Below are 72,089 nucleotides of genomic sequence, written 5' to 3'. Positions count from 1 at the left end.
GCAGAGAGAAACAAATATGCTCCAAATTTTGTTCACAGGAGTATACCTTACTCAATTGTTAAAAGTTGTAGAAAGCTTAAAAGAAAAGTTTTCTTGATTCCGAAGAACAAAACAGAGATTAGCAATGTTTTAAACAAAGAGTGAAAAAGAATTACTTCAGACTTCTATTAGTTTAGTCCATGCAGTTAATTCCTGTTTGATATTCATGAACATTTCAGCTCTTCATAATTCCTGTATGTTTTCCTTTACTCACCTGTCACAATTTCCAAAGTTATCAGAAACCTGCATTTTAGAGCACCTGTACAAGTCCTATAATAATTGTAAATCATCCTTTGAAAAGGATGATTTATAATTAAGACAACAATTATCTGTGAATGATGAAATGTCCAGGGTAGTTACAGTTAAAAACACAATTGAAAAAGAAATTTGGTTATCTCTGTGGTTTACAATAGCTTAACATAATAACTTTAATTATGACTGATAGCATATACTCAAACATTAGAATTGTATACATCCCATACAATTTTGGAACATTTATTAATATTATTCACTAAAATATAAACTGAAGAAGATTAAACATCATTCTGGCAATCCCATGCACCTAAACATGTTAAATAATCCTGTTTACCTCTCTTGTGGATGCTTCAGGGGCCCTCTGTGGCATCCAAAAGCTAGGGGTTAGGAAAGACAATTGTGAAGCTAAAGTTTGATTTTTGGAAGCCTGCTAAATGTTAAAGGCTTAAAACACTTGATATTATGAAATACAATTCCAGGTTATCATAAGTTATTTATTTTGCCAAAATTATGACTAAAAATTTGAAAATGTGGCAAAAACCTTTATTCATTAAGAGGGAAGACTTAGCTTTCCAGTTTGTTTCCTGTTTTCTCTTTCTTCTCCTTGGCAGTTTATCCACAAGGCAAATGAAAATTGTTTATTATCCTTCACTATTATATGAAGATTTTGTACAAGGAAGAAAAAGCCAAGTTTTGCCCTTACATTGGTTTCAAAACAATTCTTTATTCCTAGGCAAGATTTACATTTCCATGCCTTTTTATAATCTTTTACCACAAAAACATTTTACTGTTCCTATACACCTTACATGTGTATCTATTTTCAGTAGTCTGATTTACATGTTATAATGGTAACTCTTAGCAATTTTTAACTTTAATGAAAAACATGGTAAGTTGTTTTAATTATGTACTAGGTCCAGATAAAGTCTGACATTTTTCAGCATAGTTATGGGTATGGTTAATTTTTTTATGTCTCCAGGCCTTATCAAGTTGTAAAGCAGGCAGTTTACGACCTTAAAACATTTAGCAAACCTAGTATTTGACTTACATGATTTAGACCACCTATTTACATTTTGACGACATTTGCATTTGACCAATTATCTTTGAAACATTTTTATTTCTTAAAGATTAAAGTCATGTGAATTAAAAGATAAAAGTTTTATCTTTTCTTTAAAAAAAATTTGATTTAAGTGCTTAATTTTCTGTAAGCCAATCAGTTAGAGCTCTTTTTATAGACTTCACACACAACACATATATAACTACACATACAAACAGAAGAAAACTTAGTTGTCATAAGATTTTTCATTTGCCAAGCTCCTAATTGGATTATTGGCCTCTGGGTGGGGCCCTTTAAGAGCAGGGCTAGGAGAGCATGTAGTTTCTAGGACAAAAACAGGTTTTGAGAGGAATCTATCCACCTTTAGTTCTTGGGGTTCCATGAGGAAAACCGAGGTTTCTCCAAAAATGGAATCCGTGGTGCCCTTTCTGTTTTTTACAAGAAGTCCCAGGCCATCAGAAGTCACCTTGGGGCCTCTTGTGTGTGGAAAACTGGAGAAAAAGAATTAAGTTGACCAAGAAAAAAACGTTTCTAGAAAAACAAGATCCGAGAAGAGAAAAACCTAAAGGCCTTTTAAATATACCTATAACTTGTATATCTACTTTGAATTAAGCTGAGTGCTCTTTAAGATAATCCTTTTAAATCCCTTGTTACCCAACTTTAGCTACACCAATCATTTAATATTTCTGGCTTTTGAACTTTACCAAAAGTAACCTCACAGGCTAAACCAACAAACGTCAATGAGATTATGACTTAACAGCTTGTGTATGGGGTATTTTCAAAGGGGTTGTAAGCAGCTTTTGAAACTGCCATTACAAAATTATAACTGAGACAGTGAAAGAGATCTGACCCAACCAACTCCATCTTGCTTCTAGCCTCCAAGCTGTGTTTGTTCATTACTGGCCATAGGCTGAACCAACTCTGGGAGGAACTTAGTTTATAGTTTATAGTTAATAGTCCAAAACAAAGACAATAACAACCCTTTTCCAGAACAAACCTCCTTCTTGCCTGGGAAACAGACAGCCTTTGTAGGACCAAGAAAACAGTTACAAGATTAGAAACTATGGTATAGGAGTCATGCAACTGGAGGGCACAAGATTCTGCCCCTCTAAACTGCTCCTCAGATCAGCACTTGAGCTATTCTGCAGACTTTGCACTTACTTGATGGATTAGCTGGCACCACCCAGACTGATAAACTGGCTCATCTGATTTTGTGGCCCCCACCCGGGAATTGACTCAGCACAGGAAGACAGCCTTGACTCCCTACGATTTTGTCTCTGACCTGACGAATCAGCATTCTGGCTCACTGGCCTCCCCCCACCCATGAAGCCATCCTCAAAAACGCTGATACTCAAATGCTTGGGGAGATTGACCTGAGCAACAACAAAACTCCAGTCTCCTGCACAGCCAGCCCCCGTGTGAATCACCCCCTCTTCATTGCAATTTCCTAGTCCCAATAAATCAGCTCCGTTTAGGCAACGGACAAAGTGAACCCACTGGAGACCCACACTTTTACAAAATCTAGAATCTTTAAAGGCAACTCAGAGAAAGAAAGATTTAAGAAAGGGAACTAGAAGTTGTTTATGGAGGGGAAGAGAATAAGCAAATGGCAAAAGTTATACAGATATTAACCTGAAAGTACTTATTCCTTAAGCCAGGAATGAACTCAGGCCACCACTGTAAAATGGCAGAGACTGAAACAAAGTATTGCCACATGGTTACAGGTCACTCTTCCAATGATGTAACACAAGATGGAGGCCTGCAGTAAAGTTTGTTACTGACCATTTTACTGGGCTGGCTTGAACAGCAGGCTTATGGAGTTCTAGACTCACATTCTGTTCTAAGTTACCCCTCTTTCTGACAGAATCATACAGAAAGACATGCAAAGCACACCAGATTGACTACAGCTCAAGACCAACCTCACAAATCCTTTTTCATTAATTGAAACTTTACAGAGAATATAAAAATTGGCCCTTACCATTCCTTTTACCAGTTTGCACAGTGAGAGAGAAGCCAAAAGCCCAACTAGTAAAAAAAAAGCCTTTTACCCTCTGGCTGGCATGTCAGGCTTCTGGGTTTCCTTTCCCTGAGCTCAACACTAAGCCAAGCATTTTAAGGTTTGGGAAATTAACTTTTCCCAATTTGGAGGGACATTATAAAAGAAGAGATAGGAGCCATTTTAAACCATGAAAGAAGGATGGAAAAAATACCATAGAAAAGTCTCTGAGGTTTTGGGTGGTAGAACTGGAGGAGCTATGATGTGGATAGGGAGGCAAGAAGAGCCGGGGCATCTAGAAGTTGCATTTGAGGGTTCCCCAGAGCTTTGTTTCTTTGACTTTGGGAAATTATGTCCTGTGGGCTTGCCTGATAGGATCACTAAGAGAGCAGGTTTAATTTTACAATGCTGACAAAGATCTGGATTGTCTCACAAGGCTAAGAAGCTTTGCACATAGGGGACCTCAGATCATTTGTCCTCTCACCTGCAGAAGAGACCTAGTTGTCAGATAGTATTGAAATTAGCACTTCCCTGAGGAGGCTTGCCCCCACACCCCTTTGTTCTGCAGTTGGTGAGATGGCCATGCCCTAGTGCAAAGGAATATGAGGTGCTTTTTCTTTTAGAGTCTGGGGGTCAAAGGAGTCCCAATGATCCAGGCTGCACTCGAGGGGAGTGTAGGCTGAAGATAGGTTGTTAACCATCTGGAAAAAGAGGGGAGAAGAAGGTGTCCTTTAGTTTCCTTTCTTCTTTTGGAGTGACCCAGAGAGAAAGACAGAAAGAGTGTTCCTCTTCTCCTCTTCCCTCCCAACTCCTCTGGGTCCCAGCAACAGTCATAGGTGCCACCCATGGATGCAGGGATAATGCTCACCTATGCATCTGGAGGAGCTAGATAGCAGAAATAGTCACACCCACCTGTGAGACCCCAGTTCTCCACTGGTGATTTCCCTTTGATTTCCTTGACTTGTGTAACCACTGTGGCTGCCTGATAGATGGATCTCAGAAGAGACTATGTAACAGTAGCATTTAGTCCAGGGCCCTTAATGGAGGAAGTATTCTGGGCTGAGCTCTATATTCTGCTATTATGGCCTGGGCTAAAATATTTATTCTTAAGCAGTGGTTCCAGTTGACTTCCAGACATAAAAATCCCCTTTCTATTTAAATACCATTCTAATTGAATGCACAATAGGTATCTTAAAAAGAACGTAGGGACTGAATGGCTGTCTTCTTGCTGATAGAGACAGTATTGAGGTTAAAATTTGGTTTCAAAAGACATTTTTCTCCTCACTGTTGAAGACAGAGTTTTCCCATTCACAGAAGGGGCATAAAGCCTTGTATCTAGTACAGGGGCACAAAAGGGAGAAGAATTGGAAAACTAGAGGTTTTTGGCAAAGGGCCGACAAGTTCACCCATGGAGAGGATTCCCATTCCACTAGGTCACACTGTAAGCCTTGAAATAGCAGGCAGTAGCTGTGTTTCCTTGTGCTCTCCAGACAAAGGGTAGCGAGAGATCTGAAGCATGGCAGGCTGTGCCCACAATATGCCTCCTAGTAAGAGAAAGTTAGTTTGTCTCATAGAGAGACTATCTAGTTCAACTGGGCAGTACAGGCTTCTCGCATGGGAAAATGGAGAGAGGGACATTCACTGGGAGCTAAATAACCTCCTATTTCTAGAAAATTACAAAAACAGCAATCCCTTGAGCTGTATTCCCAGTTACTATGGCACTTGCTGATCCTAACAGGATCATCTCCCTGGGCTATAAAAATTCCTGCAGCATTGCCAACAGACAGGTGATAGGAGATACAGTGGCCATAGTAAGAAGAAGGAAACTACTATAGGAAAAGCTTAGAAATCTTGATGACAACACCCACCAGGTGGTCAGGCACTGGGGTTAGTCCACAAGCCTTTGGGTAACACCAGGGTGAGGCCCCGGCCAGAAACCTTCTAAAGCCAGTTGCTTTAGGATCTCTTCCAGCCCTACATGACAGCTAGGCTCTCTGCAAAAGAAAACCAGTTCAGAACAGAGCCAACATTCCCAACACCCTGAGGGATCTGGGGAATTAGCTAAGTCCTCTCTGGCAATCCTGTCATCTGAGTCTTTAGACAAGCAGTGCATCCTGACCACATCTAGGTGGCCAACAGATTTTCTGTGTTTTTGCTTGATTTTAACATTGAGGGCAGGAGGCCTCAAAAGTGAAGGTAAAGAGTTGAAGTTCTTTTCTATTACTCACTCTTTCAATGATCCTATACTGATAGAGCCCCCACAATGAAGCGATCTCATTGACTGGGATGACACCCACAGTTCTTGGTCTCATGGCCAAGGAAATCAAGGACATAGAGGTTTAGAGCAGAAATTTAATAGGAGAAAGACAGAGAACAGCTCTCTGCTACAGAGAGGGGTCCTGTAAAAAGAGTTGCCATTTTTGTGGTTGAATGCGAAGGCTTTTATAGGAAAGTGATGAGGGCTTGGCATCTCATTTGCATCAGGCACGAATTTCTGGTAGCTCTACCCTGTCTTCCTAATGTACATGGGGACCCTTATTCTGAGTTACTCCATATTGCTTTGTTCCCATTACTGTGCATGTGTCAGGGGATGGAATTTTCCATTGCAGGCATGTCTGGGCAAGTCACCTGTGTAGCCTTTCTTATCTGTGTGGCTGTGGGCATGTCTTAGGCAAGCTCCCCTGTGCAACTTCCCTTATCTGTGCCTTCAGGCTGTTGTTTTGTTTGAAAGGATTCAATCTAGGACCCACCCTAACTGCCTGCCTGACCAGGTTTTTTCCTTTCTCCTCTCTCATTATTACATAAATCCAGCTGATATTTCTAAAAAGAACACTCAGATTTAGAAGATTGATTTCCTGTAATTTAGAAACTTTTCCAAAGTGACTAAGGCTGGGAATGCGTTTAGGGTCTAAGTGTGATGTGTCTCAGACTGCCTCTAACTGACAGGTGGCAGCAGAGTGCTCAAGGTGTGGGGGACCAGATCCTCATATTATCCCCATCTGGAATAGCAAAAGGGGGCACACTCTTTAGTTAAGAACTAACAGGAATTGGTCACAAATGAAAGGCTGTCTAAAGTTTTAAGTGATAGAAAACAGCTGCAATCTTAAAAGCATGATATGTAAAATGAAACCACCAGCGCCTAAGTGCCAGTTTTTTACCTGAATCTCTGCTGTGAGACAGAGGTAGAAAAACCTTGACCCAAACCTCTGGTCCTGAGACAGAAGCAGAAAAAAATGCAGTTCTCTGCAGAGCTCTTTACCTGAATCTCCTGTCCAAAGACGGAGATTGAATCTCCCACTCTTAATGAGAAACAAGGGTTTAAAAAACAGCCCAAATAAAGTTTAGACCTTCAATCAGAGTGGGAGGTGGTCCAATTTCAGGAGAACTCCCTCAGTGCACTCCATAGGACTTCTGAAGACAGAGAATTTGTGCTGGTAACAAGCACAGTTTTCAGAGAGAAACACCAGGTGGTTGCAGGGAGTCACTCTGAATCATACTGACTACACTAGATATGTTGACCTAAAAGGAAGAAACTGAGGCAAAATTAATATAAGTAGAGAGTTTACTTGGGCCAAGCTTCAGGATTGAAACCCAGGAGCATAGGTTCAACTTGCCCTGAATATACACTTGATTAGCAGCAGTTACAAGTGCATTTGGGTTTTTTGTTGTTGTTTGTTTTTGAGATGGAGTTTCGCTCTTGTTGCCCAGGCTGGAGTGCAGTGGCGCGATCTCAGCTCGTTGTAACCTCCATCTGCTGGGTTCAAGTGATTCTCCTGCCTCAGCCTCCAAAGTAGCTGAGATTACAGGTGCCCACCACCATGTCCAGCTAGTTTTTGTATTTTAGTAGAGATGGGGTTTCACCATGTTATTCAGGCTGGTCTCAAACCCCTGACCTCAGGTGATCCACCCACCTAGGCCTAGAAGTGCATTTTAAAGCAAAAGAAGAGGCAGTTCTTGAGTTGTTAAACAAGAATTTACATTAAAATAATATAAGCTATTGATTGGCTATACATTACTTCTTTGTATCACAAACTCCAGGAACATAAAGATAATAGGTAAGGCAGCTAATCAGGAAAAAAATGAGTATAAACAAGTGCCCTCAGGAATGCAAGCACGGAGTGGGGCATAGCTGAAGTCTCATGTTCATATATCTCTGGGCCTGTAAACCTCATATAGTTCAGACTGCTCTGAGCGATTTTTCTTTTCTCATCTATACCCCCTTTACCTTCTCCTCTATGAAGTAGATATATAAGGTCTTAAATATCACTGGTTTAATGGGTATTTACTTTTCTTTCCTGTGATGCCCCATGCACATAACAAATTTGTATACTTTTTTCTCCTGTTAATTTACCTGTTGTCAGTTTATTTCCTAGGCTCATTTACCAAACCCTCAGAGGGTAGAGGGAAAGTCTTTTCTCTTCTACATAATTAAATTGACCCAACTGGGGCTACTCTAAATAAGCTCATCATCAGCCAAACTCCAGAGCCTAGCCAAAAGATCAGAGCTGCCTAACCAATATGAAATTGACTATAGATGCATGAGTAAGCCCAATTGAGACCAGAAAAATTGCCCCACCAATCTGAGGTTTCATGAGTTGAGAAATTCTTATTGTTTCAAGCCATTGAACTGTAGAATACTGCATTCACAGCATTTTTAGCAAAAGATAACTGATGCACAAGAAAATCATGGTATAGACAAGGAACCATACCAAAAAGAATTATGTACATTTGAAAATTCTCTCAAGTTATTTTTCTGAACATACCTTATTATCTGTATTTTAGCAGGTTTTAATAATAAAATGCCTAAAATTGGTAGGGGCTCTGAGGGGTGGAGAGAATTAGGTATGAGTGGAAACACCTCTAAAGAGAAGAGGAAACTTGTGATTGAAGGAATGTGTGGAATCTAGGACAAGAAAGAAAAATGTAGTCAGTGGGACTGAGCATGAAAAGTTGTCTTGAGAAAATAACAGTTAAAGAATCTGTAGTAGAACCTGATTTTTCACTTTGCTTTTTAACTATGCACTGATTCCTACTCGAAGTGATGCACTCAACCATTACTATATTCCACAGGTATTGGTGTGATCCCAGATTGAGACCCTTAGTTGAGTCTTCAGTCTAAGTCTGCCAAGCCAATTCTTAGAGGAAGATCTTTAAGCATGTTCCCTTGCTGTAGTCTAGCATATGAAAGACAGGGCTACTCTTCTTGGAAACAATAGCTGTGTGGGGATCTAGGTTGTTTCAGCCTATTCTAAGTCCCAACCCTTGAATTTAGAATGTCATGAAAGTGCTTTGGGCTGTAGCCTTTTTAGAAAACTGGATTCTGATTCCTTACTTTTATTATAGTTCCTTATGATTTTAAGACAAATAATGAAGTATTTAGAAGACACTATGTGTGTGTAATATTAGTGCATTATTCAATGGAAGAATCAATTAAAATTATCAAGAGAATAATAGACCTGATTAAGTAAAAACAAAAAGTGTTTGCATTACAAAATGAAATAAATCAAAATTAAAAGCAAATAATGAATAAAATATTTACAATGTATATGACAGACATGGATTTGATATATATAAAACTTATCTAAAATAATGAGAAGTAACAAATTACTACAGTAGAAAAATAAGTAAAACACATAAACTGCCATTTTACATAATAATAAATACTATGGTCAGTAGGTATATAAGATATTCAAACTCACTAGTAATAAAGAGTGCAAATTAAGACTTTTGCTTCTGGCCAAGATGTAGTAACAGGGACTGAATTTACCTTCATACCTGAAACAACTAAATAAAAGGGTAATAAATATATAAAATGATGGTTTTTAAGACACTGGATATCAGACAATGAAGGATGCAGATTCCTATGAAAAGGGAAACAAATGAGGTGAACCCTGTGATTGCACCAGGTTGCTGCCTGAACAGTTTCCTGGCTGAAGCACATATAGGGGCAATCCAGGGGGGGACATGAGAAACTCCCTGAGTCAGGGAGAGAGCTAAGAATCCAAGAAGACCAAGATGTTTAGAGTTTACGGGACAGAATACCAGAGGAGAGAGATTCACTGAGAGGTAACCCCAGAGATCCAGAGATCTATAGACAACCCTTAAGTACTCAGCAGCATGTTGATCAGAGATCTGATAGTTTGTGATAGGAAAGTACCCAAAGCCAAAAGAAGAAACATTTAGAAGGATTAAAGTATTACACGGTACTCACAAAAGGCTGGGAATAGTGCTGTTTTGCACAAGCCAGATGAAAAATAATTGTAATTCATGGGATATTGGGTGGAACAGTTAGAAAGTTACAAGTTAGAAAGTACAAGTTAGAAAGTACAGGAGAATAATTAGCCCTGCACAGGGCACAGCTCCAGACCTAACAAATTATAAAAGCAAGGCAAAAGGCAACAAGTATTTTCAAGTACTGTAATTATATTCCAGTAGAGAAAGCTTAAAAATATTTATAGAAATAGAAAAATATCCAGGACTCAGCAAGGCAAAATTCACAATGTATGCATTCAATATTCCAACTATGCAACTCACAATTTATTATAGACCTAAATGTAAAACTTAACCTCTAAAACTTTTAGAAGAAAATATGGGCAAAAATTGGTGAGACCTTGAGCTTGGTAATGAGTTTTAAGATACAAGACCAAAAGCATGATCTATGTGATGGTTAATGCTGAGTGTCAACTTGATTGGATTGAAGGATGCAAAGTATTGATCCTGAGTGTGTCTGTGAGGGTGTTGCCAATGGAGATTAACACTTGAGTCAGTGGGCTGGAAAATGCAGACACACCCTTAATCTGGGTGGGCACCATCTAATCAGCTGCTGGCATGGCTAGAATATAAAGCAGGCAGAAAAAAAAAAAAAAAAATGTGAGAAGACTAGACTGGCCTAGCCTCCCAGCCTACATCTTTCTCCCATGCTGGATGCTTCCTGCCCTTCAGTTCTGGAACTCAGACTGGCTCTCCTTGCTCCTCAGCTTGCAGATGGCCTATTATGGGACCTTGTGATCATGTGAGTTAATACTTAATAAACTCCCCTTTATATATATATATATATATATATATCCTATTAGTTCTGTCCCTCTAGAGAACCCTAATACAATCTATGAAAGAAAAAAATTGGTAAGTTGTACTTTATCAAAATTAAAAACATTTACTCTGCAAAAGACCCTGTTAAGACTATGGGGAACAAAACCAAGCTACAGACTGGAAAAAAATATTTGCAAATCACATATCTGATGAAGGACTTGTATCCAGAATATATAACGAACTCGATAATAAGGAATCATCCAATTCAGTTAAAAATGGGCAAAAGATCCGAACAGATACCTCACCAAAAATGATACATACAGATGGCAAATAAGCATATAAAGTGATGCTGAATATCACTTGCTACTAAAGAACTGCAAATTAAAATCACAATGAGATACCATCATATAACTATTCAAATGGCTAAAATAAAACTAGTATCTGACAACAGCAGGTGCTGATGAAGATGCAGAACAACTAGAGCTCTCATATTATACATTGCTGGTAGAAGTGGAATATGATACAGACACCCTGGAAAATGGTTTGATAGTTTCTTTTTTTTTTTTGAGACAAAGTTGCGCTCTGTTGCTCAGGCTGTAGTGCAGTCGCATGATCTCGGCTCACTGCAACCTCTGCCTCCGGGGTTCAAGGATTCTCCTGCCTCAGCCTCCCGAGTAGCTGGGACTACAGGCGTGTACCACCATGCCTGCCTAATTTTTGTATTTTTAGTAGTAGAGACAGGGGTTTCACCATATTGGTCAGGCTGGTCTTGAACTCCTGACCTCGTGCTGGGATTATGGGCATGAGCCACCACGCCCGACCTAGTAGTAAACATATATTTTTCATATGACCCAGTAGTCTCACTACTAGGTTTTTACCTTAGAGAAATAAACATTTATAGTTATGTAAAATCCTGTTCATGAATCTCTATAGCAGCTTGAATCATAATTGCCCTAAACAAGAAATAACCCAAATGTGCATCCACAGCTTAGTAGATAAACAAACTGGTATATTCATATAATGGAATACTACTCAGCTATAAAATGTAACAAACTATTGATACATGCCATTACATGTATAAATCTCAAAGGCACCATCTATGTGAAAAAAAGCCTCAAAAGATTATATACTGTATAATTTCAATTATATGGCATTTGAAAAAGTCAAAATTATAGGAACAGAGAATAGATCAGTGATTTCCAGTGATTAAGGGTGAAGGGAGTTTGTGACTACAAAGGGTCAGTATGAGGGAGTATTTTGGAGATGATGAAGCAGTTCTGTATCATTATTCTGGTGGTAGTTTTATATGAATCTACACATGTATTAAAACTCATAGAATTGTATACACACATACACAACAACAAAATATTACTATACGCCCATCAAGATGGTTAAAATGCAAAAAATTAACAATATCAAATATTGGCAAGGATATGTAGTAATTGCATTTCTCATATATTTCTGGTGGGGTACATATTTGTAAAATTATTGTAAAACTATTTAGCATCATTGACTAGATTTGAACATATGCATGTCCTATTACCCAGTACTTTTATTGGCAAGGATGTGTAGTAATTTCATTTCTCATGTATTTCTGGTGGGGTACATATTTGTAAAATTATTGTAAAACTATTTAGCATCATTTATTAGATTTGAACATATGTATGTCTTATTACCCAGCAGTTTTATTATTTCTTCATATATATATATCTATATATATAAAACACTTACCTGCATACATATGTTCACACACATAAACATGTATAAGAATGTTCATAGCTCAGAAATGGAAACTCCACAAATGCCCATCCATAAAAAGATAATAACCTGTGGTGTACTAATATAATAAAATACTATCTTAGATTGTTAAAACTGGTATAACAAATTACCATAGACTGGGAGATTATACACAACAGAAACTTATCTCTCACAGTTCTGGAGTCTAGAAAGTCCAAAATCAAGGAACTGGAAGATTCTGTGTCTTGTGAGGGCCATTTCTCATAAACAGTGCCTTCTCACTGCATACTCACATGGTGGAAGGGGCTAACTAGCTCTCTGCCTTCTCTTTTATAAGGATACTAGTTCTATTTATGTGCATTACACTCCTATGACCTAATCACCTCCCAAAGGCCACACATTCTAATCCCATCACCTTGAGGGTTAGGATTTTAACATTTGAATTTTGAGGGACACAAACATTCAGACCATAGTAAATACTATATATAACAAAGAGAATTAATAAATGACTGCTATATCTAACAGCATAAATGAATCTCAGAAACATAATATTAAGCAAAAAAGCAGACACACACTGCTAATGCTTTGCAAGATTTTCCCTTCAAAATTCATGTTGAAATGTAATTGCCATTGTAATCATATTAAGAGGTGGGGCTTTTGAGAGGTGATTAGGACATGAGGGCTCTGCCTTCATAGGTGGGATTAATGCCATCATAAAAGGGCAAGTTCAACCCCCTTTTACCTCTTTGCCATTCTTTCTGCCATGTGATAATGTAGCAAGAAGGCCCTTGCCAGATGCCAGCAACTTGACTTTGGACTTTCCAGCCTCCAGGACTGTGAGAAAATAAATTTTTATTATGAATTACCCAGTCTGAAGTATTCTATTATAATAGCACAAAATTGACTGAGACACAAACATATGCTCCTATTATTGTGGCTCAGGACATAATACCCCAAATTATTACACTTTTTCATGCTGAATTATTTGAACTAAAGATCAGAAGAGCCTCAGAAGCAAGAAGTTCTCTTACTTTCTCCTGCTCTTCTTTCTTCATCCACCATTTATACCCCAAAGAAGATCATAGAAACTAGAATTTTTCTTCTCCTAGATGGTTCATAGAAACTAGCTTCCCTAAAGCAAGCTATAAAACCTAGAGAGGTCACTCTCTGAACTACCTCTTCTGAAAGAAGACTATAAGATCCTCATTCTAGAAAGGTCCTGCTTCAGAGTTGGGGGAAAGAATACTACACAGAGAGATCAAGAAGAATCTGAACAAACAGGCCTTGATAAGCTCCCCCCAGTTTATTACCATTAGGTCATTTCTTTTTTGCCTAATCACATTTCTACATGGCTATCAATTCTTTATCAAACCTAAGCATAAAAACATTCAGTTTTCCCTGGGTCTTTAGATCTTCATTTGTGAAGGCTCTTGTATCATGTAAAACTTTGTTCAATAAATTTGTTTTGCTTTTCTCTTGCTAAGCTGTCTTTTGTTCAGAGAAATCAGCTGTGGACCTTGAAATGGGTGAAGAAAAGTTACTGTACCTTTTTATTCCTATACAACTGCACGATTTCATATACAGAAAGCTCATAAAAGAGGAATTCTAATATATTATAGATCAAGTTAGTGATTATCTTTGGAGAGAAAACAGAGTTTTTAGAGCTGCAGGCTGTGACGTAATGATACAAGATAATTCTTATGGTATTGGTAATACCTTGTTTCTTTTTCTGTCTGATTATGACCATTAAGACAAAAAGTAAGCAAAGTAGATTGTCATATCTAAAGATGCAACTGATTATTTAATTTTTGGCCATTTGTTCTTCTATTAAAGCCAATAAGCAGGAGCCATTTTTGTTTATTGGTATTGTAGGGGAAGAAAAATATCTTTTCCTACTACACATTATAGGACTATTGGCTGAGATCCCTGTAGCAAAAGACAGATTAACAACAGAAAGACAAACAGAAGTTTATTAACATGTATACCTTATGTATATGTGGGAGATATCCAGAAAATATGCGTAAGCCTCCAAAGAGATGGCTTCTAATTCAGGCTTAAATGCCATTTTCTGCTGAAACAAAGAAGAGTGTATGTGTGTCTTAGGGGGATCATATATGGGGAGGTGACCAGAAACACATAGTAAACAAGGGTAAGGTTTGTCATGCAGATTTAAGTTGGTGTCTTCTCCATTGATAAGAGTCTCTTGTGATTTATTTATCCTATTTTTCCTGGTACAGAGGGAGAGACATCCTTATAAATGGAAGTTTCCTTTATAAACATACATTTCTCTTACAAAAGAATAATTTCTTGTCTATTTTCAGAGCTTCTTATGTGTCAGTTATTTCTCAAAATAGTAAACTCAAAATAATCTTTATGCCAAAGAAGCATAATTTGGAGTAGCACATTCTAGTTTTCTACTGTCATGTTTTGGGGTGGCATATTCTGGTTCCTTATAGTACCAATAAAATGTAAACTTAAACACTGCCTAGAAATACCAGTAATAAATATAGAACATGCAAAACTGCCTTCACCAGAGTAGTAAAACTTCCAGGTTTATGAAATCTTCACCCACTGGTGGGCATTCTACGTGCCCATAGTGGGTGGATGGGCCAAGGAAAAGCTTCCTCTCTGTCCTCTGAATTTTTGCTGAATATGGACTGACAATAGACCTATTAATAGCATAAAAAGTCATACAAAATTTATTTTAACATGTATAACATGGGGGAATCACAGAAGAATGTTTAACCAATAACCCAGTGAGGTCCAGATGCTTACATACCCTTCTTCATAGAAGAATGGGAGATAGAGGGGTAGAAGTGAATGATTTTCTGGGAAAATGAATGAGCCCAAGGAACAGTGGCCTGGGACAAAGTTCTGAGCTCTGCAGGAGGTAATGGGAAGGTGCGGGGAGGGGTGTGGAACTTTACTTTCAATGAAGGTTGCCTATGTAGATAAAGCCTCCCAGGTAATCTCTCAATATTTCCCTCAGAAGAATAGATTGAAAGTCTGTCTAGGCATGGTGAAAACTTCCATTCTCTTCTCCTCTTTAATGGTTAATCTTTCATGATTATTTAATGAGACTCCTAGGAAGGGGGAAAGACAATTGCATTTCTTTTGGAAAGAAGTTTTCCTAGTCAGATAAGGAGATTCCAGCAAGAGTACCTAGTGGTGCCTTGGAAAAATAAGAAGGTCAGAGAGACATGGAGGCAGGGGGAGATCAGAGAGAAAACTTGAGGTTTCTCTTCTTTAGTTCAGCATGTCAAAGCACCATATTTTGGATTATTATCTTCTGAGCCCCAACATGAGTATGTATTCTTGATGGAAAGAGCCCTCCAGGAATTACTGGCATGAGAGTGTTTAAGTTGAGCCAACTGGCATGAATAATTTAGAAAGAGAGAATAAGGAACTGTATTGAAATTTTCTTCCATTATTGAACTGGACTGGTGTTGAGAAAAAAAAAGCTTATAAGTAGAAGCTAAAGGGGATATTTTCTTGAGCATCACCCATTTTATTTCCATTCCAATGTCCCAAAGCATTTGGTTTAATAATTTCAAGACCTCTATAACTTTGGGATAGTATTTTAAGCCTTTCAGTGTGCATCGAACATAGTAAAAATCTAGTGAATCTGAATTTATTTCATGGAAGAAAAAAATAAGAAGGATGAAAGGAAGAAAGCGAGGGACAAACATTTTTCATAACAGTCCTAGAACAAGCATAGATGAAATGGTGGCAAAGCACTATTTGAAATAAAAATGCTTAGAAGTTACCAGGACTGAAGAAAGACATGGGTCTTATCAAAAAGCATTCAAAGTACCAAACAAGATTAATAAAAATAACTTTTCTGGAAACATGTTAGTGAAACGAGAGAAATCAAGGATAAAGATGATAACCTTAAGAGAGAAGAAAGGAAGGATGATTTTTCTGTATAAATGGAATGTACTTTTGCCTGGATGATATTTTAAGTCTATGCGTTTAATATCTCTTCTGCTTTAAGCACATAAAAGTGATGGAAATATATTAAAAAGGGAACATAAGAAGCTACAACTGGGCTTATAGGCAAGATAAGCATTGCAAAAAATCATAATAAAATGTGAAATAGAAACCAGAATTGTGAACAGGGCTAAAGTCACAAGCTGGCTGGACATTAAGGCTGAAAACAGAGATAACCAGGTTTAAAATCTTCATGTAAGTAGGCAGCCAGAATCAAGGCCCATCCCTGAGATTATCCCTTCTGAAAAGAGGTTGAAAATTGCCTCTGCCAGTTTCTAACTAGGGCATCAGCTCATGAAACACAGAAGACCTGGGACATTATAGGACATAGAGTTGCCAGATATCTCTGTAACTTAATTAGCCACACTCAGAATAGCACCATGATACAAGTACTGCAAGTTGCCAAATTTGACCTAGATGAGGAAACATAAACTAGGCAACTTGAGTGAAGCAATAAGAGGAGAGAGACAGCAAGAGGGAAAGAAACAAGTGAACAGCTTCACTAGGCCTACATTGCTTGGGTGAGCTGTGGCCATCGTCCCCATTGCTGTCAATGAGCCAAACTATGTGAGTACTCCTAACATCAGCCCTGGCCCACAGAGGATAGCCACCATGGAGCTCCTTACTAGTGTTGGTGCTCTTCCCAACAGTGCACACCTGATGGTTTTGGTCAATATTGTGCCCTCTGGGCCTTTTCACGGAATATAAACCTCTGGTAAGTCTTCTGGCTTCGCATAACATACATATTCCAGCATGGCCATTTCTCTGACTTTTTAACTTTATTCTTCCATTCTTTGCTAGGAAATCTCAGGCATCTCTACTTTGTTCCGCATAGGCTATACGCGGAAGAGTCATACTAGTAGAAACTTTGTTTCATCCCCTGGGAGTTCTTGCCTGGGTATTATTTTCTTTGTCCTAAAAGAATGGGCCCAAGTCAGTGAACTCTTGCTTATCCTATATTATATTCTGGCCCACTTGATCAAGCACCCTCAAAATCTAATTCCATGTATTCCCTGGTTTCCCTGGTTCCTGCCAGTAAATACTAGCCAATTCTTGCAGTTCCTATTGGGTGCAGTCATTTTCTTTCCTTGTTACACACAGCATGACCCCAGCCAGTGTATATTAGAATTTAGCCTTAGTTATCAATCTGGTACACAAAGGAGGAGGTGGGGGAAGCTTCTGAGAGGAGCACCTTTTGCCCCACATGAGAGAGGCCCCTGTAGTGCTTTTCACACAGGGGAATTGCTGTCTTTTAACTTATTTATGCCTAGTGTTCCATTATTGGATGCTAAGCATGTGGGAGTTATTTATATCCTACTGCTCAAGGTCATTGCCAAGGTCTGATTGCAAAAATTCCAAAAATTACAACCTCAGGCATAAATGGGTTAATAAGGTGCCTGGGCCACCTATACAGCCTCCTTATGTTTCAGAGAAGTCTGTCTAGCCATAATCCTTGGGAATATACACCCAGAAGTCTTCATCTCACATGTTAGGGTTCTAGACTTTTCTAACTTTTTCTGTGACCTTAATGTAATAGACTTACTTTGAGCATTGACTTGTCTTTGAAGCTCCTTAATCCTAACTATCGGATCTTGAGATTTTTTCTCAGCTGGTGTATCTGTAAGCTACCAAAAAGGTCCTCATATTTAGTGTTAATCTATTTTTTTAAATGCCTTTATTTTCTCATCCTTCTGTAGGTTTTCCATGCAACTTAATGATAATTATTCAAGCTCATTATCCTTGTACATTTTGCTCACCTCATACCTTCCCAATATTTGTGACATCCCATTGATCAGAGTGTTTCATTTCATCAGAATGTTATTTGCAGTCATTGCCAATTAACATTTTAGCAATTTTGCCACTATTTTATGCCCAGGATTATCTGTAGTACTCCACATACCACTTGAGATGGGGTTCTCTTTTCTAGCCAAGTAATAAGTTAGTCAATCTCTAAATTTTATCTTAATGCATGCTTTCTTGTACCACTTCTGATAATAAGTTGTGTCAGTTGAGGTCCTTTGATAAGTAGATGCTAAGATAGAATTAGAAGTGCAAGAGTTTTATTGCAACTAACACCTTTGAAAGATAAGAGGAAATGAAACAAGTCAACAGGGAAAGCCTTCATGCTGCAATGTGTGTCTGACACCTGATAAAGGAGTGGAGCAAGGATATTACGTAGAAAAAAGTTCAGTCTGAGGAGCATCTCTGAGAAAATCATGGCCAGTTCAACAAGGCACCTCAGTGTAAAGGCTGTTTCTAGAGGAGTTCTACCTTAGGTGGTAATGGCTAGGTCCTGGCACTCCTGTTATGCTTAGTCTGCCACTGGAGCTGCCTGGAGAGAATGTGCCCTTGACTCATACACTGCAGTAAATCTCAAAGGTGCTGCAACAGGTTTTCACTGAATGGAAATCTGAGGGAATCACTTCTATGGCTGCCACACGATTTGAAAATGTGACTTAAAAATAATAATGTTCAAAATAACAAGAAACCTCTAGAAAAAAGTCTAACAAAATATATGCAAGAAAAGTTATAAAACATTATGAAAGGACATTAAAGAAGTCCTGATCAAATAGACTATGTTCATGAAGAAAACAAATCAATACAATTGCATGTCAATTCTGACCTCTGAATTTAATAACATTACAATCACAACATTCAACAAAACTTTTCTTGAAACTTACCATGATAATCCTAAAATCCACATGAATTTTTAAAGGTGATTTTAGTGTCCAAAAATAATCAAGTTAATAAAAGAAATAAAACAAGTGCAGAGACTCACACTAGCAGATGTTAAGATTTATTCTAAAGATACAATAACTAATAATGGTGAATTATTGTCACAGAGATAGGCAAATAAACTCAAGAAACAGAATAAACAGGCCATAAACAAACACATGCCTATGTGGAAGCTTGGTATATGACAGAGTTGTCATTACAAATCAATGGGAAAACACAGACTAATCTATACATTTTGCTAGGACAACCGGAAATTTAAAAGTTCTAGTGAATAAAATTGAGACTTACCCTCCCCCAAACTTGTTTAAAATGTCAGTTAATTTAGACATAATTATAGAATCTAATGGAAGTAAGATAGCCAGACAGAACCAGAACAGATGCTGCATGAATCGGAACGGCCTTTTTATTTTCCACTTCCCCTAAATTTACAAAGTATGAACACCTGCCAGATACCTCAGAGCAGAAAATGGCTGAATTCTTACTGGGTTCCTGTCCTGTTACATGCGTGCTTATATCACTAGTCCAGAGGACTTTCATTAGCAACCTAGTGCTTCTGTTTAGGAAATAGTCTCTCTCTCTCTCTCTCACACACACACACACACGATTGGTCTGCTTTCATAAAATTATAATCAGCAAGATCTAATCCAATCCCTTGTCTAGTGTGAGGAGGAATAATTATAGTCCAGATCAACACCTTTATCTCTATCTTGCTATAAACCTGTCTCTCCATAGACCTCCTCCTAATCCTAGTTTAATATCCTTTTACATCAATGGACTTGGACACTACATATAATCTAAAGGCCATAATTTCAAATTCTTTCCTCACAGTTATTTATAAAAAATAACAACTAAGTGTGTTGAAAACTTTACAATGTAATTAAAAATAAATTTCAAGTGGAATAAAACCCAAAATGTGAAAAAACAAACCAAAATTTCAAAATTACTTATGGGAAAATATGCATGTGACTTTGGGTTTGAGATTTATTAAGCTAGAAACAAAACATCTTCATAAGGCAAAACATTGATACATTTTTACTAAATTAACATTTTTTTTTTTATAAATCAGAATACCATTAGATAAGTGGAAAGATTACAGATAAGGCACAGCCTAGGAGAATATATTTGCAATGCATGCAAATAGCAAAGTATTAGCTTCCAGAATGTATAATTATGCCTACAAATCAATAAATAACACAAATAACTCAATATCTAAATGAGCAAAGAATGTGAACAAGCAGTTAAGAGGAAACTAAAATTGCCGATCCATTTTTAAAAATCCTCTACCTTGCTAGAAATCAGGAAAATGAGAATTTAGAAAACAGTGATACATCATGTCAGAGTTATCTGGTTAGCCAAAAATAATATTTCACAATATTTGTGGATGAAGATGTAAGGAAACGATAATTTTAGTACACCATCAGTGGGAGCTTAAATTGATAACACTAATTTGGGAAGTAATTTAGCAATGGTTAGAAAAGTTGAAGATGCATATCCTACAACCCAGTAATTTCACTTCTAATTGTTTTCTAGTAAACACTTATGTCAGGAATTGAATATTTTCATGTTTTTGCACTGTTTGACTTCCTGAGGAGAGAAAATTGACTTGCTAGAGAAAGCCTCCTTAACCTCAGACCCACTGGCTCCTCAAATTCCTAGGGTATTAGATTGAAGCCATATGCGCCTTTTCAAAAGATAAAACATCTCCCTGGTGCCATGAAAACATCTCAGGGGTTATAAACCTGAGGACAGAGATTTTTGTCTAATCTCCCTCCTGAAGACATTTATTTACATTTCAAAGTCTGGAGACCTTCCCCTTCTTTTGTCCAAGGAGAAATTGTTTCTATTAGGGAGATTGCAGTCCCCCTCTGGGGATGGGGTATAATGTCTATATAAGTTCCCAGATTCATATTTTTGGGTTCCTCACCTACAGTACAGGACATGGTATCAGTAGGATGACACCTGGCTCTCATCGCATCACCTTAGAATAAGGAAGATTTGTGCCAAAGGGAAACCAATGAGGTTATTGCTGTAAGTAATCATAATCTACCTTGTTCCAGAAATCTTGAGTTTACTTTTAGGATAATATGAATACGTATAAATATTAAAAATGTATTGATTTGCACATGTGCACAAGGAGAATGCACGGAAATTTTTTCTAACATTGTTTATAAGAAAAATTGTATAAATATAAAATGCCCATTCAGAGGAGACTTGATAGATTTTCTTAAATTCAGATAATAAATACATACAGCAAGAAAATCAATAGATTTAAGTTCTAAGTATAAATATTAGTAAACCATAAAAATGTAATACTTATTAAAAAAGAAAATTGTGAAACAATATATACAATATGATAAAATTTATTTCAAATTTAAAAAAAGTCAAATGTCTATCAGCTACTGATAATTAAACAAACAAATTGTAGTTCACTTATTCCATGGCATTGTACAGGAGGAAAAATAAATTTATCTGTATCTGTTCTGAGTTCTTAGCTGGAACCCTGTAACAAAAGACAGATTAACAAGAGAAAAACAAACAGAAGTTTACGAACATGTATAACTCATATATGTGTAAACTAAAAATCCTAAGCCCTCCACCAACTGCACAGACCCTCTCTTGGCCAAGGGGACCCCAAAGAAACCTTAAAAACTGAGTTCCCAGCTGTGATGGGAAGGGAGGTCAGACACGCCTCATTATATCACCCTCCCTTTTGGAGTTTAGGCACAACTGACCAGCACTGATGTTAAAACAGAGATCATAAGAATGACAAAAGAGACTCTGTGGCAATAAGATACTAAATTATAAACAAGACCTAAGGCCATATAAGGTAAGAGTTAAGTCACATCTGAAGGCCATCAATCTTGCTACATAACATCCTTAACTTAAAACATTCTTTTCTGGCGGGGCGCAGTGGCTCACGCTTGTAATCCCAGCACTTTGGGAGGCCGAGGCGGGCGGATCACGAGGTCAGGAGATCAACACCACGGTGAAACCCCCTCTCTACTAAAAATACAAAAAATTAGCCGGGCGTGGTGGCGGGCGCCTGTAGTCGCAGCTACTCGGAGAGGCTGAGGCAGGAGAATGGCGTGAACCCGGGAGGCGGAGCTTGCAGTGAGCCGAGATTGCGCCAGCCTGAGCGACAGAGCGAGACTCCGTCTCAAAAAAAAAAAAACAACAAAAAAAAACAACATTCTTTTCTGTTGACTCAAAGTGTTAGACAGAGCCTTACTCTTTTAACCAAATGCAAATTAAAGAATCTCTGAGTCCGCCTATAACCTGTAAGGTCCTGCCTCAAGTTATCCCACCTTTTTGGGCCAAATGAATGTATATCTTCCGTATATTGCTTTGTGCCTTTGCCTATAACTCCTGCCTCCCTGAAATGTACAAAACCAAACTATAAACCGACCACGTTGGGTATACTTTATCAGGATTCCTTGAGACTGTTTCCTCAAGCTGTGTTCACTCCTATTGGCTCAGAATAAACCCTTTAAGAGCCTGGCATTTCCATTAACATATACATAGGAAATATGCAAGGAATTAACACTTTTCAAAACAGTGGCTTAGAGATCAGGCTTAAATACCACCTTCTGTTGAAACAAAGAAAGAAGGATATTGGAAGGTGAGGAGGAGTTATGAAGATATGACTAGGGAAAGTGTCCTTATCTCCAAAGACAGGAGAACGCGAAGAATCTAAACACACAGGCCTTGCTAAGTTTTCCCCAGCTCATATCCTTTCGTCCTATTATAATTCTCTATGACTTTCCACTCTTTATCAAACCTAGCATTAAAAACACTCAAGTTTGACCACTTCTTTTGATCTTCATTTACTTATGAAGGCTCTTATGTCATGTAAAACCTATATTAAATAAATGAGTATACTTTTCTCTTGTTAATCTGTCTTTTATTATAGGAGCCCCAGCCAAGAACTCAGAAGGGTAGAAGGAAAATATATTTTTCCTCCTCTACACTTACCTGGAATAAATTTGAAAAATTATATTCTTTGAGAAAATCAACCATTTTATGCAGAATCACAAATGTATTTGTATGGAGATGAGCAAATTAATGTCATACAATTCTTTTAATTTCCTTGGTATCTGTGGTTATTTCTCGAATATATGTATTTTTTATTTAGAGTATTTGTACTTTCTCCCTTTCTTCCTTAAGTTAATTAATGATTGTTATAGCCATTTCACTGTAACCCACAGGTATTTAGTTCTGCTCTCTTTCCAGGGCGTATGGAAGACCATACCTTTCATATGATTAGTTCTAAGCAACAGTCAGGTAGCAGTAGGAAGAGGGGCATGTGTCACATCCAGGCTGAGGGTGAAAAGTCCTGAAATCTTTCAGAGTTTCTTCCTTACTTGCAGTGAGCATGGAGGGCATGTGTTGATAGAGCAGAACCCCAAGTCAAAGAAAACTGAGTCGTTGAGTTACTATATGGAAAAAAAAAAAAAGTTGCCTTGGAGAGTCTTTTAACCCACAGTAGACTTTGAGTGCGTGAGAAATAAAATTTATGTGATAAGCCACTAACACTTAGGGATTGTTTACAATTAAAGTTGAAGCTGAGTTTATTCTGACTAATACAGTGATGTTATTCCTTTTATTGACATTTCTAAATAATTGGCTCTTTATTTTTTAAATCTAGCAGATTTGTTTTTACTTAATTTCCTTTCTCCTTACCTTAGATTTAATATGTTCTTTTCCTAACTTACTGAGTTTATATTTATTTTTCTTGATTATTATAATAAGTATTTGGGGCTGAGATTTTTATTCTGAGCAATGCTTTAATTTTTATCTGATATATAGCATTTATATAATGGTATGCATTTATTTTTGGGCTGATAGTTTTCCCTCTTATATCGGTTGTTGGGAAAAAAAGTTGTATTTCACTTTAATTTAGAGGTGAATTTTTTTCATTTTACTTTTGTTATCAAATTCCACTTCTGTTTTATTGTGGTCAGAAAATATTTTCTGCTTCTTCTATAAATGTCAAAGCAAATGAAAATTGTGTATCATATTGTTCAAATCTTCTGCTTGTTTCCTGCTTGTTCTAATTTGACATGCATAAAAGATTGACTCTTCAAATTGTGGATTATTTTCTTACAAGGACACATGAGTCATTTACCAAAATTTACCATTTAACATATTTCAAAGGAATAAAATTATTCAGAGTACATTTCTTATGACAATTGAAGCAAGCTAGACATTATTTTTAAAAAGATAACCAGAAAATTCCCATGTTTCAAAATTTAAAAACACACTTTTAAATAGACAATAGGTCAGAGAAGAAATAATAATATAAATTATAGAATATTCCAAATTGAATAATAATTAAAACACAAGCTGTCATAGCTTATGGAATGCATTTAAAGCTGTATATGTAAGGGAATTTGTAACCTTAAATGCAAATATTTTTCTTATTCCTTGGGATATGTGAAAAAGTAATTAACCTTACTCATTATTAAATATGCAAATTAGGCCAGGCCTGGTAGCTTATGACTATAATCCTAGCACTTTGGGAGGCCGAGGTGGTAGGATTGCTTGAGCCCAAGAGTTTGAGACCAGCTTGTACAACATAGTGAGAGTCTCCACAGAAAAATAAAAAATAAAAAATTAGCTGGGTGTGGTGGTGCATGCCTGTAGTCCCAGTTTCTCTGGAGGCTGAGGCAGGAGGATGGCTTGGGCCCAGGAGATTGAGGCTGCAGTGAGCCATGATCATGCACTCCAACCTGTGCAACAGAGTGAGACCTTGTCTCAAAAATAAATAAAAAATAAAAATGCAAATTAAAAAGTCACAAAGAGATATCACAACATACTTACTAGAATGGCTAAAATTAAGAAGAATGAAAATCTCAAGCATTTAAAGGATTTGGAACAGCTACATCCCTCATATATCATGGGCACTACTGTAAATTGGTACAACCACTTCTGAAAATTGAGAGTTTTACTATTTACTGCATATCCTATAAAAAATAATTTTTAGATATATGCCCAGAGAAATACATATCTATGTGCATCAAAAGTCATGTGCAAGAGTGTTCATAGACATATCATTCATAATAGCCAAACACAAAAAATCACTCAGATATTCATTAGTAGAGTGGATAAATGAATTGAGTATATTCACTTAAAACATAGCAATAAAAATTAATGAACTATTGCTATGTACAATGATAGTGATGAATTGTCCACATAAATGTAATGTTGGGCAAAATATCCAGACATAAAAGAGCACATACTGCATGCTTCCATTTATATAAAATTCACACAGGAAATTAACATGGGGTTAAGAAAAAAGATATTGGTTACATCTGGGAGGAGAGTGGGGTTTGCACCTGGGAAGGAACACAGGGATCACTTGTGGAATGCTGGTAATGTTTTAGTTCTTATTTGGATGGTAACTCATATTATTATTTTGTGAGCTGAAAACCTGTGATTTGTGCCATTTATTTCATGTATTTTATATTTCTTTAAAAATGTTAAGCAATTGAATTGGAAATTACTATTTTGTTATATATGTCAGATACAAAAAGATAATACTGATCTGAACCAAATTTGAGTTGCAGAGACAGAGCAAGAGAATGCTTAGGCTAAAAAAGGGAACAATTTGAATTTGCAAGCTCTCACTGCATTAGCTCCTGGAATTGTGTTTTGAATGATAATGTGCTACATGATCCTTCTTCCAAATAATTCAGTTTTAGTCACATTAAAGATTTGCTGTTTTATTTAACCTCCTTCTGTAATTTTACTTTTAGTGATCCTGCCAATTTGCATAAGCTAACTTTCTCCTGCATCCTGAAACATCTTTGGTCTACTCTCAAAATGTATTAAGAATACAACAAGGTCTCACCCTCTCCACTCCAGTTTGCCTGGTCAAAGACACTTTATCTCTCCCCTAAAGAGATAACATATACTCCTAAAAGTCTCTCTGCTTTCCCACTCCCCTCTGGTCTAGCCTACACAAAGAAGCCAGAGGGATTCCAGTAAAGGTAAGTTAGATAAAGTTACTATTCTACTCAAAACCAGAGGGATAACCATTAAAGTTAAGTCAGATAAAGTTCCTATTCTACTCAAAACATTCCAATGGCTTCTCCTTCACTAAAAGTCAGATTTGAAACCTTTACCCTAACTTACAAGACCATACAAATATCTGACCCCATATCTTATCCTTCTGCTCTCACTAACGCTATTTTAACATCACTGGTTTCTTTTCTACTCCTATAAAGTGATTAGCAAAATTCTACCTCAGAGTCTTTGCACTTGATGTTCCTCCTACCTATTATTCTCTTTCCACAGATGGCCATTTTGCTTACACTTTTTTTCTGGATTCTGCCCAAATGTCACCTCCACAGAGGTCTTGCTTGACCACTCTATCTAAACTATTGCACTCCCTCACACACAAATCACCCACTGCTCCTTTTCCCTGCTTTATTTTGTTTCTTCACAGTATTTATTACTATATAGCATTATATTATAAATCTTAATTATTTAGATTTCTGTTTCCTGTACTAGAATGTAATTTCTATGAGAGCATAGAATTTTTCCTGTTCCAACTTATATCTTCAGCATGTAGAATAATACTGGGCAGAAAGTAGGACTCAGTAAATAAGTACTGAATGAATGAATAGCTGAATGATAGAATAAGTGTTAATGTGAGTGGTTAGACTGTGATACAAACGAAACGGGCCCAAATGTCTTATCTTAGTTTCTTCCTCAGGAAACTGACCCTCAGACAAGAAACTGAAACCCACCAGATCACTGCATCCAGACAATGAGATGCCAGACCCTTCATTCATCATGATTGCTTCCTTACCTCTCCCTATTTCCTGTTTTCCCACGTGTAGTTACATGTCTTACCGGCTATGTAAACCCCCAATTTTAGTTGGTTTGAAGAAATAGATTTGAGGTTTGGCTCCCATCTCTCTGTTTTACATCACCCAAATAGAAAGCCTTCTTCCCTGGCAATACTCATTGTCTCAGTGATTGACTTTCTGTGCAGTGAGCCATGGGACCTAGACCAACCCCCTGGTGTTTTGGTAACACAAATTTGGCAGATGTATTTTCTAAAATAATGTATTGAATCAACACAGCTCATTTCACCCCAGGAGTAGATCATTTTTTAACAACCCCTTCCTTTATATGATAACATTATTGCAGTAATAACTATGCAATAATAAATAATAATGACCATTTTCTTGATTTGGTCTTTAGTTTTAATACAAAGAATTAAAAATTAAGAAGATGAATATATTTTAATTTTAATGATATTATTTAAATTCAATAAGATGATTTCATCTATAAACTAAATTTCAGATTTACCAAACAAAAATATCTCTTCTTACAATTCACATCCTGTTTCATCATTTTAAAGTTTAAACACAAATGAAAATTCTAAGTGTTTACAGAGATCGACAGAAATAGCAGAATTAAAGTAACTCAAGCTCTCTTTATTTTTATAATCATCATGCTATCATTGTTTATTTCAAATCTATTATATACACACAATAATGTGTAATAACACAGGGATTAGAGACGGAAACTGTGCTGAAGTGAGCTTGAATGATTCTTAACCATTATGGACTTATTCTTGAGAGGAGTGTGGAGCTGATTCGGCATGTGTTGAGGACCCACCACATAAATGGGAGTTCTCTAAATTAATTTTCATTAATTTGAATATAAAATTTATTAAAGAAATGTTACAAAAATATGCTAATTTGAAGTGTATATATAAATTATTAGAGCCTAACAATAAGCATAGTAATTGTTTAGAACTTTGACCAATAAAATATTTTGAGGGAAGAGAGGAATATTTAATCACTGACATTGTGTAATGTTGTTGACAAAAGGTGAAACAAAAAACCTTGTCTAAGAAAGAAGAAAAAAGGCTGGGTATGGTGGCTCATGCCTGTAATCCCAACACTTTGGAAGGCCAAGAAGGGCAGATTACCTGAGGTCAGAAGTTCGAGACCAGCCTGGCCAATGTGATGAAACCCTCGCTCTACTAAAAATACAAAAATTAGCCGAAGGTAGTGGCGGGCACCTGTAATCCCAGCTACTCAGGAAGCTAAGGCAGGAGAATCGCTTGAACCTGGGAGACGGAGGTTGCAGTGAGCCAAGATCATGTCATTGCACTCCAGCCTGGGGGCAACAAAAGCGAAACTCCGTCTCAAAAAAGAGAAGAAAAAACGAAAATTGAGATTTTAATGTTATACATAAATAGAAAATAATACATAGAAAAAAAGTTATAATACATAGAAAATAGAAGGATAAGTTAAATTACTCCGTGAAGAAACAATCAGACAAATCAAGCATGGATGATGTTCTATAGAATAACTGGCCTAAAATCTTCAACAATCAATGTCATAAAAATGAGGATGGGGAGAGGCATAATAGCTAAATGCAATGCATAAATTGGATTGGACCCTCATTTGAAAAAAGAAAACTATAGAAGGCATTATTGAGGTACTTGGGGCAATGTTAATATGTACTGAATATCTGACAACATCATTAAATTATTGTTAATATTTGTGGGAAATTGTTTATCAATACTAGTAACCAAAATTCCAAATTTTTAAATTAGACACAATTTATTCCCTATTTATTGGCAATGATTAAAAAGAATTCTAGGCCACGTGCAGTGGCTCATGCCTGTAATCCCAGCACTTTGTGAGGCCAAAGCAGGAGAATTGCTTGAGGCTAGGAGTTTGAGACCAGCCTGGGCAACATAGCGAGACGTCATCTCTACAGAATGTTTTTTAAAAAAAATTAGCTAGGAATGGTGGCATACCTATAGTCCCAGCTGCTTGGGAGGCTGAAGCAGAAAGGATCCGTTGAGACCAGAAGTTCAAGGTTGCAGTGAGTTAGGATCGTGCCACTGCACTCCAGCTTGGGCAACAGAGCAAGATCCCATCTCTTTGAAAAAAAAAAGAAAGAAGTGTAAGAGTTCTAAATTATAAAGAATTTCGCGTTCTAAAACTTGAAAAAGAATTTTAATTCTAAAGGATTAAAAAGAGTTTTGGTGGTACAGCAAAATGACTCTGCAAGGGAATGAGCTGCTAGTGCATATGAATAATAACTGTCCACTTAAACCACTTCCAGAAACTGAAAATAGTCATGGATATAAACATGGAAACAACCTCACGATAACCATTCTGTATTTACAAAATCAAACTTATTCAACATGGTATTAGTTAAATAGGAGACATGTGTAGCCATCAAAATGATAATACAGGCATATTTTTATTAGGAAGGATAGAATTTCATTATATATCAATAAGGTAAGACAATGGGTTACAAATAGTGCATAGCATTTGAGCCCATTTTATCATATATTTATTGACAGGTACATGCTCAAGAATAGAATAATATGAAATAGAAACTGCATATTTGAGTAGCAGAATTGCATTTGGCTTATTTTTGCTTTTCTGTATCTTTGAAACTTTTAACATAGCATATATTTTCATAAAATGAAATTATCTAAAGTAATTAACTTCTTTTTAAAAGCCATTATTTCGGTTTCTAGGCATGTTAAAACATTAGTTAATTGAAAATAGAAATGGAAGTCTGAGACCCTGGCAGTTTATAGGAAAGGCTAGTGGCCACTGCTGCGGTGCTTCTTGTCCCAGTGCACAGCAGAGATGGCGGCTTTGGTGCTGGCAGAACAAGTTGTAGTTGTTCTACATTTCTGGGGATCTGTAAGTCCTACCTGGCTCATGGTGGGATGAGGAACCCACACTTGCCAAGGCTGAAGGGCAGGAGTGAACATGGTCCCCTTACAAATTTAAACCTTCTCTCAGAAGTGTACAGTAGAACTAAAGAAGACAACCAAGGGTAATCTAAAATTGTGATTGGCTCACTAATAATCCCAGGACAAAATGAGAGGTCATTAATCAAGAATAAGTGAAACTGCTATAAAGATGTTTGATATAAAGGCTTGGGCTGAATATGTTGTATAATGGGCTGCAAAGGACCCATATGGTTTTCTTACAAAAGATATTTTGGCCTTTACGCCACTGTTACTAGCAGGTGCTGTACTGTTTTGGAAATTGGCCAAGACAATTGAGGCCAGTGAAAGGGGCAAAAGAAGAAACAAAAACATCAAGAAAATATTGCAAAAGCTAAACAACTATAAAAGGACTGAAAAAATGTGCAGGCTCTACAATCAAAGGAAAATAATTTGGAGAATTATGCAGCCTTGGAAAGACCTATTAAGATTTCTTCTTTCGATTTCATAACAGTCTTATTTAGCAAACAAAATCTGACCATATGGAAGAACTGTGTTAGTTCTAACCTATTACTATAGCAACTTCTAGGCTTGGGTATAGAAGTTTGTTGGTATCTATTGACAATTCTTGTAAATTAGCACTTATTGTGGTACAAATTATTTATAACTGACTTAGTCATTTGCCATTTTGCAGCTTTTGTACTGAAATGAAAATATCTTTTGGAGAAAAATGACTTTTGATTATGAACTCTATTCAAATAATGGTTTAAAATGGGGTCCTGTTCTGGGTAAAGAAAATTAAGAATGTAAAAAGTCAGGATTGTCTTCTCTGAGATGAAAAGTGTGCTTTGGCTTAAAAGAGATACAGTACATTAATCACATATCTTATTATTATTGCTTATTTCTTGGAATAGAATCATTTCTGGCTTTATCAAAGCAAAGTAATATTAATCAATAAGTACTTCTAATTGCTGCATTTTTCTGATTTTAGTCTTTCAGACAACTGGTAATTATCAAGCCATTCTGCATTTTTAAAACCTAATTTTATAAAAAGTTCTTTTATTTTGACTATGTAGAATTTTGCCTACTAGATATAACAGCTTTTGTACCTAAAAGCACTGCCATTTTCTTAGAGATAACTTGTTGAGAAAAGTGACACTATCATTTAAAGCTTGCAATAAATATGCCAAACGCTGTAGTACCTTGGAACCAGTTTATTCTTTTTTTTTTTCTTTTTTGAGACAAGAATCTCACTCTGTCGCCCAGGCTGGAGTACAGTGGCGCGATCTCGGCTTACTGCAAGCTCCATGTCCCGGGGTCACGCCATTCTTCTGCCTCAGCCTCCCGAGTAGCTGGGACCACGGGCGCCTGCCACCACGCCTGGCTATTTTTTTTTTTTTTTGTATTTTTAGTAGAGACGGGGTTTCACTGTGTTAGCCAGGATGGTCTCGATCTCCCCTCCTTGGCCTCCCAAAGTGCTGGGATTACAGGCGTGAGCCACCGCACTCGGCCAAGAACCAGTTTATTTGTATGTTAAATACCACTGTGAAATAGAATGTCCTATCCCATAATTTGCTGATTATATAGATTCCACTTTTGGTTTTTTATCCCATTCTCTGTTTTAATTTATGTGGTAGTAATGTCCAATATTTTTTGATCGAATAGGTTCAAGGTGAAACTTAAGACTTCAAATGATGTTTCAAGAACTCTCAAAGGGTTAACAGTTAAGTCATACTTCATAAGAAGTAAAGAACGTCTTAAAATTTGGAAAATTTCATTGGGCGTAGTAGTAATTGGGTAAGAATAAATTATTTCAAAATAAAAATGTGCGATTACTAGAAGAGCTAAAGCATGCTTTTTTTTTTTTTTTTTTTTGAGACGGAGTCTCGATCTGTCACCAGGCTGGAGTGCAGTGGCACAATCTCAGCTCACTGCAACCTCCGCCTCCCGGGTTCAAGCAATTCCCCTGTCTAAGCCTCCCAAGTAGCTGGGACTACAGGCATGCGCCACCATGCCCAGCTAATTTTTGTATTTTTAGTAGAGGCGGGGTTTCACCATGTTGGCCAGGATGGTCTCAATCTCTTGACCTCGTGATCCACCTGCCTCAGCCTCCCAAAGTGCTGGGATTATAGGTGTGAGCCACTGCGCCCGGCCTAAAGCATGTTTCTTCTAGCTAAGTAGTATAACTGGAGCTTCTTACTATTAAACCCGGCATTTATAAATACTTGGTCCAGTAATTTTATCCACTGTCAGTATTTAATAACTGGTTAATGTTTTATGCACCTCTGATAATTAATTTTAAGTTACAAAAATTGTCCAACAGCTCTAATTTTAAAATGAAACTACATATTAAAATAAATTTGATACTTTTTTATGAAGAGAAAAAAATTAGAAGAGAAACCTCTTAAAATGCCATAAATGTACATCTAGTAGTGAACACGAAGTCATATTTAGACTTCAGGAGAATTTTTTATTAGCACATAAATATTATTTTTTAGAAAGACAATGTAACACTCTGAGCATTTTTCTCACGGAATGCAGAAACAACCCCTGAATCCCAGAACACCCAAAATAAGTTGGCATTTCAGATTCCAGTGGTATGTGATGTTTACTAGTTGTGCCTGCTTCTAAACTTACAGGGGCTCAGAACAAGAAACTTGGACTAGACTCCCAGACACCTGGGTTGGTCATAGGGGTGGAGATTAGAGCCAGGCAATGATGTAGAGACATAGATTACAACCAGATTCTGAGCTAGCAAATACTTAAAGCCAATGTCCTTTAGTTTTTTTTATTGAAAGTGAGACAGAAGCTGCTTTTCTATTAGTCAACTTTGTATCCTGCTTTATGTTGAAAATAAGGAATTTCATAAAGTTTAGCTTATTTTTAATTGTGTTATTCTATGCTGTTCTCACTGTAAATAGTTATCAAAAGTTAATCATACTAAGAACATGACAAGTGCATTACTGAACTGGGGCCTTTGCATGAGCTTCCTATTCCCTCTGCCTGGTCCACTTCTTCCAGGTGACTGCACAGCAAACTCCCTCACTGCCTTCAGTTCTATGCTGAAATGTCACTTCCTCAAAGTTTGAACTAAAATGTCTCATTCGATACTTGAATGTTCTATTTTTTCAGGTTGAGAAAATCATTGCATTTTTTAGGTCATGCTTTCCACTAGTTTTCTTTCACGATTTTTTAAAAAAATTCTCAATCAGACAACTTTTGGGGAAGCATATTAAAGGGTTTAAAACTTAGATAATAAAATAGGTAATTTGTCTTCATTGAACAAAAATTATACCAGTTACTATGTTTGCAGAGTTGCAGCTGATTTTGCCTACCAAGCCATGTGACTCAGCTGAACCGGGACAACTTGTACCTGCTTCTCACAAAAATGCTGAAAAAAATAATACTCTGACTTAGGCAAATAGTCTTTCTTTCTTTCTTTCTTTCTTTCTTTTTTTTTGAGACAAGATCTCTCTCACAAAAATGCTGAAAAAAATAATACTCTGACTTAGGCAAATAGTCTTTCTTTCTTTCTTTCTTTCTTTCTTTCTTTCTTTCTTTCTTTCTTTCTTTCTTTCTTTCTTTCTTTTCTTTTTTTTGAGACAAGATCTCTCTTGTTGCCCACGCTGGAGTATAGTGGCATGATCATGGCTCACTACAGCCTTCGCCTCCTGGGCTCAAGCGATCTTCCTGCCTCTGCCTCCCAAGTAGCTGGGACCACAAGTGCGCACCATCACACCCAGCTACTTTTTGTATTTTTTGTAGAGACTGCGTCTCACTATGTTGCCCAAGCTGGTCTTGAATTCCTGGGCTCAAGCAATCCTCCTGCCTCCGCCTCCCAAAGTGCTGGGATTACAAGCATAAACCACCATGCTCGGCCTCAAGTAATATTTCTGCTTCTATGACTTATCTATTGCTGCATAATGAGCCACCTGAAAAATTATTTAAAATTAGTAATTTTAAATAACAACAAAATATTATATCTCACCGTTGTGTGTAAGTTTACAGGGAAATCCCTTTGTTAGTTTCACCTGAGCTCACTCATAGAACCGTTGTCAGCTGGAGCATCAGTTGGGCTGCAAGGCCCAAGATCCCTATTCACATGTCTGGCAGTTGATTCTAATCATCAGCTGGGGCACTGTGGTTCTCACCCTTAAATAGGATAGATAAGCTTCCTTATGTGACAGTCTCATTGCAGCATTCAGGGAGAGCAATCATAGAAGTTGCAATGTCTCCTAAGGTCTAAGGCCTACAGTTATCACAGTGTCACTTTCATTTTTAGAAGAGAAACCTCTTAAAATGCTCTAAATATATATATCTAGTAATGAACAGAAAGTCATATTTGGAGTTTTACTGGATTTTTTATTGTAGCATATAAATATTATTGCTTAGAAAGACAATATAACACTGAAAATTTTTTCAAGATATGCAGAAACAACACCTGAATCACAGATATCCCAGAGTAAGTTGGTATTTGAGATTCTAGTTGCACGTGATGTTGACTAGTTGTACCTGCTCCCAAACGTACAGGAGCTCAGAACAAGAGACTTGGAGTATCTGAGGAGTGGTGGGGGCAGATTATGAGAAGGTGAAGGGAGGAAATACATAGTGAATAAAAGTTGCCTTGGTATGCAGATATGTCTTCAGGTGATTAAAAAAAGTTCTTTCAGAGTAGTTCTCCTCTTGGTACAGATGCCTTTATTAACGAAAATTTCCTTTACAAAAGGTGAGTTTTACAGTTTGCAATTGAGGGGGAGGTGGGAAGCTTTTCCCTCTTTGGCAAGTTCTCAACTTCTTTTAACTCAAAGTAATCAATATGCCAAAGTGGTGTAATTTGGAGTAGCATATCCTGGTCTTCCTCAGTCATATTTTGGGATGGCATATCCTGAACCCCATCAATACTTTCTCTATAGTCCAGAAATTTTTCTCCAAGATATATATTTTAAGTTCTTACTTAGTAGATAAGGGAGCATAGGGGAGAGTGGGACTGTTTTTTTCAGGGGAAAGTTAGCCCAAAATCCAAAATGTACAACCGATAAATCCACAGAACTCTTGTTGAAGGGCCCTGCCTGGGTGTCCTCTTGCCTCTCATTTAGTCCATGATGGAGAATTATAAATGGGCTCCTTAGAAGCAGAACCAGAAAACTGCTAGTTAACACCAGCATGTGGGCTTTGGGAATCCTAAAGAAGGCACCAAAGCATGAATAAGTAGACATGAGGAATTACACATTATAGGATTGGCATGTGTACAAAGGAGGGGGTAGGTGAAGGATGAGATAGTGAGTGAGTCCTGGGAGTTGCATGTTCAAGGAGCTGGAAAATGTTGGGCGATGCATCTAAACTCTTACTGAGAGACAAATGCTCAGGATTTATCCTGTACAATGACGAGCTCATTCCCATTTTTACCTCCTTCACTCCATAGCCTGGCTTGTGCTTGTAAAACAATGCACTTTTCTCTTCCATGATAGAATATTGGGATGCATAATTTAATTATTTTACTCCTTCAAATGCTCCAATTTCACCCTTGGGGTAGAAGGAGGTAGACAAGGAGGGTAAGTTGTATAAACCCCAGCAACTTTTTAATTTCACAGAAATTAGTTTTAGACAACGTTGTGTGGCTGAGGGATCAGAACAGCTCATTCTTGCAGATAGCTTGTTTACTGCTGGAAGAGACTTTCAAAAGGAGAGTGGACCTTGTGTGAAATCCAAGTTAGCTGAACCTCCAGTGGGTTCCTTCACTCGAGTAAAGTAACCTGATGCCATTGCTTATCACTGTCTCATATCTTGGTCAGATTGTTCTGCCCCGATAACCAAATGTTCTCGCCATGAGTTCCCTTTCACCCCTTCTCACCTTCCTTCTTTTTTCTTCATCTCACAATGACTTAAAATGGCTCCTCTCCCATTGAAACAAGCAATGACATTAAGAGCCACACTCTTGGTATCCACCACAGAACCTCCTGTGGAATTTGTCTAAAAGGCTATTTACCTGGGCCCCAAGTAGGAGGGGTGCTGGTGAGATAACTTTCACTCCAATTTGCAATTTTGAATGACAAAAGTGGTCAAAGGACAGTGGGAGATTGTTCTGTCTCTCAGGATCTCTATTTTTTTGTGTGTTTGTTTGCTTTGTTCTGAGATGAGTGGAAATGCCTCTAGTGTTTTCTTTTTACATAAAATATTGGTTTTAGAACTAAGGGGGGTGTGTGTGTATTTAATTTATATATGTAATTTAGTAATTTATTATATATGTTTACTGTGTATATGTAAATTAGTGCATAAATATTTACACATATTATAGCCTCATTTTGTATTACAGCTTTAAAATTTTCTCAATGGCTTTTCCAGCATCTGTAGAAATAACCAGACGTGCAGTTATTTTTTTGGCAATATATCAATCTGGTGTATGGTACTAATGAATTCCTTAATATTGACCCATATTCTTGGAATAAATCCCAGTCAGTTGTGGTATATTATTTTCTTACTGTAATGTTGAATTTTGTTTGCTAATATTTTGTTATTTCTTAAAATTTACACTCGAGTGATATTGGTCTGTAGTTTGCATTCATGTGCTGTCTTTATCAGGTTTTGCATCACAAAAGTAATAAGGAAGTTTTTCCTTTACTCTCAATGCTCTGAAACAATATGTAGAACATTAGAACTACCTTATCTTTAAATGTTTGTTAGAGTCTTCTTGGGAAAACATCTGGACCCTGTTTTTCTGTAGGGCTATTTCTTAATGATATTCTCAATATTTTTATACGAAAATCGGTCTGTTTAAGCTTTATAATTCTAGTAGGGTAAATTTGGTAATATGTATTTCCATAGGACATTATCCATTTTATCTTAATTTTCAAATTCATTTCTATAGAGAAAAATCTCTTCTGCTTCAACAGTTCTTGTCATTTCTTAATCGGCATACTTGTACTTTATCCCTTCATTTCTTGGACAAGTTACCTAGTGGTATTTCTGCTTTTTTTTTTTCTTTAATAAAGTGATTTTGATTTATTAATGAGGTCTATTTTATTCTATTCTCAATCTCTGCTTTTACCTTTATAGTTTCCTTTCTCGTGCTCTCTTTTGGTTTACTTTGTTCTTTCCTAGCTTTTTTTTAAAAACTTATGAGTTTTCCTGCAATCACTGCTTTACATATATCTCTTAGATTCTGATACATACTGTTTTCATTGTCTTTATTCATATAAATTCTGTAATTTTTTTCACTCGCGTCCGTGTGAAGAGACCACCAAACAGGCTTTGTGTGAGCAACAAGGCTGTTTATTTCACCTGGGTGCAGGCGGGCTGAGTCCGAAAAGAGAGTCAACGAAGGGAGATAGGGTTGGGGCCGTTTTATAAGATTTGGGTAGGTAAAGGAAAATTACAGTCAAAGGGGGGTTGTTCTCTGGCAGGCAGGAGTGGGGATCACAAGGTGCTCAGTAGGGGAGCTTTTGAGCCAGAATGAGCCAGGAGAAGGAATTTCACAAGACAATGCCATCAGTTAAGGCAGGAACAGGCCATTTTCACTTCTTTTGTGGTGGAATGTCATCAGTTAAGGCAGGAACCGGCCATCTGGATGTGTACATGCAGGTCACAGGGGATATGATGGCTTAGCTTGGGCTCAGAGGCCTGACAGTTTTACTCTATGTTTCCCCTTCACCCAGGAGTTGTTTCATAGAAGGGTTTTTCATTTCCAGGTGAAAGAGCTCATTTGTTTTATATGTTTGCTTGTTTGTTTTTGTCAATAATTTCCAGTTTTATTATATTGTGATCAGATAAGTTATTTGAACTATTTCAACATAATGTAAATTACTGATGTTTTCCTTGTGACCTAATGTAGGATTGGATTTTGAGAATGGATTAATAGGTGCTTGAGCAGAAGGCATATGAGGATGTACAGCTCATATATGTTCATAAAATCTACTTTATTAATCAAGTTGCTTAGGTATTTTTTTCTCCTTATTTTCTTTTTGTCCTTTTGATCTGTCTTGCACTGAGAGTGTTATAGTAACATCTGTTATGATTACTGTGTTTTTATATGTTTCCTTGAATATTCTGTAGTTCTTTTTCAAAAATATGGATGCTGTCTACATTTAGTGCATAAATATTCACACACATTATGGCTCCACTTTGCAGTACAATGTTTAGCCACACACACAAAAATGTCCTTTTTGTCATATTTAATGCTTTGGGGCTTAAACTTTGATGATATCAACATCTCTATGCCTATGCTTCCTTTGTTTCCGTTTAGTATACTTTTCTCATTTGTTTATTTTGGCATTTCTAAATTTCTTGATTATAGGTATGTATCATGTCCATGGCATATTGTTGTGGTGTGTTTTGTGAGAAAATTAAAAATATTTTTAAAAATCATGAATGTATTAGTTATTAGGGAGAAAAGTAATATATTTTTCTTACACATCACTAGGTTTATGGCTGAGGCTCCTGTAACAAAATATAGATTAAAAAGAGAGAAGCATAACAAATTCACTTAGTGTAAGTTGTACATGACACAGGAGACTTCAGAAATGAAGACCCAAAAATTCAGCAAAAACTGTATTTTTGTGGACAGTCATGCAGAGGTATAATTAGAAGACAAAAGGATAAATGGTAAGAAGCTGCAGGAAACTTAGCAAGGCCTGTTTTTTTCAGATTCTTCTTGGCCTCTCTGTGTGACATTCCTTCCCTCTCGATATGGGGTAGTCTACTTATCACATGAGGGTCTTCAAGGTAGGAGGGAGGGAGAAGATCAGAGAGTAGTAACCTTCCTAGGTTTTCTGGCCTGCTTCAGGGAAGAAGGAACAAGGGAAATTTCAGTTTCTATGGCCCACTTTATGAGAGAAGAGATAGGAGAAGGTCAGAGAGAACTTCCTGCTTTTTTGTTTCTTTGTTTTTCAATTTACTTCAGCTTAAAATACTCAGTATGTCAAGATGCTATATTTTGGGATAGTGTTTCCTACCACATCATTATCTACTGCCAGACAGACAAACAACTCCACAACTTAGCAGCTTGAAACAACAAACATTTATTATGGTATAGTTTCTCTAGGTCAAGAATCAGGGAGCCTCTTAACTGGGATCTCTGGCTCACGGTCTTCCATAAAGCTCCAATTGAGTTGTTGGCCAGGCTACAGTTATCTCAAGGTTCAGCACTTTAAAGATTCACCTCCAAGCTCTTCTAGTTGTTGTCAAGTCTCATATTCTTGTTAGTTGTTGGCTGGAGATGTCAGCTTCTTACCATGTGGTCCTCTCTACAGGACAGTTCACAATATGGCATCTGGCTTCTCTCAGAACAAGTGAGCAAGGCACTGAGAGAGAGTAAGACAAAAGCCACAATCTTTTTGTAACCTAATCTTTGAAGTGACATCTCATCACTTTTGCAATATACTATTCATTAGAAGGTAGTGGGTAATTTCAGTCTACACTCAAGGGAAGGGAATTACACAAAGGCTTGAATACTTGGAGGTAGCACTCTTTGGGGATAAACGCTACCTACCACAGTTTTCCTTCTGGCTCTCAATGATTCACTTCCTTTCCACATGCAAAATACACTCACCCCCTCTGAAGGTCCTCAAAATTCATAAATCATTAAAGTACCAGCTCAAGGTTTAGAATCTCATTATCTAAATCAGGTCCGGGTGCTGCTACGTGGGTGAAGTTCCTCTTGTCTTGTGGACCTGTAAAACTAAATAGCTGAGTTATCTTCCTCCCAACACACCCAACATATAATTGTGGAACAGACATGCGATTAACACTGTAGATATTCCTTTTTAAAAAGGGAGAAAATGGGAAGCAAAAAGGAATCACCGTTCTGCAGAAATCTTAAATCCAGCCAGGCAAATGTTAGATATTCCTTGATTGGGTCTGGGTACTTGGCTTTACATGCCTAGCTTTTTGGTTTAGCCTTCTGAATCAGAATTTGCAGCTGAGTGGTTTCCTTAGTTTGCTACGTACTAGTAGAATTTTGAGGGATCCAAGAACCTCTTTTCATTTTGTTTTCTCTTTGTCCCTTGCAGTCCAAGCTGGCAATATTTTTGCTGATACAGTTTTATCAATAACTGTTTGGGTCTCTGTAAATTTCATTGAGGTTTCCTTCATTAGAGAAAAACTACACCTACAAATTCCCTTGAGATAAGTTCTTCTCTACCTTGTGTTCCTGCCCATAGGGCTGTGAAACAGCACCTTTAAGCTTTTGATTTAAAGGATCTGTAAGGCATACTCTTAATCTCTTTAAAGTGCCTTTTGTGTGACTGAATACAACTTTGAAGATCTAAATAGAATCTTTGATATTTCTTAAATTTTAAGAGATTTTACAGTCACACTTTTCATTTTTGGACAATGATTCCTGGAAGTGTCATAGATTTGATCAGAAGTCATTTCTTAATTTAAGCATTATTTGCCATTTGGAGAGGCTAAGATTTTCAAAGCCATAAGTCCTGGCTCTTTTTAAAAGAACACCACACCCTTCCCTCAATTTATCTCTCCCCTGTCACATTTTACTATAAGTATCAAGAAGCAACTAGGTGGTACATTCAACACTTTACTTAGAAATAACCACAGTTAGACTACCCAGTTCATTAAGCACATTTTCTACTTCTCATATAACCACAGACAACAGTTATATTCTGCCACTACATTATAAGAATCCCAGCTTGGGCAATGTAGTTAGACCCCAGCTCTACAAAAATAAATAAATAAATAAATAAGTAAAAAATAAAATAAAATAAAATAAAAAGCCAGGTGTGGTGGCATGTGCCTGTAGTCCTAGCTACTTAGGAGGCTGAAGTGAGAGGCTTGAGCCCAAGAGTTTGAGGTTACAGTAAACTATAGTCATATAATCATGCCACTGCATTCTGCCCTAGATGACAGAGTGAGACCGTGTCTCTCAAAAAAAAAAAAAAGAATTTTTTTAGGAATTTCCTTCCTCTGAGATTCCAATAACATTTTCCTCACTTTCCCGTAAGTGCTCACTAGTACCTTCCTGAAAGTCCCAAATTTTACAGCGTGTTCAAGGCACTTTAAACATTTACTGACACTTTCCTCAAAATTCACTGCCCAGTTCCAATGTAATGCCCACAGTTTTAGTTATTTGTATGGCAGCACAAGACTTCCAGGTAACAAAATCTGTACTCATTATCTAGTGCTATGTAGCAAATTACCCTGAAATGTGGAGGCTTAAAACTATAGACTTTTATCCCATAGTTTCTTAGGGACAGGAATCCAAGTATGAACTAGTAGGGTTCCTCTAGTTCAGATTATTCCATAGGGCTATAATCATTTTGTAGATGGGTTTAACTGACTGTGGTAGGTGCCTCTAATGATATGAATATTATTCTTTTACTGTCATTGATTTTTACTAGTTTGTCTCTCATCCATTTTGCTTCTTTCTTTGTCTTCATTATCTTACTTGTTTTCTTGACTTTTTTCTATGCTCCTTATTAAGTTTCACTTGAGTCTATTCTACCTTGGGTACCTTATTACTAATTCTTTATTTCTAAGATATTTTGTCTTCACTTTAGTTCTTTCTTAAGACAATTCTCTTTTCATATCTCCTTGGTTTTTGTTGTTGTTGTTGTTGTTGTTTTCCATTTTCTTTCTTAGTGTTTGAATTTCTTACAAGGAGGTTTTTCATATCCTCAAACACATATTTGATTATATATTTAATTCTTACAGTTTTCTTCTGCTTTTTTTTCAGAGACTTCTCTTTGTATGTGTGAAATTTTCTCATTCGTGTGAAAGTTTGTCTTCTGATTCTTAAGAATAGTTCTATATGAATTTGCTGATTTTCATTTTGTTCATTTTTATTGCATTGGGATGTTTCACAAGATTCCTAGTTTAGTGATGTCCTTTCTCTTTACATAACAATTTCATACATTGTAAACAGATTTGTTTGTTTGTTTCGGTGGAGTGGCAGGGCTGTGTGTCCCCTGGTTATATGATTCTCTTTTGTTCTGTAGGATCCTACATATTTCCCTTTAGTTTCTTTTTTCTTTCACCACCTAATTACCAAGTGGAGTTTCTTACCTTCTTTATTGACTTTTTTTCTCTTTCAGAAGCTATGTTTCAAAGGTTGCCCCTTTAAACCATAGGTACTTTGAAATCCCTTCCCTGTGATCCATGTTCTGATCTAGTCATATGCTTTTTTAGAATATTCAGATTTAAGGTAGAATTAATCTTTCTGAGGATAATTTTGGATCAATTGGCTCCTTCCTTAACTTCCTTTTCTGTCTTCCCTACAGTTTTTCTCTTTTGCCTTGTGGCTGGAGGGTGGGGATTCAGGTGATAGCATGGAAGATTGTACTGGAATTTGGTAATTTTTATTTTTTTAACCTATTGTTACTCGGAAGTTTTCGCAGTCTATGTCTTCAAGTTATGCAGAGGGCTTCTTTTGTGTAAATTTACATTTGCCATCTTGTTATTTGATATTGTTTTAGGAAGATACGGTGGGAGAGTGGTAGCTTGGTGACCACCATTGTCTTCAGCTACCTAGAAGTTCTCCTTTTAATTTTTTTAAACATTTCTAATTACTTTTTCAAATTTTGTGTTTGTTAAATTAGACATACAGAGAAGCCAGAGACTATGTACATCTTGTTCTGGTTTATTCCATTTGTCTAATACAGGTACAATTATTGTAGAGTCAAAAGAGCACTACACTTTAGTCTGACATAAGGAATACTACATTCTGAAGACATGTGTTTACATACTTAGCCTATTTAGTCCTTAGATTCTTTATCTATAACCAAAGATCTCACAGGATTGTTGTGGAAAAAGTTTAAGTATAAAAATACTTGACAATAGTTATTGTCCTATCTATGCTTAACCAACACTTATCCAACACACACACACACACACACACACACACAAACTCTACATTAATAACCTATACAGTTTTCTGTTTTATCTTATGCAATCCTTAGTGTTTGATAATTACACTAAACCTTTTTATATGTAATTTTTCTGGCTAATCTGTCATCATGCTTTTCTTGTAAATACCAGTGTCTCAAGTCCCATTTCTTAAGATCTGGCTTTGGAAAATTGCTCTTGCATTTTCTTAATTTTATAAAAATGTGAAATACAAATTAAAATGTTAGCGCATATTTTATTTTTCATGAGTAGGTAGCCTATATTCATAGTTTATGTTAATGCAAAAAAGCTAGTACACTGAAAGCCTATTTTTAACTTGAAAATTTACAAAGTATAATAATCCTATTAGTAATAGCAATAACAGTTACACATATTGAAATTTTTACTATATGCCAGTCACCATTTTAAGTACTTTTAAGTTAAGCTAATTTAATCCTTACAATACTATGAGGTAGGTATTATTCTTTTTATCCTTATTATATAACTAAGCAAACTAAGTTAAGTAACTTGCTGGAGGTCACACAGCTAGTAAATGATGTAGCCTGTGTTTGAACCCAATGAAAAAGATGTGGTGAGTCAATTAGGCAAATGGTAAAATACTACTTATTCAGGTGGATGCTTCTTGAATCACTATTTAGTAAGCTAAAAATTTCTAAGAAATAGTAAATCACAAGCAGATAACATTACTTTAAAATACTCACCAAAAAAAGGTTTGAAGTCTTCCCTTTCCTGGACAGAGTAGGATACTAAAGAGCAAAGGGAGGAACAATACTCAAAGGGAGGGAATTGGAGGATATAAAAGGGTAAACCTTCACATAAAGTGGAAGAACTCCAACTTCAGATAATAGTGAAATTTTTGAATCAGTCCATCCTCAAGAAATAGCCCAGCCTTTTTGACTATGATGTCTGAAATGCATAGCTTCAAGGCAGTCAATTAAGATACTCTTATTTTTCACAGCGGTTCTCTTTGGGATTTTTGACTTGGAAAACAAATGAAGCAAATGAAGTTAATGACTCTTTCATCAAAGGCTCCCAAGTTTTTTTTTTTTTTTTTTTTTTTTTTTGAGACGGAGTCTTGCTCTGTCGCTCAGGCTGGAGTGCAGTGGCGCAATCTCGGCTCACTGCAAGCTCCGCCTCCCGGGTTCACGCCATTCTCCTGCCTCAGCCTCTCCGAGTAGCTGGGACCACAGGCGCCCGCCACCACGCCCGGCTAATTTTTTGTATTTTTAGTAGAGACGGGGTTTCACCGTGGTCTCGATCTCCTGACCTCGTGATCCGCCCACCTCGGCCCCCCAAAGTGCTGGGATTATAAGCGTGAGCCACCGCGCCCAGCAAGGCTCCCAAATTATATCCATTGTATCAGTGAAAAATGCTCCAGTAGGAAAATAAGTTGCTCTGAGACACAGTGACAGAGGAAAGGAGGAAAAAGAAGCCCAGGTGATATAGTTTGGCTGTGTCCCCACCCAAATCTCATCTTGAATTGTAGCTTCCATAATTCTCATGTGTTGTGGAAGGGACCTGGTGGGAGAGAACTGAATCATGGGGGCGGTTTCCCCCATACAGTTCTCGTGGTAGTGAGTAAGTCTCACGAGATCTGATGGCTTTATAAGAGGAAACCCCTTTCACTTGGTTCGCATTCTCTCTGCCTGCTGCCATATAAGAGGTGCCTTTCACCTTCTGCCATGATTCTGAGGTCTCCCCAGCCACGTGGAACTGCGAGTCCATTAAACCTCTTTGTCTTTATAAATTACCCAGTCTCAGGTATGTCTTTATTAGCAGCGTGAAAACGGACTAATACACTAGGCTAAGTGAGAGTCTAATGGTGGCACAAAGTTACTGGCTCCAGTCACAGAAAATGAAGGGTCTGACATTTAATTTCCAACCCCCTGTCCCACACTTTCTTCCTCAGAGTCCAGATCAGAGCATGCACATGTGATCAGAGCATGCACAGCAACAACCATACCACCCATATTAGGAAATCAGTGCTCTAGCCGTATTATTAGATTTGGGGAAAAAAAATGAGAACGTGTCTGGACATTCATTAGATCTCTGGGCATATCTGACCTTTGTGTTATTGGTGCAATTAGTAATCAAATCCTTGGCATTTTTCTGTCTTTACCCAGGAGGTTCACCTTATAATTTTCTCAAAGATCATTATTTAGATCCCAAATCCGAGACTGAGCTGGCAACATGATTATAAAGAAAAAATAAACGTCAAGCAGATTAGATTACTTAAAAATTCACAGAAGAGGCTTGAAATTTTCTATTCACTGGAAAGAGCAGGGTCCGTACTACCTCTGTCAGCTTAACATTAACCAAGACTTGTAAAATTTAGCCTTTGAGTTTAGCTAAAGTTGCAGCTCTTACCCTGAAATTTATTGGCTATACTAGTATTCATCTCAGTCACTGTAAATCATAAAGACATGTTAGGAAGTTAGTCTGAATATCATCAAAATCTTATAAAAATTAACAGAATATCAAACAAATATGTTTATACAATGGAATATAAAATTGGAGAATAGATATCTTTTTCCAGATGTGCTGAACACCACATTTCAGAAGTGGTCAAGAAAAACAGTGAGGAAAGGGTTTGTAGAAATTATTTCAGATGAGGCAAACAGAGAAGTAGACATGTTCATATTTTGCTATGTCTTAGAATGATGAAATAGGAGAGAGTGGTATTTTTCCTTTTCTCACCTTACCCCACAACATTAACTGAATTATATGATTTTAAAACAAAACCTTTGATTAGCTACAGACCAGTTACGTCTCCTCACTTTCTAAGCATGCTTAGAACTGCTTGTAAATGACAGATCTTTGTGATGGTAATGGAAAGCCAGTTAAAGCCCTTCCCCCCTTCCCCAGGCCCCCACTTGAGGTCATCAAAGCATGATTGTTTGTTAAATCTCCAGTGGCCATCAGATTTATGAAGGTCCTACCCTCTAAGTTTCCCAAATTTGGAGAGAAGAAGAAAGAAAAAGTTTGAACAGCTCATAAGATACATCTTTAATCTAGTAAGCAAGGTTAATTGGATAGGGGTATTGAAAATAGCCAGAATATGAACAAGAATTAGATTGGAAAACAGTAGTCATTTCATGGGTTCTATATGGTGAACATATTTGAGATGATTCTTTTTCAGTAGTCCTGGGACAACTAGATCTTTGACTTATTACTTCCATCCTTTTTTCCTGATTTTTAGGGAATATTTGTTTATAGCCAAACTAAAAGAGCAGGCTGCAGTACAGCCACAAGACCCATTTCTGTGTAATATTGCTGAGTGGAAAACTTAAATTCCCCAGTCAGAAAATAAGCATCCACTGAGAGATGAATCTTGTAGAAAAGTAGTGATGAAAAACTCAATCCACACCCAGAGTTTGGTGAAGGTCACTTCTGGATGATGATGGGGGGAAATGAAGCTGTGTATTTGTGAACCAAATTAATACACTAATCTGTAAAGCATTCAGGCTGACCTTGAGACAAATGCATCTCCTTCTTCCAACCAAATTATATTTTTTAACTCCTCAGAAGGATTGCCTTTCTGAGTGCTGACTCCAAGAAAGCCTGCTCCCTGGTGGGTTGTTCCTGACAGGTATGAATGTTACCTTTTATCATCTCTTGTCCACTGATGACAAAAGGAAACTAATTAAAAGTAATTTCCAGGCTCTCAGAGTTAAGGTCCCCTCAGTGGCCTGAGAATTGTTTGCAGGTTTGCAAAGATGCCAACTGTGTGTTGGTTCTGGGCAATGATCCTGCACTCATATAAATTCTGGAGTTAATGGTGAAATAATACAGTCACAACTGGTGGGAAGCATATTTTTCTGTCTTGAAGAATGAAGTCCCTGCAGATGTGTAGTGAATGCATCAGTGTTCACTGCCATTGTGAATTCTCCTAAAGCCTCCTTCTGAATTCAGTGTCTCCCAAAGCATTTGAAATTTGTGGCATTTTCTATTATTCTTAAATGTGGTATATTCATGGCTTATTTACTTAAAGCCTCATTGTACATTTTGAAGAAATTTCTTGGCATAGTGTTTCAGTAATATCATTAGTTTCTCTGTATGAATAAATGCTCCCAGATGGCTTCATGTCAGCCACATACAAAATATCCCAAAATGTCCCTTTCTCTGAATGGCAAAAATAATTTTATTTTTATAGCATTTCTATTCTAATTGTTCCAGAGAAGTCTTCCAACTAAGTAATTAACTGGTATTGAGCAATAACTCATTTACTCTCATTTGCTTACTTTATAAGGCACACATTATTGTATTGTGGCCAGTACCAGTCGTGCCATTAGTCTTTTTTTTTTTTTTCTTTATTTCTTCTTAAAAAAAACCAGGATGCATGTGCAGAACGTGCAGGTTTGTTACATAGGTATACATGTGCCATGGTGGTTTGCTGCACCTATTGACCCATCCTCTAAGTTCCCTCCCCTCACCCCCCACCCCCCAACAGGCCCTGGTGTGTGTAGTTCCCCTCTCTGTGTCCATGTGTTCTCAATGTTCAACTCCCACTTATGAGTGAGAACACGCTGTGTTTGGTTTTCTGTTCCTGTGTTAGTTTGCTAAGGATGATGGCTTCCAGCTTCATCCATGTCCCTGCAAAGGCCATGATCTCATTCCTTTTTATGGCTGCATAGTATTCCATGGTGTATATGTACCACATTTTCTTTATCCAGTCTATCATTGATGGGCATTTGGGTTGGTTCTGTGTCTTTGCTATTGTAAATAGTGCTGCAATAAACATACATGTGCATGTGTCTTTATAGTAAATGATTTATATTCCTTTGGGTATATACCCAGTAATGGGATTGCTGGGTCAAATGGTATTTCTGGTTCTAGATCCTTGAGGAATCACCATACTGTCTTCCACAATGGTTGAACTAATTTACATCCCCACCAACAGTGTAAAAGCATTCCCATTTCTCCACAGCATCGGCAGCATCTATTGTTTCCTGACTTTTTAATAATTGCCATTCTGACCGGCATGAGATGGTATCTCATTGTGGTTTCAATTTGCATTTCTCTGATGATCAGAGATGTTGAGGTTTTTTTTTTTTCTTACGTTTGTTGGCTGCATAAATGTCTTCCAGGCCATTAGTCTTGAGTCCAGCATGTGTCCATAAATAATACCTGATACTTAGTATATGTCCAGTTAAAATTTACTACATGAATTAATGAATGGATTAATATGTATACACAGTTTACCTTATATTTTGGATCTTAGCCTTGTGTTGATATGCATGGTGGAAAGATGTTTAAGGAAAAAAAGTTTGTTTTTTCCTGTCGTATATTCTCACAATACTTCTCAGATACCAGTTGCAAGTAGTAGGTTCCCAGGTTACCCAAAATTTCTGTCCGACTTGACTGCGAATGAGAGCTTCCCATAACTCTCTTCTTAGGCTTGATAAGTTACTAGAGTGGCTCACAAAACTCAAGGAAACACTTTACTTACATTTACCCATTTGTTATAAATGGTATTACAAAGACTATAGATGAACAGCTAGATAAAGAGGTAATAGGGTGAGGCTCAGAAGGGCCCCAAGCACAGGAACTTCTTTCCCCACGGAATTGGGGTACATCACCTTCCTGGCACATGGATGTGTTCTCCAACCCACAAGTTCTCCGAAAGTCATAGATCAGAGATTTTGATGGAGGCTTCATCATGCAGGCATGATCGACTATTAACTCAACTTCCAGCCCTTCTCCTCTTTCCAGAGGATAAGGGATGGGCCTGAAAGTTCCAAGTTTCTAATCAAGGCTTGGTATTTCTGGGGCCCAGGAACCATACATGAACTCACCAAGAGTCACCTCATTATGGCAAAAGATATTCTTATCACTCAGGAAATTCCAAGGGATTAGGAGCTCTGTGTCAGCAACCGAGGTAAAATAGCAAATATCAGAAAAAAAAGGTAAACCTAGCACCCCTAGTTTTTTAGAAGTTTACTGTTGATTGTTTAGGAGCTCTGTACCAGGGACCAAAAATAAAATATATTTCTTATTATAAATCACAATATCAAAAAGGATAGTTTCAACAATTGTTCCAATGGATACCTTTGGGAAATTTGTCAGCATGGAAGACCTAGAAATAGATCTTCTTCTAACTTTATTAGAGCATAGATGACCCTAGCTGACTTAATTGCTTGGCATGTAAATGAAGCCTTAGAAGCAAAATCTTGTATTTTAAGTATGAGTTTAGAGCTGGAGTGTAACTTCTAAAATTGTGTACTGTACTGATGGGCATGGGCAAGAATTCTTATCACCACTTCCCCCAAGGGCAGTGATGCTTGCATTATTCCTGTAGGTAAGTAGACTATTAAAAAGTGCATATTTGTAGAACATTTTGTTATAACTGTAGATAGTTTCTTTATAGACAGGTAGTTTCTCTGGAAGTGTTGCCTGTGAATAATCCTTTTTATGAATTACAAACAATTACTGGTTCCCATGCTTGAACAGTTTTATCTGCTTCAGTTCAATTAAATTTGGTAAGATAAATACTTGGGAGGGTGAAGTGTGTGGTTTCACAGGTAAATCTATGAATGTTGTTTCTTACTGAGGTTCATTGTGTACAAACTGCTTTTTCACTTCAACAGCATTCAACGTGCTTCCCTGAGCCTTCATCAAATAGGTTAAACATTGCTCCTTGTATTAAGCCTTCTAACCTATTTTTAGAATTTTACTGCCTGATTGTATCTAAATAATGCATTTGACAGAAGGAAATAACCACATTGACTTCCTTAAAATCTATCACATATTTAGATACAGTCAACCAAAAAGCTCCATATTCAGGAGGCTATACTTAGATACCAGCTGTTTGTTTAGATTTCTAATTCATAGTTACTCATTGAGTGGATTTTTGCAACAGGAGATGGAAGAGAATTTCGTTTGTTTATATATTATCTGTATATTAGGGTTTCTTTTACTCTGCAATGAGGAAGTTAAACGCTTTCAAAGATCGTGAGTTTTTTTCTTTAAACTAAATTCAGCCAATTTTGCCCTTTTTTCTGCACATAAAATGAGCATTATTTCTCAGGTATTACCAAAGTCTAATGTTATATTTTAATATCATTGTAAAATGGGATTATATTTTTGAAATATTTCTATGTATTTGCACATTCTACAACTAGGCTCTAGGGATTTCCTGCCTATTGGAGCACTGGGTTTCAGTGTTTCAGAGGAAGGGGAGATATACCCACTAGGAGAATTCTGCCGTTTCTCAGCATCAAGGGTCAAATTTTTATTTGCATCCACAGGGAAATAATAACATTCCTAAAATAATCACGCTTTTGGGAGAGAGAGAATTTTTATAAATTCCTTTAGCGTATGAAAGACTAAGCACGGAAAGGTCTTCATAGACATTTCTAGTGTTCACCAAAACCCTACTGAGCTCCTTGAAGCTAGTGAGGCCATGAATCTACTACTGACTAAGGAACCACAAGAAGTAACAGGCGTCTCTTCTAGACTGGCAGTGAAATTCTTCAATTCACTATTTCCTTTCAGTGGTGAGACTAGAGTGGTGCAATTAAAATGGCAGAACTGCAATAATGAAGCAGACTGCACTGCTGAATCATCTCATGGAAGACAGTTGCACTGCTGGGTCACCTGATCTACAACAAACTTAGTGTGTTCAAGAAATAAACTTCATGTGTTAATCCCTCAAGATTTGAGGGTTGCTCATTACCACATCATAACTCAATTCTATTTTGACTAAAACAGGCTCAAACCATTGTATTTCTTCCATGAGTTTGAAAAAATGCCTCTCCTGTTGTGTGAAGGCTGAGACATGAGTTTTACTCGTGGAAAGGAAGAAGGAAAGGCACTGAACCTACTCCTGAATGAAAAGGTTATAGAACAAAGAAAGGGGTCACAGGGAGATCAAGAAAGGTGGGTGCTATGATCTGAATGTTTGTGTTCCCACCAAATTTATATGTTGAAACCTACTCTTCAATGTAATAGTATTAAGAAGTGGGGCCTATGGGAGACGATTAGGTCATGAAGGCTCTATCTGCCCTTATAAGTAGGATTAGGGCCTTTACAAAAGAATCTTGAGGGAGCCTGTTTGCTCCTTCCTCTATGTGAAGATGCAGCAAAAAGGTGCCATTTTTGAAGCAGAGAATGAGCCCTCACCAGGCACTCAATCTGCTGGTGCCTTAAGCTTAGTGCCCAGCCTGCAGACTGTGAGCAATAAATTCCTGTTGCTTATAAATTACTCAGTTGAAGGCATTTTGTTATAGTAGCCCAAATTGACTAAGACACTAGGCATGGGTGAAGGCTTTTGTATTACTATCTCTCAGTGTTGGTGGTAGAGTGGAAGTATAAGTATTTGGGTTCTTCCAAAGCCTCTTTGTCAATTTCATTTCTTAATTCTCATTGTCTGTGTTTAATTCTATCATTTAACAATTTAAATTTACTCCTGCCCTGTCCTAGAATTTTTACTGTTGCTCTTATACAATCTGATTTTATTTCTCTTTTAGTCTTTATGGTCACAACACTCATTTTTTATTCATTTTAGATTAAAAATCTAATGAAATGGAAGCATTGCTTTCCAAAACTGGCTTCATAAGATGATTTACTTGGATAAAGCACAGACAGTCAGTGTATGTTCAAACTCTGATTACTGAAATGAGTCACTTTACTTTCTATGCCAGCTTTAGTGTCTCTGACCAAGAAACACGCCATATTCTTTCCTCTGAATGCATTTTCAAAATGTTCTACTGTATAAGCAAATTCCATTGCATTCTTCATATTCTCAATATTTCATAGGCAAAATTACTCTTTCATTATTTTGATGCTTTCCCAGAATGGTTTACAAGTGCTATTTTCTAAATTGCATTTTATTTGGCCTTTGCTACTTTGTTGATGTACTTATGAGGGAACAACAAAAAGTTTGTGAAAAAATGGAATTAAAAGATAAAAATAAAAAATATAAACCTTATTTTTCAACATAAGCTCCATCAAGTTCAAGACAGTTGCGAGCAATGATACCAGCCATTTAGCGCATTCCTGAAGAACTGAGGGTTCTGGGAATTTAACCATGTCAATGCAGTTTTTTGGTTTTTGTGTTTTTTTTACATTATTAACTGAAAAAAAAAGGATGACCTTTAAAGTTGTTTCTGTTTGTTTGTTTGTTTTTAGAGACAGGGTCTCACTCTGTCACCCAGGCTGGAGTGCAGTGGTGCGATCATGGTTCACTGCAGCTTTGACCTCATGGGCTCACGCGATCCTCCCACCTCAGCCTCCCAAGTAGCTGGGACCATGGGTGCATGCCACCATACCAGCTATTTTTACATTTCGTTTTCATAAAGGTAGGGTCTCACTATGTTGCCCAGGCTCATCTTGAACTCCAGGTCTTAAGCTATTCTCCCACCTTGGCCTCTCAAAGTGCTGGGATTACAGGCATGAGCCACTGCACCTGTCAATTTAAAGATTTTTTAAGATTAAGAAACAAAAAGAAGTCAGAGGAGTCAAATCAGGACTGTAAGTTGCCTAATGATTTCTTATTGAAATTCTCACAAAATTACCTTTGTTTGGTGAGAGGAATGAGCACGAGCATTGTCATGGTGGAGAAGAACTCTCTAGTGAAGCTTTCTGGAAATTTTTCTACTAAAGCTTTGGCTAGCTTTTCTCAAAACACTCTCATAATGAGCAGATGTTATCATTTCTTTGGCCCTCCAAAAAGTCAACAAGCAAAACGTTTTGAGCATCACTAAAATCTGTTTCCATGACCTTTGCTCTTGACCATTCTGCTTTTGCTTTGATTGGACCACTTGTACCTCTTGGTAGTCATCGCGTTGATTGTGCTTTGTCTTCAGAATCATATTAGTAAAGCCATGTTTCATCTCCTGTTACAATTCCTTGAAGAAATGTTCCAAGGTCTTGATCCCACTTATTTAAATTTTCTATTGAAAGCTCTGCCCTTGTCTGTAGCTGATCTGGGCACAACAGTTTTGGCACCCATCGAGTGGAAAGTTTGACTCATGTTAACTTTCCAGTTAGAATTGTGTAAGCTGAACCAGTTGAGATGTTTATTATGCTGGCTATTGTGCGGTTAATCATCGGTCATCTTCAATTAAGGCACTGTATTAGTCCATTTTCATGCTGCTGATAAAGGCATACCCAAGACTGGGCAATTTACAAAAGAAAGAGGTTTAATGGACTTATGGTTCCATGTGGCTGGGGAGACCTCACAATCATGGTGGAAGGCAAGGAGGAGCAAGTCATATCTTACATGGATGGCAGCAGGCAAAGAGAGAGAGCTTGAACAGGGAAACTCTCATTTTTAAAACCATCACATCTCATGAGACTTATTCACTATCATGAGAACAGTACAGAAAAGACTCGCCCACATGATTCAATTACCTCCCACTGGGTTTCTCTCATGACATGTGGAAATTGTGGGAATTTCAATTTGAAATCTCATCCTAGAATTCAAGATGAGATTTGGGTGGGGACACAGCCAAACCATATCGTTCTGCCCAGGCCCCTCCCAAAACTCATGTCCTCACATTTCAAAACCAATCATGTCTTCCCAACAGTCCCCCAAAGTCTTAACTCATTTCAGCATTAACTCAAAAGTCCACATTCCAAAGTCTCATCTGAGACGAGGCAAGTCCCTCTGCCTAGGAGCCTGTAAAATCAAAAGCAAGTTAGTTACTTCCTAGATAGAGTGGAGGTACAGGCATTTGGGTAAATACAGCTGTTACACATGGGAGAAACTGGCAAAAACAAGGGGGCTACAGGCCCCATGCAAGTTTGAAATCCAGCAAGGCAGTCAAATCTTAATGCTCCAAAATGATATCCTTTGACTCCATGTCTCACTTCCAGGTCACGCTCATGCAAGGGGTGGGTTCCTATGGTCTTGGGCAGCTCCGCCCCTGTGGATGTGCAGGGTACAGCCTCCCTCCTGACAGCTTTCATGGCTGGTATTGAGTGTCTGTGGCTTTTCCAGGCACACAGTGCAAGCTGTTGGTGGATCTACCATTCTGGGGTCTGGAAGATGGTGGCCCTCTTCTCATAGCTCCACTAGGCAGTGTCCCAGTAGGGACTCTGTGAGGGCTCCAACCCCACATTTCCCTTCTGCACTGCCCCAGCAGAGATTCTCCATGAGGGCCCTGCCCCTGCAGCAAACTTCTGCCTTGACATCCAGGCATTTCCATACATCCTCTGAAATCTAGGTGGAGGTTCCCAAACCCCAGTTCTTGACTTCTGTGCATTCACAGGCTCAACAGCATGTGGAAGCTGTCAAGGCTTGGGGCTTGCACCCTCTGAAGTCACAGCCTGAGCTCTATGTTGGCCCCTTTCAGCCACGGCTGGAGCAGCTGGGACTCAGAGCACCAAGTCCCTAAGCTGCACACAGCACGGGGACCCTGGGTCTGGCCCATGAAATCATTTTTCCTCCTAGGCCTCTAGGCTTCTGATGGGAGGGGCTGCTACAAAGGCCTCTGACATGCCCTGGAGACATTTTCCCCATTGTCTTAATAATTAACATTCGATTCCTCATTACTCATGCAAATTTCTGCAGCCAGATTGAATTTCTCCTTGGAAAATGGAATTTCTTTTTTATCGCATTGTCAAGCTGCAAATTTTCCAAACTTTTATGCTTTGTTTCCCTTTTAAAACTGAATGCCTTTAACAGCACCCAAGTCACCTCTCAAATGCTTTGCTGCTTAGAAGTTTCTTCTGCCGGATATCCTAAATCATTTCTCTCAAGTCCAAAGTTCCACAAATCTCTAGGGCAGGGGCAAAATGCCACCAGTCTCTTTGCTAAAATGTAACAAGAGTTATGCTCCAGTTCCCAACAAGTTCCTCATCTCCACCTGAGAACACCTCAGCCTGGATTTCATTGCCCATATCATTATCAGCATTTTGGTCAAAGCCATTCAACAAGTCTCTAGGGAGTTCCAAACTTTCCCACATTTTCCTGTCTTCTTCTGAGTCCTCCAAACTGTTCCAACCTCTGCCTGTTACCCAGTTCCAAAGTCACTTCCACATTTTTGGATATCTTTCCAGCAGCACCCCACTCTACTGGTACCAATTCACTCTATTAATCTGTTTTCATGCTGCTGATAAAGACATACCTGTGCCTGGGCAATTTACAAAAGAAAGAGGTTTATTGGACTTACAGTTCCACGTGGCTAGGGAGGCCTCACAATCATGGCGGAAGGCAAGGAGGAGTAAGTCACATCTTACATGGATGGCAGCAGGCACAAAGATAGAGCTTTTGCAGGGAAACTCCCATTTTGAAAACCATTACATCTCATGAAACTTATTCACTATCACAAGAACAGCACAGAAAAGACCTGCCTGCATGATTCAGTTGTGGGAATTATAATTCAAGATGAGATTTTTGTGAGGACACAGCCAAACCATATCAAGCATGCACAAGATTAATTTTTTCCTCGAAAATTGTTGTGGATGGTTTGCTGCTGCAGGCTTCATTTCCCACATTATCTCATCCTTTGTTAAAATGAATTATCCGTTTGTAAACTTATTTCTTTGGGGCATTATCCCCATAAACTTTTTGTAAAGCATCAGTGATTTCACTGTTTTTCCACCCAAGCTTCACCATACATTTGATGTTTGTTTTTGCTTCAATTTTATCAGAATTCATGCTGCTCTGATGGGAGGTTTTTTCCAAACTGATGTCTATTCTTAGTGCCTCCAACTAGATTCTGTTCTGACATGTTATAACAAATTGGTATAAGCTATTTTGGTGCAAAAAATTTTTGAAATCTTTGCATAGTTTTTTTTATAATAAGCATTTTTCATGAACATATTGAAGACACCTTGTATAAGCACATGCTTGCAGGTTGCTTGCTGTTGGTATCAAAACTGAGTTCTGATTAAGCTTGTCATTCTCATCTACATCTCACAGATGCAAAAGCTTTACTTCCTCCAATTGTAGATTTAGTTGTTTAACCAGTTGTTACACATCTTCTTTTCTTAACATTAACCAAGCTTGAAATAAATTCAGTGGTAATTGCTCTATTCTGAATTGTCACACAAACTCTTTGATCTCCCTTAATAATGTTTTATTTTAGCTATAAATTACACATAGCTTTAATATTATCTTGTATGAATCAGTGCAGAGCAAGATTGTTATCAGTACATAAAGATGAATTATAAAAACTTACAGGTTTTCTTCTCCCTTGTTGCATTTTCAAAAGGTTATATTATTTTTAACACTTAATAGACAAAAATAAACATCTGTAGCTATAAACTAAGATATGGTTGATGTGGATGTAGGTGAGAAGATTTGGAAAATTCTTGAGTTCAAGTGATGAGGATACCTCTTCAGGGAGACAAGACTGAAATGTTTTTTGTAACCTAAATTTTGAAATCTGATCAAATGAATTGTATCCAATCTGAATAGATAGAGGAAAGCTGGACCTGGAAAGAAGGAGTAAAAACTTCTGTCCAGCTGGACCTGGAAAGGAGGAGTAAAAAATTCCGTCCAAAGAAGATGACACACTGGGCCTGAGGGGCATCCTTATATTACAGTCAACAAATAGATTCTGATGCACATCAACAAATAGATTCTGATGGACTGTGCCTGCCTACCCTACTAGATAGATGTATCTATTGCCAGAACTGTCTATCTCCTTTGTCTCTAAGTTTATGCTGACTATGTAAATTTTAAATTACTATTTTGAATTCTCAGAGACCTTGATACAGAGTAGGTAGGAGATGCACTGGACCATGGAGATGAGTATTTGAGTCATGGGTAGAGCAACCATATGTCCTGGTTTGTCCTGGACAGTCATAGTTTGTACCTCTTGTTCCAGCTTAATTATTAATAGCTCCCCATTTTCAATCTTAACTATGTCAGTTTGGACAATAAATTGTGTAGTCACTTTAGTTTATAAGAAACTCTTTAGCAATACATTTATTTGAATGCAATTTATACAACTGTCTCTTATAAGTTTGGTTAGATGTAGTTTGTCTCTGACAAACAAAAGTTAAAGTGTATTCTTATAATCTTCAGGTAGGAAAGACAGACATTAAAAAGGAAAAGAATGACTGATTTTGTCAAATGAAAATTAAGAAAAAGTTCCATGCCCTCCAGAAAAAATAATTGGAAGAGTATGTTTGTTCTATATAACACATAGTGAATTAATATCAAGAAAATATAGATATCTTATACACTAATATGAAAAGGACAATCAATACAAAAGTAAAAAATAAGTAAAAGGGAAAGAAATACAAATATTGTGTTAACATACTGCGAATTGCATACATTCGAATGAGTAGAAGCATGAAATATCATTACTTGCCCATCAGGTAAAACCTAAGAATTAGTGATGTCAAGAGTTAGCACATATTTGGGAAGTCAAACTTTCTCATCTACTACTGGAAGTTGTGTAAATTGGCAAAATAATTTTATAGGGCCATTTAGCAGCAGCATGTACAGTCAGCTTTTAATATCCATGGGTTCCATACCCATCGATTCAACCAAATGTGGATTCAGGAAAACAAAAATTGCTTATGTACTGAACACGTACAGACTTTTTTTGTCATTATTCCCTAAGCAATAAATTGTAAAACTATTTACATAGCATTTATATTGTGTTAGGTATTATAAATAATCTAGAATGGCTTAAAGTATATGGGAGAATGTGGATAGGGACTTGAGTATCCGTGAATTTTGCTATCTGTGGGAGATCCTGGAACCAATCCCTTACAGATATAGGTATGATTGTAACCGTGTTTAGATATTATACTGGTATACCTGGTATCTATCCTGAGAAAGACTGAGAGCACACAAGTGCACAAAGAGGCATGTAGAGATTAATTGCAGCACTTTTCTGAAAAATAATTTTGAAATATTGGAAACAAATTATCATGAGGGAATAATAAAATAAGTTATAAAATATTGATGCAATTGAATATATGCAGCAGCTATAAAGAGTTAAGTAGATTTGTTTGTATTGACTGACAAAAAAACAAGTAGAAAATTATTCAGACAGCTAACCTCCCAAGCTAAATATCTAAATTTCAAATATTTAAATGAATTGACAAAAAGATGGAAGAATACCCATCAAACTTTTCAATGTTAAGGAATAGAGCAGGAATGAGGGAAAAGTTTGCTCTGTTTACTTAGCTATAGTAAAACAAATTACAAAGAAAAATTTTAAATATAAAAATATTTTGAATAATTTTTAAATTTAGTAAAGTATGTAATGACTCTTAATGTTGCTATAAAAAAAGTATGGTTTTCATACATTGATTGGTACAATTCACATTTTGTGTCCATAATATTAGTTCATAGAACTGGAATGGCCTGGGACACAGGAGGCCTGGATTGTAGTGCTAACTTTTGCAAGTTCCTCACCTGCTCAGCTGTCATTCTATCATTTAAAGGGCATGGACTAGATGATCTTCAATGTCTAACAACCACTGATTCTGTGATAATCTTGAAATCAAACAAATGTATTGAAGGTATTTATTATGACTTTCATGTCCATAGATTCCATGTTTTGGGGAACCTTTCAAATTCAAGTTTTTTCCCCATTTTTTAATGAGCAGACTCATCACACCATATATCTGTCTTGGCGGGGGGGAAATTGTCACCTTGATATAATCATCCTTAACAAAAAAGCTTGGGAAGTGGCTTACCTAGAATAAGATACTGGATAGATAATGCAGGTAGCAAAGTATAGTGAGAACATAACATAATTTAGGAGTCAGACAGGTGTATATCATCTGGAAGACCTTGAAAAAGCTATTGAAGGGATCTTAGCCTCATTATCCACATCTATAAAGTGGAGCTGATACTATCTATGATTATACTCCTCTATGTATAGTAACAGTTACCATTTACTAAGCCCACACTATATGACTGGCAACATATCAAGCACTTTATACAATATCTAATTTAATTTTCATGATGAATCTTAACTGTTGATGAAAGCCTAGTTACTTTGTGACTCATTATAGGAGAATGCTGATCTATTGTATATAGGAGAACAGGCCTCTTAATGGATGATGCCAGATCTCATTTTTGTTATCATGGGGATTCTCTGTGATATCCAAATACAGTTTATTGCAGTATATCAGTGTTTGTAGAATAATAATGTTCCTTTAGTGCCAAATAATGTTCCTTTAGGGCTAAATCTCATTCCTCTTGTTTTGTTTTAGAAACTTCCAATCAGGAGTCACTACAACAGCTCTTTTGTTTATACCTTTGCTTGGTATTGTAATATCTTCCAGGTGTGTTGGTTCACTCCTGTCATCCCGGTGCTTTGGGGGGCTTAGGTGGGAGAAATGCTTGAGTCTAGGAATTTAAGGTTACATTGAGCTATTTTTCAGGCCACTGCACTCTAGCCAAGATGACAGAGAAAGACCCTGGCTCAAAGAAACTTAATTTTTACAAAGCACTATAATATAATTCTTCTTTGTAAGTATTTTCCCTTATTCTAAATGTTATGGCTGCATGATATGTGCCAGTCATCATTTTAGGTGGGATGTGAGCCACTCTTCACTCTCTTTCTCCCCTACAACATCAGCCTCTTCAAGGATCTTGCTTACAGATAGATTAATCAATGTACAGAGGAAACTCTTTTGCATTATACTTACAAAACTATATGCAATTTTCAATTCCGCCATAATTACTTTGTAAATGCAATGTCATTTCAATCAAAATGCCTACAAAAATTATAAAAAAAACTAAAGGAGGCAAGCTAATTATCAAGCTATCTAGAAGACAAAGTGCATAAGTGCAGCTAAGGATTTTTTTAAAAAACCGTGATGAGGAGGACAAACAGGAAATATATAAATTGTGATTTAGACTGAAATTGTAGGAAGGAGCCTTCATGGGTTAGAAGCATGTCTGTAATCATGCTCACTCTAATTATAATTAGAGCTAAAGTAGCAACAATTAGGTCACTGTTTACAACATTTTCTTTTGCATATGGTAGATAAGACTGGCTTAGGTTTTCTTAAATAGGGCATTAGAATTCAGACATTTATTTTTGCCTGCCCACTCAAAAGCTATTTCTCCTTCCTTGCTAAGGAAAATCTGCTTTAGGCAGCAAAACTCCAAGAGAAGTGGCAAGTTTAGGGATGAAAGCCACCATAGTAATAGGAAGCTCTTCTCAGATACGAAGAGCTTGGTCCTCAGGACATCATTAAAATGCTGGGCCACCACTGAGACCACTGACTTCAGGGATTTTTATTAAATAAACAAAATTATATTTGTACTTAAAAACATTTTAGTCAAGTTATCCATTACCTGAAGCTAAAAACATTTCTAATTAATACAAGTGATAGAGTGGCAGTGTAAAAATAAGTATTCTAAAATAATCTTTGCTTATTGAACATTTAAATAAATATACAAAAATTTGTTGATCTGTATGATAATTAATGTCTTTACTGAAAAATCATTGAAATTCCAGAAGTATATATGGAAATAAAATGTAGAGAGCCAATAGGTTAATCATAGGGATTACCAGCAGAAAATCACTCAACTAAATTAGTATTTTAAAATGGCTGAAAGGTTCTTCTGAAGATTTACATAGCTCTATTCAATCATTTTTTTTAAGAGAATTTAGCTGTCTTTAATTAAGCCAGGCATTAGAGAGATTTCCACTCTTCTGATTAAATTATCTTTCATTTGGGAAGATACAGATATGTTTTAATTGAAATACAATGTTAACATGTAATGAGATTATTTTTAAAGATACATATGGTTAAAATTTCAGTTTTAATTTTTTTGCTGTTTATTTTTTTGTACCAAAATACTTAAACAAAAAAAAACTTTTAAGTTCAGAGCTACAAGTGCAGGTTTGTTATATAGGTAAATTTGTGTCATGGGGTTTGTTGTATAAATTATTTTGTCACCCAGGTATTAAGCCTAGTACTAATTAGTCATTTTTCTTGATCCTCTCCCTCCCCCCACCCTCTACCCTCAAGGAGGCCCTGCTGTCTGTGATTCCCCTCTATGCATCCATGTGTTCTCATCATTTAGCTCCCACTTATAAGTGAGAACATGTGGTATTTGGTTTTCTGTTCCTGTGTTAGTTTGCTAAGGATAATGGCCTCCAGCTCCATTCATGTCCCTACAAAGGAAATGATCTCCTTATTTTTTATGGCTGCATAGTATTCCATGGTGTATATGTACCACTTTTTTTTCCATTGGTGGGCATTTAGGTTGATTCCACCTCTTTGCTATATTCAATCATTTTTAAACTACACACACACACACACACACACACACCACAGATCTTTGGTGTTCAATGAATTTTTTTTGTTTTTGAGATGAAGTCTCACTCTTGTTGCCCAGGCTGAAGTGCAATGGTGCGATCTCGGCTCACTGCAACCTCCACCTCCAGGTTTCAAGCAATTATCCTGCCTCAGCCTCCCGAGTAGCTGGAATTACAGGCATGTGCCACCACGCCCGGCTAATTTTGTATTTTTAGTAGAGACTGGGTTTCTCCATGTTGGTCAGGCTGGTCTCGAACTCCAGACCTCAGGTTATCTGCCTGCCTCACCCTTCCAAAGTGCTGGGATTACAGGTGTGAGCCACCATGCCTGGCCGAATTTTAACAATTGTATACATCTGTATAATTGAGAGTCAAAACTGGATATAGAACATTTCTATCACCTGAGAAAGTTCTTGCAAAAGATAACCGTTGATCTAATTGTTATCACCATAGAAATTATTTTAGTTGTTTAATTAATTAACGATTTCAATGTAATTTAATCAAACACATTAGACAATTCAGTTAAGCTTTTGTTTAATTGTTCAAAGTGTTTAATTATCTTAATTGTTCTAGAACATAATATAAATGGTAATATAATGTGTATTCTTTTGTGTCTGGATTCTTTTGCTCAACATGTTTATGATCCATCCATATTGTGTGTTTATCAGTAGTTTACTCATTTTTGTTGCTGAGAAATGTTCCATCATGTGAGTATACCACAGTGTTTTTATCCATTCTTCTGTTGAATGATATTTGGGTTGCTTTTAATTGCTGGCTATTAAGAATAAAGATGTTATAAACATTCTTTTTTGTTAATTAATTAATTTATTTTTATTTCTTTCAATAGTTTTTGGGGAACAGGTAGTTTTTGGTTACAAGAATAAATTCTTTAGTGGTAATTACTGAGATTTTGGTGAGCCCATCACCTGAGCAGTGTACACTGTGTCCCATGTGTAGTCTTTTATCCTTTACCCTCACTTCCTCCCAAATCCCAAAGTCCACATGGATGCATAGAGGGGAATCACAGACAGCAGGGCCTCTTTGAGGGTAGAGAGTGGGGGGAGGGAGAGGATCAGGAAAAATGACTAATTAGTACTAGGCTTAATACCTGGGTGACAAAATAATTTATACAACAAACCCCATGACACAAATTTACCTATATAACAAACCTGCACTTGTAGCTCTGAACTTAAAAGTTTTTTTTTTTTAAGTATTTTGGTACAAAAAAAAAACCAGCAAAAAAATTAAAACTGAAATTTTAACCATATGTATCTTTAAAAATAATCTCATTACATGTTAATATTGCATTTCAATTACCTTTTCACCACATCGATGCCAGCATCTATTATTTTTTGATTTTTTAAAATTATGGGCATACTCGCAGGAGTAAGGTGGTATCTCATTGTGGTATTGATTTGCATTTCCCGGCTGATTAGTGATGTTGAGCATTTTTAAATATGTTTTTTGGTCATTTATATATCTTCTTTTGAGAATTGTCTATTAATATCCTTTGCCCACATTTTGATGGGATTAGTTGTTTTTTCTTGCAGAATTTTTTGAATTCCCTGAGTCTGGATATTAGTCCTTTGTGAATATTTTCTCCCACTCCGTGGGTTGTCTGTTCACTCTGCTGTAATCAGAGTGCGGAAGTTTTTAGTTTATTCGGTCCCATGTGTTTATTTTTGTTTTTGTTGCATCTGCTTAAGGGTTCTTGGTCATGAACTCCATGCCTAAGCCATGTCTAGAAGAGTTTTACTGATGTTATCTTCTAGAATTTTTTAGGGTTTTAGGCCTTAGATTTAAGTCTTTGATCCATTTTGAGTTGATTTTTGTATAGGGTGAGAGATGAGGATCCAGTTTATTTCTTCTACATATGGCTTGCCAATTATCCCAGCACCACTTGTTGAATAGGGTGTCCTTTCCCCACTTTATGTTTTTGTTTGCTTTGTCAAAGATCAGTTAGCTGTAAGTATTTGGCTTTATTTCTGGGTTCTTTATTCTGTTCCATTGGTCTATGTGCCTATTTTTATACCAGTATCATACTGTTTTGGTAACTATAGCCTTATAGTACAGTTTGAAGTCAAGTAATGTGATGCCTCCAGATTTGTTCTTTTTGCTTAGTCTTGCTTTGGCTATGCAGGCTCTTTTTTGGTTCCATATGAATTTTACGATTGCTTTTTCTAGTTCTGTGAAGAATGATGGTGGTATTTTAATGGGAATTGCATTGAATTTGTAGATTGCTTTTTGGCAGTATGGTAATTTTCACAATATTGATTCTACCTATCCATGAACATGGAATGTGTTTTCATTTGTGTGTGTGTGTCATCTGTGATTTATTTCAGCAGTGTTTTGTAGTTTTCCTTGAAGACATCTTCTACCTCCTTGGTTCGGTATATTCCTAAGTATTTTATTTGTTTTTTGCAGCTGTTGTAAAAGGGGTTGAATTCTTGATTTGATTCTCAGATTGGTTGCTATTGGTGTATAGTGGTGTTGCTGATTTGTGTACATTGATTTTATACCCTGAAACTTTATGAATTCGTTTATCAGATCTAGACGCTTTTTGGATTATTCTTTAGGGTTTTCCAGGTATATAGTCATATCATCACCAAACAGTAACAGTTTCTCTTCCTCTTTTATGATTTGGATGCTCTTTATTTCTTTCTCTTGTCTGACAGCCCTGGTAAGGACTTCTAGTACTATGTTGAATAGATGTGGTGGAAGTGGGCATCCTTATCTTGTTCCACTTCTCAGGGAAAATGTTTTCCACTTTTCCTGTTCAATACAATGTTGGCTGTGAGTTTGTCATAGATGGCTTTTATTATCATGAGGTATGTCTTTTCTATGCCAATTTTGCTTAGGGCTTTAATCATAAAGTGATGCTGGATTTTGTCAACTGCTTTTTCAGCATCTATTGAGATGATCATATGATTTTGTTTTTAATTCTGTTTATGTGATGTATCACATTCATTGACTTGCATATATTAAACCATCTCTGCATCCTTTGTATGAAACCAACTTGATCTTGGTGGATTATCTTTTCAATATGCTATTGGATTAAGTTAATTAGTATTTTGTTGAGGATTTTTGCATCTATGTTCATCAGGAAAATCGGTCTTCTTTTTTTGTTATGTCCTTTCCTGGTTTTGGAATTAGGGTGATACAGGCTTCATAGAATGATTTAGGGAGGATTCCCTCTTTAATTTTGGGAATAGTTTCAGTAAGATTGGTACCAATTCTACTTTGAATGTCTGATATAATTCAGCTGTGAATCCATCTAGTCCTGGACTTCTTTTTTGGCAATTTTTAAATTAGTGCTTCAATCTTGCGACTTGTTTTTGGTCTGTTCAGAGTTTCTATTTCTTACTGATTTAATCTGACAGGATTGTATATTTCCAAGAATTTATCCATCTCCTAGATTTTCTAGTTTGTGAGCATAAAGGTGTTCATAGTAGCCTTGAATATCTGTTGTATTGCTGTGGTATCAATTGTAATGTCTCCTGCTTCATTTCTAACTGAGTGAATTTGGATCTTCTCTGTTCTTTAATCTTGCCAGTGGTCTTTCAATTTTATTTATCTTTTCAAAGAACCAGCTTTTGGTTTCATTTATCTTTTGTATTGATTTTCTTGTTTCGATTTCATTTAGTTTTCCTCTGATTTTGGTTATTTCTTTTCTTCTGCTGGGTTTGGGTTTGGTTTGTTCTTGTTTCTCTGGTTCCTCGAGGTGTGACATTAGATTGTGTATTTGCACTGTTTTATACTTTGTGATATATGCATTTAATGCTATGAACTTTCCTCCTAGCACCACTTTTGCTCTGCCCTATAGGTTTTGATAAGTTGTGTCACTACTATTGTTCAGCTCAAAGAATTTTTAAATTTTCATCTTGATTTCATTGTTGACCCAAAGATCATTTAGGGACAGATTATTTAATTTCCGTGTATTTGTATAGTTTTGAAGGTTCCTTTTGGACTTAATTTTCAGTTTTATTCCACTGTGGTCTGAGGGTATACTTGATATGATTTCAATTTTCTTAAATATGTTGAGACTTGTTTTGTGGCCTATTACATGGCCTATGTTGGAGAATGTCCCATGTGTTGATGTAAAGAGTGTTGTTCTTTACATATTCTGCAGTTGTTGGGTAGAATGTTCTGTAAATATCTGTTAAGTCCATTTGTTCTAGGGTATACTTTAAGTCCATTTTTAATTTGTTGACTTTCTGTCTTGATGACCTGTCTAGTGCTGTCAGTGAAGTATTAAAGTTCCCAAGTATTATTGTGTTGCCATCTATCTCATTTCTTAGGTCTAGTAGCAATTGTTTTATAAATTCGGGAGCTCCAGCATTAGGTGTGTATATATTTAGGACTGTGATATTTTACTGTTGGACCATTCATTTTATCATTATATAATGACCCTCTTTTTCTTTTTTTTAACCATTGCTGATTTAAAGTCTATTTTGTTTGATACAAGAATAGCTACTGCTGCTCAGTATTAGCTCCCATTTTCACGGAATATCCTTTCCACCCCTTTTCCTTAAGTTTATGTGAATCCTTAGGTGTTAGGTGAGTCTCTTGAAGACAGAAGATACTTGATTCATGGATTTTTATCCATTATTCCATTTTGTATCTTTTAAGTGGAGCATTTAGGTCATTTACTTCAATGTTTGTATTGAGGTGTGAGGTACTGTTATATTTATCATGTTAGTTGTTGCCTTAATACATTGTTGGTTTGGCTTTTTCTGTTGTGTTGCTGCTTTATAGGCCCTGTGAGGTTCATGGTTTAAGGAGGTTCTATTTTGATAGATTTTGAGGTTTTGTTTCAAGATTTAGAACTCCTTTTAGCATTTCTTGTAGTGCTGGCTTAGTAGTGGTGAATTCTCTCAGCATTTGTCTAAAAAATACTTTATCTCTCCTTCATTTATGAAGCTTAGTTTTACTGGATACAAAATCCTTGGCTGACAATTATTTTGTTCCAGGAGGCTGAAGATGGGACCCTAATCCCTTCTGTTTTGTAAGGTTTCTGCTGAGAAGTCTGCTGTTAATCTGATAGGTTTTCCTTTAAAGGTTATCTGATGCTTTGTCTCACAGCTCTTGAGATTCTTTCCTTTGTCTTGACTTTAGATAACTTGATCACTATGTGCCTAGGTGATGATCTTTTTGTGATTAATTTCCCAGGTGTTCTTTGAGTTTCTTGTATTTGGATGTCTAGATCTCTAGCAAGGCCAGGGAAGTTTTCCTCAATTATTCCCTCAAATAAGTTTTCCAAACTTTAAATTTCTCTTCTTCCTCAGGAACATCAATTATTCTTAGGTTTGGCTGTTTAACATAATTACAAACGACTTGGAGGCTTTGTTCATTTTTTGAAATTCTTTTTTCTTTGTCTTTGTCTGATTGGGTTAATTGGAAAGCCTCAACTTTGAGCTCTGAAATTCTTTCTTCTACTTGTTCTAGTCTATTGTTGAAACTTTCCACTGCATTTTCTATTTCTCTAAGTGTGTCTTTCATTTCCAGAGGTCGTGATTGTCTTTTTCTTTATAATATCTATTTCTTTGGAGAATTTTTCATCCATATCCTCTGTTGTTTTTTCAATTTCTTTTTATTGCTTTTTACCTTTCTCCGGTATCTTCCTGAGTAGCTTGATAATCAACCTTGTTAATTCTTTATGTGGCAATTCAGAGATTTCTTCTTGGTTTGGATCCATTGCTTTGGGGAGCTACTGTGATCTTTTGGGGGTACTATAGAAACCTGTTTTGTCATATTACCAGAATTACTTTTATGGTTCCTTCTCGCTTGTGTAGACTAACTCAGTGGAGGCATCTGAAATTCAATGTCTGCTGTTCAGATTCTCTTGTCCCACAGGGTGATCCCTTGATGTGGTGCTCTCCCCCTTTCCCTATGGATGGGGCTTCCTGAGAGCTAGGCTGTAGTGATAGTTATTGCTCTCCTGGGTCTAACCACCCAGCAGGGTTACCAGGCTCTGGGCTGGTGCTGGAGGATGTCTGCAAAAAGTCCTGTGATGTGATGCATCTTCAGGTCTCCCAGCCATGGATACCACCACCTGCTCTGGTAGGGGTGACAGGGAAGTGAAGTAGACTCTGAGAGTCCTTGACTGTAGATAGATTTAGGGTGCTGGCTTTCTCGAATGCTGATTATGCTACTGGTGAAGTTGTCATGTGGACACGTTCAGGACCTCTGGTTAGCCAGGGTACTGCAGACAGTAGAATTTAGGTGTTGTCTTCTCCTTCCTGGGATCAGGGTTGTTCTGTCTTGAGTTGCTATGATGTTCTGAGTTGGTTGGCCTCCAGCCAGAAGATAGCATTTTCTTTTTTTTTTTTTTTTTTAGACGGAGTCTCGCTCTGTCGCCCAGGCTGGAGTGCAGTGGCACAATCTCGGCTCACTGCAAGCTCAGCCTCCTGGGTTCAGGCCATTCTCCTGCCTCAGCCTCTCCGAGTAGCTGGGACTACAGGCGCCCGCCACCACGCCCGGCTAATTTTTTGTATTTTTAGTAGAGACGGGGTTTCACCGTGGTCTCGATCTCCTGACCTCGTGATCCGCCCGCCTCGGCCTCCCAAAGTGCTGGGATTACAAGCGTGAGCCACCGCGCCCAGCCTGAAGATAGCATTTTCAAGACAGCACCAGCTATGATAGTTGTAGAAGTCTCTAGGCTTGACCTAAGATGGCCAGGGTAACTATTTTGGTTGCTTAGGTGATGGGCAGGGCTATAAGGCTCCCAAGAATTTCCATGTTTTGTGTTTGGCTACCAGGGTGGGTAGGGAAATGCCATCAGGTGTGGGCAGGGTTAGACAGGTCTGGGCTCAGACCCTTTCCTTGGGCTGTACTTACTGTGGCCACTGTAGGGGATAGGGGAGTGATTCTTAGGTCAATGGGGTTATGTTCTAGAGGGGACCTTGGCTGCATCTGCTGTGTCATATAGTTCACCAGGGAAGTGGGGGAAAGCTGGTAGAGAGAGGCCTCACCCAACTGCCATGCAGTTGGTGAGGCTGCTCGCTCCCCTGGTCCCCGCTATGTAGACCTTGCTCCAGGTCCTGAGCTACCCTGCTGAGAAAGCAAGCTTGGTTTTTGGACTTCATTGCTCCCCATCTGCCCAGTCAGTTAGCTGCAGCTCCTATGCTCCTTCCCTCACTCCCTTGTATCCATAGTAGCTCCCGTTCATCCCACAGACTCCACTCAAGAACATTTTTGCCCAGCCAAAACCACTACCAATTTCAGTTGGGAGCTTCCTTTGCCCCACGGCCATGAATTAGCCTTCTGAATTTCGCTGACTGACTTTCCCAAGGGCTCCTGTGAGACATAGGCATGGCTTTTGGGGGCTTGAGCTGAAGACTCGGAGTGCCTTCAAGGCACTTCCTGCTGCTACCTCTACTTATATTTCTCACAAATCCTTAACCCATTTCTTCTCTAGGTAAGGTTAAATCTTTCTCCTGTGATCAGATTCTCTGGTAGGGATGTGTGTTTGGCAGTAGGTTTTCCCCATTTTACACTTTGGGAACTCAGCTTTTCGTCTGTTTCAAGGAATTTTCAGTTGCATTCTGGTTCTCTCAAAGGATCTGTGAATTCATTCAGTTTTCCTGGTACATTCCTGCAGTGGTTCTTGGTGCAACAGACCATGATGTGAGTCTCCACACTGTTCTGTCTGTCCATGTGGGAGCTACACATTAGCCCTGTCTCCTATCTGCCATCTTCCTCTCCTCAATTTATTTAATCGACAAATCGAAATTGTATATATTTATCATGTGCAACATGATGTTTTGAAATATGTGTACCTTGTGGAATGGTTAAATCAAGCTAAATAATACTTGCGTTACCTCACAACACTCACCATTTTTTGTGGTAAGGACACTTAAAATCTACTCTCTTAGCAAAAGAAAATACATTGTTTTTGAAATACAGTAATACGTTGTTATTAACTATAGTCACCATGTTGTACAATGTACCTCTTGAACTTATTTCTCCTATCGAAATGAAATTTTGTATCCTTTGACCAATGTCTCCTCAATCCTTCATCTCCCACAGCCCCTGGTAACCATCATTCTACTCTCTACTTCAATGACTTCAACTTTTTTAGATTCCACATACAGGTGAGATCATGTAGTATTTGTCTTTCCGTGCCTGGCTTACTTCACTTAATGTTTTCCAGGTTCATCAATGCTGTCACAAATGACACAATTTTCTCATTTTTAAGGCTGAATAATATTCCATTGTGTGTGTGTGTATATATATATATATAGCATTTTCTTTACACATTCATCTGTTGATGGGCACTTAGGTTGATTCCATATGAAAACAAATGGGAATGCATATATCTCTTTGACACACTGATTTCATTTCCTTGGTATATATACCCAGAAGTGAAATTTTGGGATCATATAGTGGTTCTATTTTTAATTTTTTTAGGATAGGAACCTCAATATTGTTTTCCATAATAGTTGTATTAATTTATGTTCCCGCCAGCAATGTGCAAGAGTTCCCTTTACTCCACATCCTAGGCAACATATATTTTTCATCTTTTGATAATAGCCATTCTAGCAGGTGTGAGGTGATATCTCATTGTGGTTTTAATTTGCATGTCTCTGATGATTGGTGATATTGAGCATTTTTTCATATAATTGTTGGACAGTTGTATGTCTTCTTTTGAGTAATGTCTATTCAGGGCCTTTGTACATTTTAAAATCTGGTTATTTCTGTTTTTTTTTTTTTGAAATTCGATTTGTTTGAATTCATTAGGTATTTTGGATACTAACCTCTAATAAGATGTATGATTTGCAAATATTTTCTCTCATTCTGTGGGTGTTCCCTTCACTCTGTTGAGTTTTTCATTGGCTATGCAGAAGCTTATTAATTTGATGTAATCCCATTTGTCTATTTTCACTTTGTTGTCTGTGATTTTGGGGCAATATTAAAAAAAATATTGTCCAGACCAATGCTATGGAGATTTTCCCCTATGTTCTTTCTTGTTAGTTTCATAGTTTCAGGTCTTATGTTCAAGTTTTAAATTCATTTTGATTAGATTTTTGTATGTGGTGTGAGAGAACGGACTAAGTTTATTCTTCTGTGTGAGAATATTCAGTTTTCCAAAAACCGTTTAAGAGACTGTCTTTCCCTGTTGTTTGTTCTTGGTACCTTTGTCAAAAAATCAATTGACCATAAATGTCTGAGTTTATTTCTGGGCTTTTTATCCTGTTCCATTGATCTATGGACTTATGTGCCCATTTTATGCCAGTACCATGTTGTTTTGTTTACTACAGATTTGCAGTATATTTTGAACTCAGGTAGTGTGATGTTTGTTTTGTTTTTGTTTTTTCTCAATATTGCTTTAGCTATTTCTGGTGAGCATTCATGTATAAATGTATTTTTTGTATATATGTATATACACACACTAATTTCTTTTGGGTAAATACCTAGGAGTAGTATTGCTAGGTCATGTAGTAGACATAGCTTTAACTTTGGGAAACTGAAAATAGTTCTCCAAAGTAGTTCAGTCATTTGCAGTTCCACCAACAATGTATGAGAGTTTTGGTTGCTTCACATCCTCCCAAAACACTTGTATTGTCTGTCTTTTTTATTTTGGACATTCTAGTGGGGATGAGGTAGTATCTTGTTGTGACTTTAATTTTCATTTTCCCTGAAGATTAACAATGTTAAACACCTTTTTAGGTGCTTATTGGCCATTCTTATATGTCCTTTTATAATATATCTGCTTGAGTCTTTTGCCCATTTTTAATGAGATTGTTATCTTTTTAATATCAACTTGCAGGAGCTCTTTATAGAGGCTGGATATGACTATGTCATATACAGGTATAGATTTTGATATTCATCTCTCAGTTGGTAATGTGAAGTCTAAATCTTGCAGAGTGTAAAAATGACTTGTTACTAGCAGGGGACAGCAATAAAGGCAAATATGTTTCGTTCTTTTCAAGTTCTTCTGGAAAAGTAGTTTTTGAAGTAGAAAGGGAAGACAATTTACTTCCTAGATACACAAGGATTATCACAAAAGTAGTTTAACTTCTCTAAACCTCAGTTTATCATTTGTAAAATACCATTAAAGTCATTTTGAGTTTCAAAAAGTAACAGAGTTGTTTTGAAGCAGGGAGTCATCAAATTGGTATTAGCATCGGATGTCATAGACTGCATGTGGGTATGATGTTGCCATTCAACTTTACTACCCAGAAATTGTTACTCTTATTTTGGTTTTACAGATTCAAAATGAAGATTCTTCATGCAATATCATTTTTCTGAACAAGCCCACAGAAAACCCTTCATTAAAACACTTCTGGGGACTTTTAAACCTAACCATTGTCAAGTATTTTAACTTAACTTTCTATTTTGCCCTAGGGGAGAACAGTTACGCTGAAAAAGTGAAATGGTTTTTGCCTTCATTGGGTCTAGACACTAGTTGCCCCTAGGATGATAAAGCTTGACCCTCAGTCACTAAGGATTTCCCAAGCACTGAAACTTACCGAAAGCATGCACTTCTGCCTGCACCTCAGTAAAGGCTGGAAATATAACTCCCCTAACACTCCTGGATTCTTTTCTGTGCTTGACAATGGCCCCCAAGGGAGACTCTTGTGACAGAGTGCCTGTCCAGAGAGAAAGGATGATGTAACTAGAGCCCTGGACAAGGAGATATGGGACTTGAGGTCCCCTTATTTTCTACTACAAAGAATAACTCAGTTAAAGATGTCGGGATTCACTGTTATGGACAGAAGGGGATGCGGATAAAGCAGATTTCAGAGCATGGTGAAGAGAGTTGAAAATTATTATAAACCACTGTGGCAGGGTCATCTGTGGAGATGCCAAAGTCTGCCTTATTCTTTCTGCGGTAGGAGATAGGAAAGATAGGAGAATACTTTTTATTTCCATGCCCTACTCTGGCAAGAAGAATCAATACTGTGTTTTAAAACCTAGGTTCTTCTAAGCTCCATCTCCTGGAAAGAAAACAGCTAATGTCTGTGTTTTAGGTGGCCCAGAAAGAAACTCCTTGGCCAGGAGTTTGCTGGGACTGTTAGTCCTCTAGTGGAATAAAGCTTGAGCTTCCCAAAGGAGAAGGGATGTAGAGAGGCTGGGGCTCAGACAAAAATTGATAAATGGCTCTTTAATCACATTTTCTTGACTTTATAAATTCCAGATCACATGACTGAGATCAGATTTTCTATTGGCCTTAGCCAGATGCTTCGGGTTTGCAAAAATATCATATTAGTCATACAACCAGTGTTAATTGGTTACACAAATAATTCTAAAGTGGCTAGGATTGAGATCTATTCTCTATGGAAGATGCTTCAGTTCTGGGGCTAGCTCTGGCCATGTATTCTTTCTAACAGGATACCAATAGGCCATAGTCACTCCATTTCTCAGAGAGAGTTATGCCCCCTCTGTGGGTGCTGTTTGGATTCATGTTGATGGTGTTAATAATAATCTTTTCAAATTGCACAGTTGGTCTTGTTAAAGAAAAAATTATTCTGACACTTGTTA

The 72,089-nt window shown here is 37.2% G+C and overlaps 1 pseudogene; it reads left to right on the top strand.

Moving 5' to 3' along the window:
- The first annotated feature begins 29,752 nt into the window (after positions 1-29,752).
- Positions 29,753-29,976, top strand: LOC100589299 (annotated as a pseudogene).
- Positions 29,977-72,089: the final 42,113 nt, after the last annotated feature.

The sequence above is a fragment of the Nomascus leucogenys genome, chromosome X (genome assembly GCF_006542625.1).
Source record: "Nomascus leucogenys isolate Asia chromosome X, Asia_NLE_v1, whole genome shotgun sequence".
NCBI lineage: Eukaryota > Metazoa > Chordata > Mammalia > Primates > Hylobatidae > Nomascus > Nomascus leucogenys.
Note: the sequence above shows the minus strand (reverse complement) of the source record. Positions and strands in the feature narration are given on the sequence as shown.